Source organism: Eulemur rufifrons, chromosome 7 (assembly GCF_041146395.1).
Source record: "Eulemur rufifrons isolate Redbay chromosome 7, OSU_ERuf_1, whole genome shotgun sequence".
NCBI lineage: Eukaryota > Metazoa > Chordata > Mammalia > Primates > Lemuridae > Eulemur > Eulemur rufifrons.
Window position 1 is genome coordinate 70,572,493 of NC_090989.1, and position 70,932 is coordinate 70,643,424.

Genomic DNA, 70,932 nt, shown 5'->3' on the forward strand with positions numbered 1-70,932 from the left:
CCAGGCAGAGTGGGAGGCCCCGATGCCCATCCGAGCCGACCCTGTGGGCGCTGCAGGCCATTCCGTGGGAACACTGACATTTTGTACCATCTTCTGGCTTTTTGTGTGATCGTGATTGACAAATAGTAAGACTGTTTTCCTCACTGTTTCCCATTTGTTGAGGTACAACTGAGGAGTTATATATTTAGTCTTTTTTTCCTAAAGCCAATAAGTTCATTCATATTACATGTATTAATCTGTGACTTGCTCTTTTTGCTTAATACGTCTGTTATGTTATTCTTCTTCAGCAAATAAAGATGAATCTCATTTTTTAAAATTGTTTGGTTTGGATTTTTGTGCTGTGTGTGATCAACGCCTTAGGGACGGACATTTAAGTTTAACAGCGATCTGTTGTTACGAACAGTGTGACACCACAAGTTCATTCTTGAGCATGTGTGTCTGTGCACATGCACTGTTGTGTCCGTGTGTGGGGGGTTTACACATTTTAATTCTGACAGCTATTGCTCTGTAAGTCCTCTTCCCCCCATGGTGCGTGATGCCACCCACATCCTTGCCTACCCGGTGTCCCCCATCTTTTTTATTGTGCCACTCCACCAGGGGACTTTGTGGGAGGTAATGACCTCCCCACTCCTGAGGTGGACTAAGCGGGACCCATAACTCCATCTATTGAGGGTGCCGGGGAGGGGTTCCCCCACGGAGGGGAGGCTCGACCCCACGCCCCCAGTTCCCTGGATTCTATGTTATTAACTAGAATAGAGACACGTGCGGGGGGTGGGGGGAGGGAGGGGAGTCCCCCTGAGGCAACGCTGGCCCTTCTGGTTCTCCCAGGGGGGCTGGAAGTGAACCCTGAGGTGCCAGGGCCTGTGGGTAGTAAATCAGGCTCTTACTTACACCAATAATAGTGAAATTATTCACTTCGGGGGACGGACTGGGTGCCGTCTGCTTCCCCACAAGGGGAGGGCCTCGATGTGTGGAAACGCACAGGCCCTGCAGCTGCGTCTCTGTGGCACCCTCAATGAACTGGTCCCCCTGCGTGGCCTGGTTACTGCATTGGAGACCCCATCCTGTCATCAGGGCCAGAGAGGACCCTCCATGATACCTGGAACCCGCCATGCTGCACCTCCTACAGCATGGCTGCCACTGTGCCCCTCCTCCACCGCCCCAGCACCTCTGGTGGCTCCTCCTGCCTGCAGAGGACACCGCACTCCCCAGGGCGGCATCCCAGCCCGCCTCAGCGGGCTCCAGCCAAACGCTCCTTCTTGCTCTGACTTGGCTTCCTTAACCCACTCACCCCACATTTCCAGATCCTGCTCATCTTTTAAGGCCACCCTCTACGTGCAGCCCCAGGCCCACTGCTTTGAACACTCCCATATTTTCAACCTCACCCTGAGGAAGGTTCCGTCGGTGACCTCTCACACCCCCCGCTCTGCACCAGGCTGAACGCAGCCGTGCTTCAGTCTGCGGTAGCTATGTGTGTCTGCACACATGATCCAATGGTGGGGCCAACAGCATGGAATCCACAGACTGGGGTTTGAATCTTGGCTCTGTCACTTAGCATGTGGCCTCGGAAATTAGCTAACTGCTCTGGGCCTCAGTTTCCTTATCTGAAAAATGGGGGTAATTACTACCACTCACAGGATTATTTGACAGATCAGTTTCCAACTGTGCTTGAGTGTGTGTGTGTGTGAGTGTGTGTGTGTGTGTGTGTGTGTTGACCTCCCTGGGACATTTTTGTGTGTTACAACTTGGGGTGGGGCTGGCATCTAGAGGGTAGAGGTGAGGGATGCTGCTAAACACCCCGCAATGCATAGGACAGCTCCCTACGACAAAGCACGATCTAGCCCCCAATGTCATAGTGGCGAGGTTGAGAAACCTGGTACAGATGAAATAATGTATAAATGTAATAAGGTACCCAAGGGGTCTCTGGTTCACAGTGGGTACTTATGGAATGTCTACTCGTAAATGCACCCGATTCATTCCTGTGTTGTCCACAACTCCCAGCACAGTGCCTAAAACAGAGAAGCTGGGTGTTAGGATTAGGGAGGAAGGAAGAGGGAAAAGAGGGGATATTCTTATTTTTGCAGGTTCGATGGAAAGTTAAAGACCCTGTTTTGGGATGCGGAGGGACCAGGGTAGTGGGAGGGAAGGTGTTCTCCACATGGACTGTTATACGGAAGGGAGGCTGGGGGTCGAAACTTCAAGCAGTGCCTGCCCTCCTTGGGCTCCTGTCATTTCATGGACAGGAAATTTTCTGTTTCTGGCTCTGAATCACGGAGCCACAGTGAGGAGGAATGTGGCATGATTCAGGCTGCAGGGCCTGACCATGGCAAGCCACCCCAACGACTATTTCAGTAATGACACTACGCATTTTTATGTCTTCCTTTCATCGCAGATCTCAAAGCACAGTGCAAGCATTAATTAAGGCTCTTGGCACTCCACTAGGCATGGCGCGTAAATATCACTCTCCCCACTTGGCTGAGAGGGTAAACTGAGCCAGGAAAGGGCCGGTGGCTTCTGCCCAGAGTAGCTCAGGCCTTGTTGAGGAGGGCAAGCCGGGGTTTGGCAGCCACTCCACCTTCCAGCTATGACTTCTGTATCCTCTTCGCAAGCCCGCTTGGTGGGATCATGGAGAAAAAGGGTTTCCTGTCCCCCACTGTGGTAGGGGGCAGGCAGGGCGGCAGGGTGTGGGCTGTGACGCAGGGGTGAAGGGCACAGGGGAGCCCCTCATTCCCAAATACACCCTTGACTGCCCTTCATCAGGCCAGGGACAGGCGTGCACCTCTGGGAGCTGCAGTTAGGGCACAGACCTTAGCGGCAGGGGAAATAGAAAAAACACTGTTTTCAGGAGGGCCACAGTGGGGCAATTTTATTTTTCCTTGGAATTTAAAATAAGTGCTTTTTCCAAAATGTTAACAACAGGTGGATTGGGTTAAGCATATGAGTTGTATTATTCCTGCAAATTTTATGTAAATTAAAAACATTTCCAAACAAAAAGTTTAAAATAAGAAAGCAGGAAAAGAAGGAATGCATTTTCTAGAGCCACAGGCAGAAGCACTTGTGACTACTCCTGGGAGCAGGGAAGTGACAACCTCTGAATCTTCCCCAGCTCCCAGGGTCCCTGTCCCGTTGGCCGGTGCGGAGCAGCAGGGGTCCGCAGTCACTGGGAGAGGGTTTGGGGGTGGCGTGAACCCCCCTCTCCGGAGCCACAGTGGCCAATGCAGCCAGGGAATCCAAAACAAACACTGAGGGAGAGGAGACAAGAGGAAAATGTGCTCTTATTTTAAAAATGTGGTCGAAGAAAACCTCTTCCACTCAGGAACGCAGGCTGTGCGTCCCTTGGCGGGGCGTCCTGGACGTGGGGCGCTGCCCTTTGGCCTGCAGTCCCCCTCCCAGCGGCGACACTGCCCCTGGGTGACTCACGCCCCGGGATCGGTTAAATACCGGGCCGCCCGCGGAGCAGCACTCATGCTGCAGCCTTGAGCCGTCCGTCCTCCTCTCGGGCTCCCTCTGGTCGCGGGCGCGGAGCTGCAGGTAGGTGGGTGAGCAGCCCTCCCTCCTCCGCGAGCCGCCCCCCACTCCGCCCCGCCTTGTCTGCTGACCTGGCTCCCCTGGAAGAGAGTCCAGAAGGGGCAGGGCTGGCGGGGTGCCCGCGGTGCTCTCAGGAGAGGGCGAGGTAGAGCCTGCGCTGGGGGGTGCTGGTGTCTCATCCCCTCACTGCCTGCCCGGGCGCGGGGGACCGACCGCCAGCCCCTCCGCGGATGCCTGGCCGGCCTGTTGAGCCCCTGCCCTTCCCATCCGGTGATGTCAACCTGGGGCGCTGAGATGCTGGAGACCTGCAAGATAGGCTGAAAGCTGACTGCGTTGTCACACCCCTTACTCACCTGGTTTACCTCTCTCTGGGTATCAGATCCACTGGGGAGAGTTTTCCTTCGTAAGGTTCAGATTATTGGAGCCTGTGTCCTCTTTGCCTGCGCTGCCTGTGGTGGCCGCCGGTGGCCTGCCCTGCATCTGGGTCTGTCCAGGGACCAGCTGGACCTTCCTTCACCGGGTTTTTTCAGGCCAGAGATCCTGTCCTCTTTGCACAGCCGTATAACTGCTGTGGACTTGACTTCAGCAGATGTGCTGGCCCCTGCCTTGCAGTTCCAATTTGGACTTCAGCCGTGGGCGCAGAATTGTTTGGGTTCTAACTTTGCATGTGGCTTAGGGGATCCCATGCTGGCAGCTTCCCCCCTTGCCCACTCGGCATGATGGTCTCGGTGGAGACTGACCGCTTTGGGCAGGGAGTCAGGGCTGGAGACGGGTTTGTGCTGAGGGGTGGTGTGCATTTAGAGTCATTACTCTTGGACCTTTACCCGTGTCTCTGCTCGGACGTACAGCCAGGACTCAGGGCCAAGACACCAACTGTGGAAAATCAGAACTTTCTGGACCCTCCCACCAGTGCCAAAGCACGAGAGCCATTCCACCTCCAGGGCCAAGTGTGTTACCGCAGGGCAGCTGCGATCTCCCTGGGATGACACGTGCTCAGATGGAAGGTGCTGGCTGCCGTCTACCACACGTCACCTTCTCCTTTAGGGTTATCTGAGATTATATCGCCTTATCTCAGGCAGCTCTCAGATGTGCTGGTGCCACTGGCTCTGTAATTGAGAAATTTCACGGCTGGTGCTTCTTTCCCTCTGCATCGATTGAACATCTGGGGTAAATTCAGGGCCAGACAGCCCAATTTGCCTGTGGTCTTGAGTCAGCCGGGCGGGCTCAGCAGCGATGAGGCAGGCGTGTGAGAGGGGGTGCGGCGAGGCCGGGGGAATGTTATGGATAGACCCCGAAGAAAGACAGGGCACAGGAGGTTCTCCCCAGGGCTGGGGGACACTACCTTTGCTTGCTCAGTAATGGAGGGGGTGGTAAGGCAGGGGTGGGAGTAGATCCGGACGTGGAGAAATGAGAATAGATGGGAGAGAAGCCGCCCTGCCTCGGTCCTGCCAGTAAACAGGCTGTGACTGCACATGGCAATTTGCTGCCCTAAATGCTGACCACGGAAGAGTGGCTGCAGCTTTAGGTTTCATTGACTCTCTTGGTATGGGGACACAGAAGTTAGAGATTGCTTTAATCAGGGACAGAGCTATTTCTGTCTGATTTGGGCCCCAGAGCTAGCCGGAGAAGGGGGCTGTTCGTGGACCGTGGCTTCTCCCGTAAAAGCCCCTTTTGGGAGGGTCTGCCTGTTCTGCTGGCCAGTTAGCATCTGCCGCCGTGCTTGCCAGGCTAATTACGGTCCTGCTCTGGCCTCTGCAGGAAGCCAAGTTCCACCTCCCCAACCCTGGGAGGGTCCCCCACAGAGACGCTGGAAAGGAGTCACGTTTTCTTGCTCATTTTCTTCTTAAAAATAATGAGCAGCATTTGTCTTTGAAGGGCCATGAGAGATGAGGGTCACCACCTTAGCAAGGGAGAGGGCGAGGATGTGGCCAGTCTTGCCGTGATGCTTTGTGTTTGGGACGGAGCATTCTGAAAGCAGGGACCTGTGAATGGGGCTATGTGTTGTGAGATTACTGGGGTCAACCCCTTGGTGACCCCTTCTGCCCCTTCCTTCCACTCCTCCAGGCCACTCAGGTGGAACTGAACAAATTGGCAAGCATCAGAGCAGCCTTGAAGAAGAAAATCCCTGAAACCGTGCAGTCTGGGAGTTGGGAGAGGCACTTGGCCTTGGTGCCAGTGCTGGGCAGGTGGAGGGTGGTATATGCCCCTCGGGTCATTGTAAGATGGAGCGAAGCCCCCTCCTCCCACCTCCCAGGCACTGCCAGGCACGTGGTTGACAAGGTCCTGCAGCACCAAGCTCTATGGGTAGGGGCCCTGAATGGGTGTCAGGAGTCTCCAACTGACCGTGGGACCTTGGGCAAGTCCCCTCCTCCCTGGGGTCTGCCTTAGTTTTCCTGTCTACAAAATGACCAGATGGTTTGACCAGATGGTCTTGAAGAGCCCTTGCACCTCTGATGCTCTGAGCTCTCAGCACTGCTTCTGGAAGCAGCTTCTACTACTGGGTTCAACTCAGCACAAACCCCAGGTTCCTGACAGGTTGTGGAAGGGACTGCTGAGGAAATAGTGACAGGGGACCTGGGGGAGGTCGTGGCATGACTGACAGCCTCTCGCATCCTGGGTTATCTCTGTTGTTGGTGGTCAGTGGTGCAGGTCACGAGTGTGGGCTTCTGCTGGTCTGAGCCTCAGGTGGTGTTTCCGAGTGTGGTCTGTGGACACCTGCATCAGAGCCACCTGGGGAGTTTGTTAAATGTGCAGAGCACCCAGACCTGGGATCAGGATCTCTATGGGTGGCATCTCCAGAGATTCTGATTTTGCTCAACAACAAAAATAACAATCATCACTAACATTTATTGGGTGCTGACATTGTGCCAAGAACTAGTCTAAGTGCTTTATGTGCCTTAACTCATTTAATCCTCATAGCAGCAACGCTATGAGGTCAGTTCTATTAAACAAGCTTCCTAGGCGATTTTTATGTGCTGCCCTGGGGGATGGGAAGGTCTGAACGCACTGAGGCCTGAGCTCTAGGCTGGGCCTCTCGGTCAGATGGTGACTTCAGACTGCTGGATTGAGCACCAAGGTGCAGCGTGACTGAGGACAGCACTGGCCGTGGGGGGAGTGCGGACAGCCCCTTGGCAGCTCCAAGCCTGGCGTCTCCCTTGGGAGCCCTCAGGTTGCTTGGGTGACATCTCTCTGCAGATGAGGCCATGATTGGGCAGCCCTCTGTGGAGAGAGGGCTGAGGCCAGGGAGAGAGATCCCCTCTCTGGGCCTCAGTTTCCCCAGGTGCATTGGGAGAGGGCATGGCCAGAGGCTCTTGAAGGCACCCCTCAGCTCCTGGGTCCCAGGAAATGGCTACTGGCCACGTGCAGATGCCTAAGTGCCAAGTGGGAGTGCCCTGCCTGGGGAATTGTGGGGCAAGGTGGGCCTGGAAAGATGGGCGCCGCTCCTCAAGCCTCGGCATGAAGGTGGGGCCAGGCCGCGTGTCACTGCTGGTGGTTCAGTGTGACCTACAGAGAAGAGAGGATGAGAATGGGGGGCTTCAGGCCAAATTTTCTTCTTGCCCCCAGTCAAGGGCCTTCGCATGTCTTTACAGAAGGAGAAACTGAGGCCTGGAGAATTTACCTAAACCCACTCTCCAACTTAGTGTCAAGGCCAGAGTAGAACATTGGTCTTCCAGGCTCTCTCCAAAAGTTTTGCTCTGTGGCATTAAAATAAAAAGGAGTCTCCTTCCAGGGAAACTCGTGTTTAGGGAATGTGAATGATGGTATTAAACTAAAAAAGTCCCAACCCACCAACCAACAAAGCCTAGGACTTCAAGGCTAATTATGGGTTCACTCATGACTCACAGGGTGTTTCTGCTAAGAGACCCTGGTTCAAGCGCTTCCACTCCTGGGGAGGGACTGTGTAAGAGTGTCCAGGTGAGCTGTCTGTCCGTCCTCCTCTCTGTCTGCTTGCTGACTCCACGGGGCAGTGGCAGACACCAGGCTGTACCCCTCCCCAGGCACTGGACAGGGGCTGCCCCAAGTGGCTGAGGACGTGCTTGGCTGCCTGGGGGAAGAAGTTGTAATTACGGCAGCTTTGTGGCCCTTTAACTGCCATCATCACAGCTGCCAAGCAGCACTGGGCAGCGTGGGCAATTAGGCCGCTGTGTGCTGGGCTCCTGAAGGCCTCGGGCCACTGCGCAAGCCTGCGTCACTTGCTGGAAATCTCAGGGCCCCTCATCCCCCTGAGGGCTCTGCAGCTGGGCTTGAGGTGAGCTCTTTGGAGGGCTAGAACTTTGGAGCCATCGGTGCGAGTTGCGGCAGCAAGACGTGCTGGAAAACAGGAAACTGCTACATGTGGTGCTGGGGTGGGCTCTGCAGATGTGAGGAATTATAAAAAGAAAAATCTGCAACTTCTTGCAGTATTTGTTGCACCGAGTGTGGTCCATTTTAGACAGCAGTGGCCCTGTTCCCATGGGGAATTCTCTCTCCACTCCTCCTCCCCAGCTGGGGAGCGCAGACTCAGGGGAGGCCATATAAAGATGGGTCCTCGGAGGGTGCCTCGTCCTACACTGTCAGGTAGACATGGGGAAACTCAACAGAGACTGCTCTGGGCTGGCCAGGTGACGGGCACTTAATTTAGTCTTTGATACTTGGGCTGTGATGCCATTTTGAAGAATTGCTGAGTATAGGGGTAGACATTAAAAATAAACAAGTGCTAGCTAGCACGTCACTGGGAGCAATTAGAGCTTCACCTTTTGTCAGTCAGTCCAGGGGGTAAATGTCTTATACACACATATACCAAGGGGACGAGCAGACACCCACACCTGCCCACGCAGACACCTGTGAGCACAGGAACAGCTGTCCCAGGGGATGGGTCTCTTATCCACGCTCTGGAACTCAGCCTTAGAATCCTAAAATCTTAGGATTGGACAGGACATCAGCTGTCTTCCAGTCCAGTGCCCTACCGGGTGTGGGAATCGTCTCTACAGCTTTCTCACCACGTGGCTGCTCAGCTGCTGCCTGATCACGTCCAGTGGTGGAGCTCTTGCTGCCTCGGTGAGGTTGTCCATTTTGGCTCTGGACAAGCTGTCTTCGGTGGTGGACTGACATCTGCTGTTCCACAACTTCTGCACACTAGTGTTGACCCCTAGAGCCACCCCGAGTTAGGTCACTTTTTTTATCCCATGGCAGCCCTTCATGGATACTGGGAAAGTGCCTGTGGACTCCTCACATCTTCTCTTCTTCTGGCTGTTCATGCACAGCTACTTCAACAGGTGCACAGATGTTCTGGTTTCTGGGTCCCCTCACCATCCTCTAGAAGTTCTTCAGGAGGCCAGTTTGTCACTGGCCTTCTTAAAGTTCAGAGTGGAACTGAGCACAGCACTACAGGTGTGGCCTGATCAGGGCAGTACAGAGTGAGACCATCACCTCCTTTGTTCCACACTTGATACTTCTATTAATCCAGTTTCAGATCACATTAGCTTTTGTGGGCAGCCTCCTTTCTTTGTTACTGTCAATAAAAAGCCCAAAGTCTTCTCCTAAGGTAGATGTTGAGCCACTTTTTCTGTGCCCCCTATTTAGGCAGTTAGTTTTCTGTTCTTAAGTTCTGGAGCTGACATTTGTCTATACAAGTGTTTTTTTTTTTTTTTTTCTTTTTGTTGTTGTTGTTTTTTAAAGAGATAGGGTCTCCTACTGCTAGAGTGCGGTGGCATGATCATAGTTCACTGCAGCCTCAAACTCCTGGGCTTAAGTAATTCTCCTGCCTCAGCCTCCAAAATAGCTAGAACAGGTGCATGCCACCCCACCCGACTAACTTTTTTCCTATCTTTTGGAGAGACAGGGGTCACACTATGTTGCCCAGGCTGGTCTTGAACTCCTGGCCTCAAGCGATCCTCCCGTGTCAGTCTCCCAAAGTGCTAGGTTTACAGGCATGAACCACCACACCTGGCCACAAACTCAATTTTTTGTATGTGTCCGTAGATTAATCTGGCCTCATTCCTTTGCATTTAGACTCCATTGGCCAAGGTATTCTTTTTCCTTTGTTTGTTCCACTGTTCTACATAGTCAAGTCCTTAATGTGAAAGTACAGCAGGTCAGGCTTGGGTGGGCTGTGAATAAGTGAAAATCAAGGTCTGTGTGGGTGGGGGATGGGCTTGTGGGGTGGCAGGGGAGGGGTGCATGGGGCTGAGGCCAGATTGGATTATTGGAATATTTTGCGTGATGGGCAAGGCTCTAGACTCTATGAGTTCAGGGGCACAAAGAGAGACCAGAGAAATACCTTCTCCATCAGCATTATATGTCATCGTTTGAAATTCCTTCCTCTGACTCGGGATTTTTTGCTCATTAAAAGGAGAGACACTGCTTATCACTCAAAGAACTCACCGAGGCATCTGGAGACCTGGGCTTTGAGCTCTGAGCCTCAGTTTCTCTGCTTCCTGACTCTCCATACAGTGATGGGAATGTATGACCAGTAATGACTGCTTAACCCTTAAGGAGATACAGACCCTTCTGAACCTGGGATGGAAGTTATAGATACTTTCATGTACACACAGAAATTCTTAGCCCCTTGACCAAGAATGCCACAATGAGAAGCACTCGGAGGCCCTCCTGCCTGCAGGAGTCTGTATGTCCATGCCATGGCTCGGCGAGGAACAGCTGCACGCGTTCACACAGCGCTGTGCGGTGCCCTCGCGTCCATTCTCCCGCCTGCTCCTCACAGCAGCCCGAGAGCGGGGCAGACGTTATCATCCCCACTTAACAGATGAGGAAGCTGAAGCTTGGAGGCCTCAAGCTTCATTCAAGGTCAAACTGTTAGTTAGTGGTCCTTAGACATTCATATACTGACCAGCACCCATGCCCCGTGTCTCCACATTCTACACACACACACATTTATCCGTATTTATCATCATCTTCAAACACCCAAACGTTCATGAATTTGCCTCCGTTCCCAGATCACCACTGTGCCTGAGGAAGCATCTGGATCTCACACCTTTTAGCTCAAAGTGCATGCTAAGTTTTCTGGAACCCACTCAAGGCCACCCAGTGTTTCTTTGTGGAAACTGGGACTCACACCCAGAAGGCTGGCCCCAGGCATGGGCTGAGCCCCAGCAGCCTCTCCCAGCAGACAGGACGTGGTGCAGACACATCATTTCCTTTTATTGGGAAGGTGGTTTGAATTAAACCTAGACGAAGCACATGTGAAAGGGTTAACAAAGGGCCAGGTTGCTGGCAGTGGTGACAGGGCCAGGTATGGGAGGGGAAGGGCTGAGCCTTCCCTGCAGTCCTTCCTGGCAGGTGAGCCTGTGGTGTGGTCCTGACTCTGCTGGCTGCTGCTCCTTCCTGAAAGCCACCATGTTTGTGGCCTCAGCATCTTCCCCCAGGTTCAGGCCTATTTATTTGTTCTCAGTCCTTCTCTGATCCTCCGGACAAGGCTATGTTCACCCAGCACGTTCAGGTGCTGCAGACAGATAAGATGCAGTTCCTGCCCTAAGGAACCTGTAGGAGGAACCTGTATGACCTTGAAAAGCTTATTGACTAAGGAAGGAGACAGCCAGGAATGACAGACGGGAACACAGTGAGTGCCGTACAAGGCCGCTGAGGCATGGCCAGTGATGGAGGTCGGGAAGACCACCTGCCTGGGAGAGTAGCCAGCACTGACCTGTGGAATCTGGGAACGCATCCTAGGGGTGAGTGCATTGGAGCTGGACTTGGAAGTATGGGGAAGATCTGGGTAAGACCGAGAACACTCCAGGTGGGGGGAATTGCTTGAGCAAAGGCACAGAGGTAGGGAGTATGGGGGAGGCAAAGAGGCTGCTGGCCAGAGCAGAGGGAGCCTGAGTTGGGTACGTGATGATGGGGTTCAAAGCCAAGCCACTGTTGGCACTGCACATTGACATTGGCTTAAAACTAGCTGGTGTCAGTGAGGTGACCCTAATAGTGTGTGCTCTTTCTCCTTGCAGAGGCCATGTCACTGAAACATTATCTACTTTTGCTGGTGGGCTGCCACGCCTGGGGTGCAGGGTTGGCCTACTACGGCTGCCCGAGCGAGTGTACCTGCTCCCGGGCCTCCCAGGTGGAGTGCACCGGGGCGCGCATTGTGGCAGTGCCCAGCCCTCTGCCCTGGAACGCCATGAGCCTGCAGATCCTCAACACGCACATCACTGAACTTGGCGAGTCCCCATTCCTCAACATCTCAGCCCTCATCGCCCTGAGGATCGAGAAGAATGAGCTGTCACATATCATGCCCGGGGCCTTCCGCAACCTGGGCTCACTGCGCTATCTCAGCCTCGCCAACAACAAGCTTCAGGTTCTGCCTATCGGCCTCTTCCAGGGCCTGGACAACCTGGAGTCTCTCCTCCTGTCCAGCAACCAGCTGTTGCAGATCCAGCCGGCCCACTTCTCCCAGTGCAGCAACCTCAAGGAACTGCAGTTGCATGGCAACCACCTGGAATACATCCCTGATGGCGTCTTCGACCACCTGGTGGGACTCACTAAGCTCAATCTGGGCAAGAACAGCCTCACCCACATCTCACCCCGGGTCTTCCAGCACCTGGGCAACCTCCAGGTCCTCCGGCTGTATGAGAACAGGCTCTCAGATATCCCCATGGGCGCTTTTGACGGGCTCGGCAACCTCCAGGAACTGGCCCTCCAGCAGAACCAGATTGCCATGCTCTCCCCCGGCCTCTTCCACAACAACCGCAACCTCCAGAGACTCTACCTGTCCAACAACCACATCTCCCAGCTGCCCCCTGGCATCTTCATGCAGCTGCCGCAGCTCAACCGTCTCACACTCTTTGGGAACTCCCTGAAGGAGCTCTCTCCCGGGGTCTTCGGGCCCATGCAAAACCTGCGAGAGCTTTGGCTTTACGACAACCACATCGCTTCTCTGCCTGACAACGTCTTCAGCAACCTCCACCAGCTGCAGGTCCTGATCCTCAGCCGCAACCAGATCAGCTTCATCTCCCCCGGTGCCTTCAACGGGCTGACGGAGCTTCGAGAGCTGTCCCTCCACACCAACGCGCTGCAGAACCTGGACGGGAACGTCTTCCGCATGTTGGCCAACCTGCAGAACATCTCCCTGCAGAACAACCACCTCAGACAGCTCCCGGGGAATATCTTCGCCAACGTCAATGGCCTCATGACCATCCAGCTGCAGAACAACCAGCTGGAGAACCTGCCTCTGGGCATCTTCGATCACTTGGGGAACCTGTGTGAGCTGCGGCTCTACGACAACCCCTGGAGGTGTGACTCAGACATCCTTCCGCTCCGCAACTGGCTCCTGCTCAACCAGCCCAGGTTAGGGACGGACACCCTCCCGGTGTGTTTCAGCCCAGTCAATGTCCGAGGCCAGTCCCTCGTTGTCATCAACATCAACGTTGCTGTCCCCAGTGTCCCTGAGGTGCCCAGCTACCCAGACACACCAGCGTACCCAGACACACCCAGCTACTTCGACACCACATCCATCTCTTCTACCACTTCATTAACCAGCCCCATGGAAGACTACACTGATCTGACCACCATCCAGGTCACTGAGGACCGCGGCACGTGGGGTATGACCCGGGCCCAGAGCGGGCTGGCCATTGCCGCCATAGTCATTGGCATCATTGCCCTGGCCTGCTCCCTGGCTGCCTGCATTTGCTGTTGCTGCTGCAAGAAGAGGAGCCAGGCGGTCCTGATGCAGATGAAGGCGCCCAATGAGTGTTAGAGAGGCAGGCTGGAGCCGGGCTGGGGAGTGGTGGGACTGGAGGGTCTAGGAATTTCATCTTTCTGCTTCCACCCCTGGGTCCACAGAGCTATCCCCTGATCACTCCTTCTGGGCCCTGGAGAAAGGTGCCCTCAACCATTCCTGACTTGCTGTGTTCTCCTGTAGAATCAGGTCTTGCAGGACCTCCTTACCACCAGGGAGACCCACTGGCCAAGGCCAAATCCCTGGGGGATTTCCAACTCACATCCCTGGGGCTCCTTCAAGTGGGCTTCTCCTCCACATCCTCACTGCCTGTGCTCCAAGAACAACCCTCCCTGCACCCAGGCCCCTTCCTGGCCTCTGTGGACTCAGTCATTGCAAAGCCTGCTCACTTTTTGGGAATAGTTCTCCGCCAAGACAGCCCTCTCCTCAAAGTATTAATAGTATGTAAGTTGATTTCCCTTCTTTTGCACCTCTTGTCTGTGCTGTGGCTTGATCCCTCAAATGAAAGTTCTCAGCTTGATTTTCTGCTCCTGGGGGCAGGGTGAGTTCTCACCTCAAAGAAGACTTCAACCCATTTAGCCGATTTCTTACCCACTGCTGAGTGCCCTGCCTTTGCTGTGAAAGAGAGAAAGAAAAACCATACTGCTCAGTTCCTGGAGACAGAGCCGTCATCAGCATCTCTCCTGTGACTTTCATCTGGAAGGCACCAGCACAACAAGTTCAGCCTTTTAGAGAATGATATTTCCAAACTGCAAACTTTGCTTCAAAAATTTTAGCCCTTTAAGGAATAAAATCATGTAGAATTTCAGACTTCTAAAAACATGAAAATCAGCTTATTGGTACTGGATGGAGAATGAAATCTGGTACCTGGGGATCCTTGTGTTCACCCCTAGGGTTTTTTTTTTTAACTTTATATTGAAGTGCACACGCAGAACAGTGGGAACATAACGGTGTCCAGCACGATGGTGAGTTGTCACACACTGAACACACCCGTGTAATCAGCATCCAGATCAGGAAGAAAAAACTTCACAAGTGTCCCCACCCCAAGCTTTTCCTGGAGAATACTGGTGTTTCTGGAGATGGCATGGACTTACCTGGGACCTGGCGCCCCATGAGCCAGGGTGGGTCCCTCACAGCCCCCCACAGCCAGCCCGAGCAAAGGCCCAGCTGCCCGCAGTGGAGGAGATGTGGGATGCACAGGACAGGAGACACTCGCCTGGACGGGAGACCTTGTCAAACCCTGAGGCGCCGAGACCTGCGGCACCCAGGCGGCCCAGGCCAGGAGCATGCTGACTACCGGGGCCCGTGCAAACGCACCCCTCCCTGCCAACACGCCATCTGCCGCTCATTGGCGGCCCCTCTGCCTGGGGCCTTTTATGGGCATGACATGCCTGTATCTGTTTTCAATTTTCATTCTCCATTTGGGGGAAGTGAAATAGCTCAGAGATGAGATCCTTTAAGTGAAAGGCCAAGTGTAATGGAATCTAGCAATCTCTCTAACGCCGTGGTAAAACCCTCCATCAACGTTGCAGTCAGCTAGCAGCTAAACTTCAGAACTTTCATCTACAGCAGGCAATGTCAGGGTATACCGACAGGTCACACTGGGTCTGGGGGTGCTCTGGAGCTCCCTTTGCCTGTGGTCTGGTTATGAGAGTTGAGTTGCTCTGGGTTCTTCTCCTCCCTGAGCTACAGTGAGGTGAACACCAGCCTTTGCTGTCCCTCTCGCTACACACATACTCACCCACAGTCGGAGAAAGTGCTCACGGCGACGCATGTCTTTTTCTGGACAGCCGGTCCGCCAGTTTAGAAGTAAAAACAGTGAAATGGAGGACTTTGGGTCCCATGTCTGCCCAGGAAAGAAGTTCAGCTGACTCTGCAGGGAGCGGGAGATCCAGTGCCCGTCCTGAGCGGCTCTTGCTAGTTCCCTGTGTTCCGCAAGACAGCTGTGAAGTCCTCTGGGCCTTACAGCATTATGCTGACAGGGTGACCAGGTTTCCCCCCAGTCCCTGGACAAAAAGGGCCCAGGAAGGGACGTTTGTAAACACTAGTGCATGTTGTAGCTTTTTGCTCTCTGTCCTAGGGAACCTGGGAGAGGTGGGGCCTGTCAGAGTCAAGAGATTTCATCTCCCCAAGGCAAATCCGGGTCCTCAAGGTATTTTCAGAATATCTGTAGCAACTGGAGGACATGTACAAGCCTTGCCAGGACCTAGAAGGAAGTGAGCCCAGAGCCTGGGGCATCATTCCACTGACAGTGGCCTACGACATCGGTCCTGGGGCCAACAGGGGCAGCCCAGCCTGTTCTCCTAAAGACAGGAAGCACGGCTCAGCGCCATGTCCCTTGTACCCAGAACTGTCAGGTGCTCCTGGTGAGCTGACTCCGGGCTCCAGCATCTCTTCGTGCATAGGCACAAATGGGATAGGGACGGAGAGAGGTAGGAACCCTCCTCATCCAGTGTCCCCCCTGCCAATCCTAACTCAGAACCCCTGGGCATTAGCCGTGATACTGGGGTACCTTCCTCTCCGGCCCAAAGGCTGGCCTGAGGCAGCTGTCCTCAGATAACGCCAGCCAGAAGCACAGCGCTTGGGCGAGGGGTGGGGACCCTTTGTGCGAACCCTCTGAGCCTGCCTCTTCCTTTCTCCCATCAGAGTGATTGGATGGAGCGTCCAGCCTCCTCTTCCTCTGCAAGCCCTTCAACCTCTCTGAACCACCCGCCAGAGAGCTGCCAGAAAAGCTGGGTAGAGTCTCTTTTCCAACAGGATGATGCATTTTCTCAATTCTCAGGGCTGGAATAAGCCCCTTGGTCCCCGCAAAGCTGGAGTAGGGTATAGAATTCGGTTTGCTTCCCCTCTGTTCACTGGCTCCTGGCCAGTTCCACCCCCTTGTGGAGTGTGAGGGGGGTGGAATGTTGGGGAAAGATAACAAAAGCCAGTTAGAAGGACTTTTCTTTTTAAAGTGCTTACTGTGCACAAGCACCCTTCAAAGCACTGAACGGGCATTCTTTTTAACCCTCCAACACTCCTGCGACATGAGCACTACCATCGCCCCCTTGTGGTAGGGTACAGAACCGCCTGCTCTTCCGCACATCATTCAGTAGGCTGTGGATTTTACTTCTCTCTTCAAAATTCATGCAAGAAAGGCCTGTCTTGGGCTTTCATCATTAAACCAAAGAAAATTGGGAGTCACTCTTCTGTTCTCCCCGTAGTCTCAGCCATTGGAACCTCACTTGGACCAAATGCTTTGTAAATACAGAAAAGACTAAACTCACCCACCCATGCCAGAAAACTGGCCCCTCTCTTGGGAATTGCTGGGCTGTGTGTGTCGTTCCTCTCTGTAGAATTTAGAGGTACGACACAGTTCCTAGAGCTTTTCATGGGCGACAACACGACTTCCACAGCCTTTCAGATGTCCATGCAGGGCTGTTCCAGGTGGACTTCCAAACGCAGGAAGCTGTGGAGAGCACACAGCCGGCGTCATCCAGATACCTAGGGCTGGTAAACAGACACGGGTGTACCCTAGCCTTTTGCTGTGAACCACTCAGAGATTAGCCCACAGATCTCACAGTCAGAACTCCGGGCTGCTGGGGAGGTGGAGGTGGTTTGGGGAAGGAAGCCATCGCTTGGCTCAGACAGGGTGGGCCGCCAGGAAACTCCTCCCAGTCCCAGGTTTCTTCTTCTCCTAGGAGACATTGTTCTCGCCAACCCACGGCCTCCAAGCTGCCTTCAAAAGTAGACCATGTTTGCCTTGCTTAGAGAATCACCGCAAATAGTCCCAGGTGCTTGGCGATGCATTTAGAGATTTCTAGGCCCCCAGGGTCTCATGAGCCCTGGTGGGCAGGGTAGGGGGTCTATCTTTTGCTGGATGCTGCTTGTAATAAATTCGGTGTACAGAATCAACAATAAATGGTTTACACAGGACACGTGTGCTCTCTGTGGACATCTGGGGTCTCACACCCGTGGGTTCTGCTCCTGCCACATTTGTGCAAGGCCGACCCAGACGGCGCCTCACAGAAAGTAGATTCTGGGTTGAGAACAGGCCTTTGGAAAGTGAGTGGGAACCAGAAAGGAGACAACAAATGACATTTATGGGCCACTCTGGTGGGAAGGGACCTTAAGAATAGGTTCAACCCAATTTTATAGATGAAGAAGGTGAGCTCAAGGATGGAAATGGATTTCCTATGGTCACCCTTCAACCAGTGGCTGAGCTAGTCCTGCGACGCAGGCCTCCCGGCTCCCAGGCTGCAGTTTCTTCTATGCCACCAGGAAGGCACTGACGTTCACTCTGCGTTTTTTCAAAACACACACACACACACACACACACACACACATACACACACAGAGTGGCAGGTGGGTAAGACAGTCCTGCCCACCTCTGGGCTTGTATCACTACTTAGCACCAGGCGATGAGTGACAGGCTCTCAGAAGCCACTGTCTGAATGGAGGGGACTCCCTCCAAGTGTCTAGGGGTCCCCAGGACTCTTTCAGTCTCTAGGTTTTAGGGGCTGCCCCAGAGGTTGGTGCGGGTCCAGCAGTTAAGAGAGGGCTGAGCTGCTGTCCCTTTATCCTACCATCGTGCCCAGGAAAGGGGCTTCAAACCACATTGGCCTGGGCTGTCTTAGTTCGTCGGATCCCTCTTGCCAGGTGTAAGCCTGTCCCAGGAGGTTGGGCCAGGACAGGAGTCAATAATGTTCACTATATTACAGGGCCTTATTATCTCTTCCCTAACCACTGAAACTTAGTCCACTCAGGGAGGTTTCTGGAACCTTGGATCATGGGGAAAGGATTAAAATCTTCATCCTTATCTCCCAGAAGATCCTGGAGTTATTAGTGCAAATCTCCCTCCACACATGCACAGGAATGCCCAGCGTTCTTCTAGCTGTAGGTATCTGCAGTTTGATTTCACGCACACACACCCCTGCCTCCCCAGGCCTCTGCCACACCCATTCCACAGATGAGAATGCAGAGACTCGTAGAGATCAGATAACTCATCTAAGGATGAGCTAGTTAGTTGAAGAGTTGGAATTCAAATGTGGATCTATCTAATGGCTAATTTCTCTCGCTCACCATGCCATGTTGACAAATGGACAAGCTGCATTTCTGGAGGTGAGTGTTGCCTTGAGAACTTGTCCAGAGCCCAGGGCAGTGTTGGGCTGTTCCCAAGCCTGTTTGTGAGACCCCCTGTCCCTCACCATTCCTCCAGGCCGCCAGCCTGGGTGCCACGGAGGGTGGGGCTGGGCACACTTTGTCCACAGCCTTTCTCCCCTCTGACAGGCACCTGCTCTCCTCTGCCCAACTGTGGATTTGTAACGCGTCTCCACTGAAAAACGCTTTCTTGCTACACTCTATCAGACCTTTACAATTTGGCTGATGCAATCAGCTTACATGCTAAAGAAATATTAGTTCGCACTTGTAAAAAGAGTGAGATAAATGTTAACACCACGCAAGAAGTTAAAAAGCCATCAGACTACTTCGAATGGTAGACTCCTGGCACAGAAAACGATCTTAGATTGCTTGTCTAGTTCATCCTTTCTCCTGCACTCCTTAAAACATACACACACCCATGCACACTCACACCACACACACACTCGCCACACACACCGCACACACAACACCCCCTCACACACACACTCGCCACACACACCACACACACAACACCCACTCACACACACACTCGCCACACACACCACACACATTCACAACATCCACACCCACTCACCACACACACATTCACACTCACCACACACACCACACACACTCACACACACACACTCACACACACTCACTGAACACATTCACACACCACACACACTCACACTCACCACACACACAACATCCACACCCACTGACACACACACCACACACACCATACACATTCACATACACTCACCACACCCACCACACACACACACCCACTCACCAAACACACTCACACACACACATCCACACTCACCACACACACACACACCCACACCCACTCAAACACACACGCTCACTCATCCCACACACTCTTCACCGTGTCCTGCAGCCCCTGGTTGAACACCTCCAGAGACAGGAAAATCACTGCTTCCCAAAGCACCTTCTCGAGTCCTTGGGTAGCCCTGAGCATGAAGGTGTTCCTCTCCATATCGCGCCATAATTCACCTCCCTATGGTTTTTTCCCTTTTTAACTCAGAAAGGGTTTAGAAAATTAGTTCATTAGACAAAACAAAACAACAAACCTACAACCTCTTAGCACTTCCCCGGCATTGGGAGCCCTGCGGGGGCCCTGGCCGGCTGCGCGGAGCTCAGGCTCTGAATCCTGCCCCTCAGTTCACGAGGAGGGTGTGAGCGCAGCCCCTGCCCGGGCCTGGCCAGCCTGGCAGCTGCTGGGAACTTTCTGGGGCTCAGCGGGTGCCCTTGGGGTCCTAAAGGTGCCAAGCCTGCAGCCTCAGGTGGGCTTTTGGCCCTGCCTGGGAGCTGCACGCGGGAGCAGTTCAGGGTCATTTTGTAATCTTCACAGGCCGTGCCCAGACTCTCTCCTGTCCTGTGACCCTGGTGACATTCTGGGAACTCCTAGGCCACGTGAGGGGAGGAACCACTGCCCGGAACTTTGCTCAGTGCTGGGGCTGGATTCAGCTGACCACAGGCCACACCAGACGCCCCTCTGCTCCCGAGGAAGACCAGGGTGGCCCGGGCCTCACGGTAGGCTTCCTGGGGTCACCTCGGGGCTCCTGGGTCTGTGGGGGCGTGGGGGGCAGCAGAGGGGCTTGCCGCTCTTCCCGGGTTTCAGAGCATTTCCCAGCTCCAGGCGGAGCAGTTTCTGGGCCCCCCTCCCCCGGGGGAGAAGGCCCTGCGGGGCTGGTGCTGGGGAGGCGGAGGAAGGTCGGCAGGGGGCTGTGAAATGAAGGTGGCCCGTCCCACCCTCAGGGAGCTCCTAGTGGGTGGGGGGATGAGCAGGGTGACCAGATGGCCGGGTTTGCCTGGTTCTGCCCGATTTACACTTGTCATCTTGGCACATTTGTGACTAGCACACCTTTTCATTCCCGGAAGTGTCCTGATTCATGTGATAACGTGTATGGTCACTCCAGGAATAAAACCTGCAGGCAGCTCCCCTTTTATGAACATTTGCCAGGCATTGTGTTAAGCACTTTATATTTACCATCTTATTGAGTGCATTGATAATCCAATTGAGTACTAATTTTAACCTAAGGGCTGGGGTTACAGTTATGGCTGGGGAATTGTGGCTCAGACAGACGGAGTGGCTTGCCCAAGCCCACACAGCTGTAGGTATCGGTGTCAGTGTGAGCCCAGGTTGCAGCCCAGGCAGAGCCAAGCTGCCCGCTCCACTAAGCAGGAGGAAGAGTAAGGCCTGAGATGTGTGTCACTGAGCGCCGCAGACACAGTCCCTTCACCCAGCACACAGGGCTTGCACACCTTCTTGGTGCCCAGCCCCGAGCCAGGTGCTGGGTGCAGAGCTGGGTGCAGAGACACTGTGGCAGGACCCCAGCCCCACTGGCTCGGTTGAGTGGGTGCAACCAACTAGAACACAGAGCAGAAGAGCCCAAGCATTCAACAGAGGACAAGAGGGGACTGTGGATTGAAGGAGAGGCAATCAAGGAAGGCTTCCTGGGGGAAGTGTGACTTGCACTGGCCTGGGAGGGTGAGTAGAATCTGGCCAGGCAGTAACAGGGAAAGGCAGGTGCAGGCATTCTAAGTGAAAGGGATTGTGCAAGCGAGGGTCTTGGGGGGCCCCACAGTGGGAGAGGCCAACAGTGCCCAGGTCACAACCTCCTCAAGTTCCAAATGTTAGCCATCTTCTCTTCCAGATTGCTGACACAGCTGACAGACAAGCTCCTTTGCCCTTTGCAATATCCCTGCCAAGAGGGAAAGAAATCAAGTCCGCCCCTACTATGTGCTTAGAGCTGTGCTTTGCAGTTCACATGATTATCTCAACCGTTATAATAAGACAGCTTTCAACTTTATTGCAAAAGTGATATATGTTTCCTATTTATAAATGTAGAACCTAGACCGGGCACAGTGGCTCACACCTGTAATCCTAGCACTCTGGGAGGCCAAGGTGAGCAGATCATTTGAGCTCAGTAGTTCGAGACCAGCCTGAGCAAGAGTGAGACCCGGTCTCTACTAAAAAAAATAGAAAGAAATTATATGGACAACTAAAAATATATACAGAAAAAATTAGCCGGGCATGGTGGCACATGCCTGTAGTCCCAGCTACTCGAGAGGCTGAGGCAGTAGGGTCGCTTGACAGAGAAGTTTGAGGTTGCTGTGAGCTATGATGACGCCACAGCACTCTAGCCCGGGCAACAGAGCAAGACTCTGTCTCAAAAAAAAAAAAAAAAAGTGGAACATACATTATTAAGCAGAGGGACAAAATTTAAATCACCCCAATTCTATTTTTCAGAGATAACCACTGCAAATATTTTGTGTATAATCTTCTATTATGTTTTCTATGCACAAATATGCCTTAAAAGTGGAAACGTACCATTTTGGGACTCAATGTATTTCATTTAAGGTATTGCAAACTTCTTGTCAATAAATGCATATCTATAATATAATTTTAAAGACAGCACAGAAGGTTTCCATTGCATTCGTGTAGCACAGTTCATCTAACCAACCCCTCATGTTGGACATTCAGGTTAGTTCTATTTATTGCTATGGTCCAATGTCTGTCATCTCATTTAAGAGCCACAGTAGCCTTAATTATGCTGTAATTTAGGTATTATGGTGGTGATTATAGAGATTGTTCTGGAGTTACAGTTGCAGAAGCTGGTACTCTGAGAGGTGGCTTTACTTCCTGGGACACAACAGGGCGGCCGTGGGGTAGGCTGGCCAGGGCGGGAGCAGAGGGCAGGACCCAGCCCCGGCCTGACCCCTGGGCCTCTGGGCTGATTTTGCTGGGTGGAAACGAAAGGAGCCCAGGTCCAGGGAGCAGCAAGTCTTCTTTGGGGAACTGGATGAGGCAGCCAGGAGCCCTGGACGAGTCTCAGAAGCCCCTCTTTTTGCTTCCAGATGAGCTAGATAGAGCCCAAGTGGCAGAATCCAGCCGTGCTGGTTAGGCAGCTGCCACGCGGTCAGTGTCGAGCAGCAGTCCCCTGGGCTCCCGTCACCCTCTGGAAGGAGTGAGGTTTAGCTCTGTGGTGGATGACAGACTGGCTTGAGGCATGCACAGAAACATACCAACTCTAGAGCAATTTGAGAAGAGGAAGGAGAGGGTATTTGCACCCAGCCAACTGAAAAAACAAAACAAAACCATAAAAAGCCAGACTTCCTTGGCTTGCTGAAAGTGTGGAACATTTTTGTGGGCATTTGCTTATCTTATTCCCAGATGGGGAGCAGGAATCCTTTGGCGGTCTCCCTCCGGTGCCAGCCTCCACAGTCCCTGGCAGGGGCACGTCCCTTCTCTAGAGCTCCCCAGTATCCTGCTCTTTTGAGGGTGGGTTGGGGAAGGGGCCCAAGCCCAGGGCATCTTGGCCAGAGCCCTTTGAATCTGTGCTCGGACAAAACAGTTGCACTTTCCCTTGGCCAGGGAGGAGAGAGCTGCATGATCTCATCAGGTTTTCCGTGGCTAATCTCTGTGAGCGCTTCAGGACAGAGCTGGGGCTGGGCTGAACTCAGAACAGTCAGGGTCACGGACGTTGCTGCGCACTCACTGTGCGCCAGGGCCTGGCCTTGAAGCTTCTTGTGCGTTTTCTCATTCAATTCTCACGACCCCACGAGGGAGCTAGTATTGTGTTCACTGTTTGGAAGGTGAGGAAAGTGAAGCACAGAGAGGTCAAGTCATTTTGTCAAGGGCACAGAGCTAACAAGGGGTGGAGACAGGATTTGAACCCAGACTGTCTGACTCCCAGCCCCTCCAGAGTGATGTGAGAACGAGTCTTGGGCCGGGAGTGGCTCATTCGGAAGTTATCAGTGCTCTGCACCCTCACTGTGGATACCATCCCCGCCTCCCCACCCCCTGGCCCACTGGATGGGGTGAGACGGGTCTTGCCCTGGGCTTTAGCAGGCCCTGTCCTGGCTGTCCTTCCCCCATGACACCCCCAAGGGGTGCCAAGGGCACTTGCCTATCTAGAGCCTGTGTCCCCATTTTAAGCCATGCTTCGGCTGCCCAGGACCGCAGCCTGCCTGGGTTGCCTCCCCTGCCCCCTCTTCCCTGGGCTGCCCACACCACGGAAGTGCGCCCTTCGGCCTATGGGGTGCCCAGGGGCAGCTGTGGGTGGGTCTCTACTCTCAGTACAGGAGAGTCAGGCGGGAAGAGAAGGGGACAGACAGTGGGTGGGGCCCTGGAATACATCCACTGTGACCTGCAAATGTGACGAGTGGGCCTGCCCACCCAGGCATCCCACTCCCTGGGTGCAGGGGACTTGTGGGGTCTCAGCAAGCGTCAGGACAGATGCCAGCTCTCACTGCTGTGTTGTGTGCCCTTGGGCCAGTCACTGTAGCGCTGGAAGCCCCTTTCCGTCCTGGGCATGTGTAGGTTTGCTCTAAGGATCAAGATGTGTGTTCAGGAACTTTGGGAACTGGCAGGTGGGAATGGCCCCCTCAGCCCAACCCCCACGTCGGAGGTGTCCCTCCTCCACCCCCCTCACCCCCCTCACCCGAGCCTAAGCTGATTTGCCACCCTTGATTTCCTCTGCCACCAATGCCGTAGTCTCAACTCAAGGCCTGAATTCCAGAGCTGCTGCTTTTCTTGTCGGAAACTTCTAATTCACATTATTTCCAAATGACAATGGATTAAAAGTTCGAGGCACCCGTCAAGGAAAGAGAGGGAACAGACTCAGGTTGGCTCAGCAGAACAGGCACACTCTCCCCAGGAGGCTCGAGCTTTCTTTTCATGGTGCACCTCTGGCTTTGGTCCCAATTTTCCTTCCAGGAGTGACTTGGAAGGCCAAGAGATCTGGGCTCTATGACCTGAGCCCTGCTGGTCCTCTCCTGGGGACCTTGCCCTACGCTCCCTATAGGAGGCTGGCCAGATGTCTCTAGAGCCCTCACATCCCAGTGTTGTGTGGCCCACCATTCCAGTGGAAATTTTTCTAGAAACTACCTTTGAGAAACAATGGCCAAAGGGATTAGCAAGGAAGGACTTGCACACTGATGATATCATTGCATGTTGAAAATATGAATTGCACCCTTCTTACTCTTGGAAGGATTCGAGGCTGCTCTCGTGGCCTGGCTCGGGGTCATTTGGTCTGGGTTGAGCCGTTCCAGGGAAGGGCTGCCCTGTCTCCCAAGCTGCCTCAGAGAGCTCTGCTCAGCAAACCCTAACTGAGCCCACGGGAAGTCAATGCTGCGCAGGACGCTGGGCTAGGGGATGTGCGCACTGTCTTCCCACAGGGACAGCCATGAAAACCCATCCTTTCAGAGCCTATGCTAAGCGTTAGTAGAGACCTACCTCTGGGTTCTGTTCCTGGGGTCAGAGCAGGCTTCTTTCAGGACCCCTAAGGGTTTTGTGTAGGTGCCTCTGGCAGCCCAGGGGGTGGTGGCAGATGTGGATGGGACACAGGCTGCCATCCCTCTGCAGCCAGAGCCCTCTGCTTTTGTTCTGTCTTCTATGCAGCAATCTCCAGAGAATAAACAGTCTGGGGAAGTAGAACCAGGAGGCACACGCTGGCCCGAGGCTTGTTCCTTTCCCTCACGTGTGGGAAGGACATTTTCCTTTTCCTGGAAGAGGCAATTGCAGGAGTCGGATTTTAACCCCAGGCCAGCAGTTGTGATTGGTAGAGTCCTTCCCTAACACCTCCTGTCGCTTACTCAGCACCTGTGTGTGCATCAGAGAAGCCTCAAGGGAGGTCTGCATTGTCTCAGGGAGAAATTGTCCCTTCTCTGTTGATTAGGTAAGAAATTCCTGGAGAAACTGAGAGTCACTGAGTGTCTGAATGGGAGAAAGATATAGGGGAATTTCGTAAGCACTGGGTTTTTTTTGCGTTCGAAGACATTCAGCCCGAAGCTGAATCTTGGGGTGCCAGCAGAGGGCAGCAGAGAGACAGCCAGCAAAGACTGCCAGGGGCCGAGAGTCCCCAAGGCCCCCCAGTAGGGGGGGGGCCTACTGAGGAGGCCTGAACTCTTCCTGAGGAGAGGCAAAGTGAGAAAAATTAAGATTATGTTGCAAGAGGGTTTTCTTTGTTTTTTAAATTTTTGGTAAATCCAAATGTATTCTATCTAAAGAGCATTTTGTTGTTCTTACTTTTTTGGTGCTCAAATAACCTTTTCTGTAACGATGGTGGCTTGCAACCTTTAACAACAGTTAACACACTGTTAATTACTCACTCTGTGTCAGACCCTGACTTAAACCATGCGGATTTATTCATCTCATGCTCACAATTACCCCACCATGGCAGGCACTATTATCCCATTATACAGATGAGGAAATCGAAGCACGAATGGATTAAGTAACGTGCCCAAGGTCACATACGAGGAAGTGGTGGACCTGGGATTCGAACTCATGCCACTAAGACCAGCAAGCCTTGTAAATAACTGCCGAGAGTGGGGACAACAGTGGCCTGGAGAGCGCACATCCTCTAAAGGGGCAGGGACTGCTAAGCCCCTGCTAGTCTTGCTGTGTGGGAATGTGGGACCACTGTCCCCAGATCATCCTGAAATCTGGACTTTTAATGGGACATTTCTCAATTTTTACATGTTGGCTACTGATTCATATATAAAAAAGATCACCAAGGAATAAACAAAACACACTTGTAAGCCGAAACCCCCATCTATGATTTGTGGGTAGGTGCTGGCAGTTTAAAAAAAAAAAAAAAATTAGCAAATTAAAAGTTTGGAACCCCCTCCCTTATTTTAAAAAATCTACTGGTGTGTGGAGTCCCCGAGTCTGGGACCCTCCTGTCCACACGACGCTGGAAGTTTCCGCGGGCCCTGCGTGGCGGGGGCAGAGGCAGGCAGGAGCGGGGCATTTTATCGGCAGCGCTGAGGAGACTGTCTCGTCTCTGTGTCTGCACTTGTCCTCAGCAGACCGTGCAAACAGCAGATGCCAGGATCTCCTCATAGTTAGGGTCTGATGTGCTGAAATTTGGAAACTCAGGGAGAGTAACGGTTTAGAAATTCCCAACTCAATAATAATCTGTCCATATCTTACACATCATCTTTAAAAATTCTACAATACCCATGTGGTCTCCTTTTATGACTCCCTGCCATGCCTCTTTATCTCCCTTCCGCTGCTTTCTCCAATCTGGAAAGAACACAGAAGGTCCAAGAGACCTGGGTCTTGGTCCTGCCACTGCACTCACTTGCAGGGTGGTGGTGGACAGGCCACATGAGACCTTCACTGTCAGGAGGTGACAACCCAGCCCCCTTATCTTGAAAGGCTGCTGTGAGGTGATATGAAAATAAACTATTAAAAATATAGGTTGGGCATGGTGGCTCATGCCTGGAATCCCAGCACCTTGGGAGGCCGAGGCGGGAGGATTGCTTGAGGCCAGGAGTTCAAGACCAGCCTAGGTGACATAGCAAGACCCTGTTGAAACTGTCACTAAGATGGTGGCCCCTCATGAGACTAATCCTCGGTCACAGCCTGATCCCATCTTGGGGCTCACTCTCTGCTGCTCTGTCCCCTTGCCACACTGCCCTTGGTGAAGGTGCCCTTCCTGTTTTCTCTCCCTCCTCGAATCCAGAAGATGCTCCCTGGAGCCTGGCTGTACTGGGCCTCCCTCCTGCTCCTGGCCAGGCCCGCCCAGCCCTGCCCCGTGGGCTGTGACTGCTTCATCCAGGAGGTGTTCTGCTCAGATGAGGAGCTGGCCGCCATCCCGCCGGACATCCCACCACACGCCACAGACATCATCTTTGTGGAGACCTCGTTCACCACAGTGGAAACCAGGGCCTTTGGCGGCAGCCCCAACCTGACCAAGGTGGTCTTCCTCAACACCCAGCTGCGCCACTTCGGGCCAGATGCCTTCGGGGGGCTGCCCAGGCTGGAGGACCTGGAGATCACAGGCAGCAGCTTCTCCAACCTCAGCACCGACATCTTCTCCAACCTGACCTCGCTGGGCAAGTTCACCCTCAACTTCAACACTCTGGAGGCGCTGCCCGAGGGCCTCTTCCTCCACATGGACGCCCTGGAGTCCCTCCAGTTGCAGGGGAACCGGCTCAAGACCCTGCCCAAGAGGATCTTCCAGCCTCTGACGCATCTGAAGACCCTCAACCTGGCCCAGAACCTCCTGGCCCAGCTCCCCGAGGAGCTGTTCCACCCCCTCACCAGCCTGCAGGCCCTGAAGCTGAGCAACAACGAGCTCTCCGGCCTCCCACAGGGCGTGTTTGGCAAACTGGGCAGCCTGCAGGAGCTCTTCCTGGACAGCAACAAGATCTCGGAGCTGCCCCCGGACGTGTTCTCGCAGCTCTTCTGCCTGGAGAGGCTGTGGCTGCAGCGCAACACCCTCGGGCACCTGCCGCGGACCGTCTTCTCCGCCCTGGGCAATCTGACCTTTCTGAGCTTGCAGGGGAACATGCTGCGCGTGCTGCCCGCCGGCCTCTTTGCCCACACCCCAGGCCTTGTTGGCCTGTCCCTGTCCCATAACCAGCTGGAGACTGTCGCCGAGGGTGCCTTTGCCGGCCTGTTTAACCTGAGTTCCCTCACGCTCTCACACAACGCCATTGCCCACCTCCCAGCCGGCGTCTTCAGGGACCTAGAGAGCTTGGTCAAGCTCTACCTGGGCAGCAACAACCTGACGGCCTTGCACCCAGCCCTCTTCCAGAACCTGTCCAAGCTGGAACTGCTCAGCCTCTCCAGGAACCAGCTGACCACGCTTCCAGAGGGCATCTTCAACACCAACTACAACCTGTTCAACGTGGCGCTGCACAGCAACCCCTGGCAGTGTGACTGCCACCTGGCCTACCTCTTCAGCTGGCTGCACGAGTACACCGACCGGCTGCTGAACATCCAGACCTACTGCGCAGGCCCCGCCTACCTCAAGGGCCAGGTGGTGCCCGCGCTGAAGGAGGAGCAGCTGGTGTGCCCCGTCACCCGGGACCGCCTGGGCTTCCAGGCCCCAGGGCTGGACGACAGGGAGCCAGGGGGCAGCTGGGATCTGGCGGTGGAAGAAAGGGCAGCCCGGAGCCGGTGCACCTACAGCAACCCCGAGGGCACAGTGGTGCTGGCCTGTGACGAGGCCCAGTGTCGCTGGCTGAACATCCAGCTGTCTCCTAGGCAGGGCGCGGGCTCTCCGGGACTGGCGTACAATGCCAGCCAGGCGTGGGACCTGCGGTCGAGCTGCGGCTCCGTGCGGGTCACTGTGTCTGTAGTGGCTCGGGCAGCGGGGCCCTAGGAGCAGGCACACAGGCTCGGGGGCAGGTGGCCTCTGGGGCTGGCCAGACGGCTGGTGAGGGTGGGGGGCCCGAGGGGAGCTGAGTCTGCGAAGCTTTGGTTTTTCAGGTGAAAGACACATGGGTGGCAAGGGACGTTACATCTCTGAGGTTGGGGGGGATCAGGCCTGCTCCCAGCATCTCCCCCTCCTTTTCCTCCGTCACCCCTCTCGGGGCCTGCGGCCCAACAAGGCCACTCTTATGCTTTGCAAAGCACCTGGAGAATAAAATCCCCCGGCCCGATGTTGCCCTGTTATTTCATGTCCACCCGCTCTCTCCCCACCCGGCAGGCCCTGCACCACTGTTCCAACCATACAAAGCGGAGCCACCCCCTTTGACATCTGGTTCAAAAGCCAAGTGTCTGTTTCCATTTCTCTCCCTCGGATTGTGTTTTTAGCTGATATAAAGAAAAACAGGAGGTGACAGAATCAGAGGTGACCAGGAAGCGCACGGCAGGGGTCTGACTGTTGTGTGCGGCATCCGTGGTTGGCGCCCAGCTCCATGCCGCGCCCGGGAGAAATGGAGACAAGACGGTGCCTTGGGAAGGGAAGCCCCGGCCGCTCGGCTTTCATGACACGCGGCCCCCAGAAGGGAGGTGGCTTTGCCGCTCAGCACACGTGGCTGTGCCTAAGGAGAAAGAAAAGATCCGAGGTGTGGGGCACAGGCTGGGTGGGCCGGGCGACAGGCTTCAGTCCTCAGCCTTCTGACAGCATCTTCCGGCCCTGTGGGCCGCACTGCAGTTGTTCTCAAGACACCAGCTGCCCTGTCACCCAGCCCAGCCTTCCCTCAGCCTTCCGCAGCCACTTCCTGCATGCTGGCTCCTCAGGGCTCAGTCATCCACCTCCCCCGGCTCCCGCATGCAGCTGGATGGGAGTAGTAGGAGTGGGGCCTCCTCTGCCCGACTGCACCCCGCCCGTCCTGGGCTCAGCTCTTTCTGGCTCCGCGCTCACATCTGCCTTCTCAGAGCCTGTGTTGCTCTGGTCGGCCACAGACACATCTAATCCAGGCCTTGTCCTCAACTCCTCCTGAGTCCCCTCCAGCAGAGCTGGGCCTGTTCTCCAGTCTCTCCTGCCCCTTAATCCTGGTGGCCAACTAGGCAATGAATGCTCAGGCTTTCAGCTTCTGAAATCCTTCCAGCCATTTCTCTTTCCCATTCCCAGACTCTCTGGATTGAACCCTGCACAGCCTGGGACCTGGTTTCCGAGCTGCAGTGTGGACTGGCCTGGGGGAAAGGCTGGGGCGGGGAGGGAGAAGTGAACCAGACAGACAGCAGGCCCCAGGAGCTCACCGTGTGTGGGCAGGGATCAGACAGGGCACATGGAATGAAAACACAAAGCAGGAGAGGTCAGCGCATGCAAGGGCTGGAGAGTTCAGAGGAGGCGAGGCTAGCAGGGGCCTCAGGGAGGGCTGTGACAGGCAGAGCAGGGGATGTTGCAGGAAGAGCTGGGGCCAAGGGATGGAGCCGGGCAAGAGGGAGAGGTCAGGGCCACCTCGGGCCATGGGGAGAGGGAAGGATGAGGAGGTACAGCTAGGAACCCACATGGAGCCCATTCTGCAGGGCCTCTCCGAGTGAGGACTGTGCTGGTTTCTTAAGGACGCCCTGGCGGTTACTGAAGGGCATGCAGAGGCGATCCCAGAGGCCAGGGATGCCAGGAAAACAGATTCCAAAGGTTTCAGCAACCTACCTGCACAGACACAGAGGGATTGAACGACCTAAATGTGAATTACCGAAATGCACATTGAAACAACATAAGTATCACTTTATACCTATTAGTCCTGCAGGATTTAGAAAGTTGGATCTCACCAGGTGTAGGCCAGGATGTGGGCACAGGGGAAGCTCCAGGTACTGCTGGCCATGCCTAAGAAAGGGTTTGGCGAGGGAGGCAAGTGGGTGGGGTTGGGAGATGTGGGAGGGAGAAGCCCGGGGTGATCTCAGGTTTCTCTCCTGTGTGGCTGGACAGCAGTGAGGCCATGGACCAAGGGCAGGGGCAGGTTTGGGGGAAGGGAGGTGTGAGATGCCCACATTAGACTGGAAAGCACAAGCTCTCTCATTTCTTGGGTCTCACTGTGTTGCCCAGGCTGGCTGTGAACTCCTGGGCTCAAGCAGTCCTCCTGCCTCAACCTCCCGAGTAGCTGGCACTACAGGCATGTGCCACTGTGCCCAGCTTGTGGGGCCATTTTAAAAAACAGGCTTCCTGAGGCCCAAATCAACTAACCTCTGAGGTGATGGAAGCCACTTCAGCAGATTCACCACAGCAAGACTCTCACATTCATTTGGTTTAAGAACCATCCTGACAGGTCCTTCCCAGGTTGGGGAACGTGGCCTCAGAAAGGCCGAGGAGCCTTTGGTGTGTTGGGCTGCTGGTGTCCACCTAGGGTGACACTCGCTGTCTAAGGAAGGACCCCCCACCGAGCACACAGGAGGAGCTTCAGAAATCTCCATCCAGTGAATGCCCATCTGAGCTGCAGCCATGGTCCAACCTGCCACGTCCACTGGCCAGGATAAAGGGACAAGATCATCCAGCAGACATTTTTACAATTATATTTCCCCCTCAAAATATAACTCTGTGTGAAATTAAAATCTAATAATTTCTCTCTGTGCCAAGTGCTGTGAGGAAAGATCACTGGCCAACCGCCAGCTCAGACCACCAAGGTGAGCCGGGGCAGGTCTGAGTGTGCCGTTCACTTGGGGGCCCTCATGTCCCATCTCCTTGTGGCGTGGTCCAGTCTTGTCCAGCAGTACAGTTTTTGATGGGTTCTGGACTAGAAATCAGCACGCCTGGGTCCTCCCACCCCTTCGTTAATATCTGGCCTTGGCTCTTCCCTGGGCCTGTTTCCTCATCTGTGTAACTAGGAGGTTGGTTCTCGATGCCAGATGAACCCTAGAATCACCTGGGGAGGTTTAAAAAAGACAACAATGACAAAAACCAAAACACAGGCACCTGGACCCCATTTTCTGAGATTCTAATTAAATTAGCCTGGTGGTGGGGGGGGGTGGGTGCAGATATCAGCTCTTGTTTGTTTGTTTAAACTCCCCCGGTTATTCTAACACGGCCAGGGTTGGACACTTGGGGCTGACTGTGTCTCAGGTCCAGGTGTAGGTCTTACGGTGGCAATCTGTAGCTAGGCGCAGGGCAGTTGTGCACGGCTAGCCTTGTCAGCCCCACCTGGCGTCTGCTCTGGATGACCCATGAATGAAACCAGCCACAAACACCACATATAAAAATATTGTATGAGTATTTCTTTCTTGTTGATGTTTTAAATTTTATCATCCTTTATGTCCTTGCATTTTTTCAAAACCTTTAAAATTAAAAAATATATATTTTTTGTCATTTTTTAGAGATGAGGTCTCACTATGTTGTCCAGGCTGGGCTCGAACTCCTAGGCTCAAGGGATCCTCCCACCTCAGCCAGCAGGGGAGCTGGAACTACAGGTGCATGCCATTGTGGCTGGCAGTTCTTGCATTTTTGAAGAAACAACAGCTGGGAGTGCACGGTGCCTTTTTTCCTCACAGTACCAGGATGGCTGTCATTCCAAAGCTCCTCCTTCCAGCAGGGGGGACTCCCTCCAATGAGCTTTGACTGCTGTACAGTTCTTCAGTCATGTCCTGCCCCGTGCCAGCCATGCAGCCCTAGACAGGTTGCTAAGCTATCTGCGCCTCCGTTTCCTCACCATTACTGTTCGTCATGTAACAATACCCACCTCATAGTGTTACTGGTGAAGATAAAATTAGTGCATTCAAATAAAGCACCCAAAACAATGACACATAGTAAGTTGTCCAAAAATGTTATTTTGCATTATTATTTTTGTTACTATCATTTCTAGAAGAGAACTGTGGGTGAAAGTGGGCATGGGGTAGGCAAGTACTGGCCAACTGCTTGACCATCACATTTGTTTTACCTGTTCCCGGTGGTCTGTTTCCAGGAGAATGTGAAAACTGCTGTTTACATATCAAAATTGTAATATTTGAGAGGATTGGAAATGCAATTTAAAAAATTGTTCCGTGGCAACAGTGGATATTGGAAAATTGGGCGGTGCTGTCAAAGATTAGCCGATCCCGCACGATGCAAGTCCGAGGGTGAATTCGTTCTCGCACTGTGTTAGCTGGCTTCCCCCACGCGCACCTGAGAGCCTTTCAAGCCACCTACCTGCAAACGCTCCTATCCTGGTCTCACGGCGCCCCCTGGCGGCCCGAGGAAGAACGGCTTTCCGGCCCTTTAAGGGAAGTCAGAACGCGGTCCCCAAGAAGGGACACGGGAGCATTGACTCGGTGGCCCAGGACACTTCCTGGCGGGCGGGCAGAGCTGTCGCCGCTTCTGTCCCCTGCCCCACGAAGAAGCGCCAGGTCCACTCAATGCCCACGCGCCGCCACCTCGTGGGCTGGGAAATGCTGGGGCGTTCCAGCTCGTCCCAGGGATGCCGCGCGTCCTGCACAATGACTTGTCCCGCGTCCCCCGCCACTTCCAAACGTGCCGCCAGACACTGACCTGGTGCAAACCCTGTCGGTAACGACGTCAGCCAGGAATCTGCTCCTGTAACGCACATCCACGCGAACAGGAGGACCTGTCGTCCGCAGACTGTTAGTGTTCCAGGACCTCAGCTGGCAGGTGCGTGCTGGGAAGATTGGGCTGTGTTTTCTTCGGAATTTTATCGAGTTGTTCAGCATCTTGGAAAATCTTTTTTTCTTGGCAATGCTTAGCCCTTATTTCAAAATGTCAAATATAAATAAAAAGCAACTTCTCTTAAATTTATCCTTTACTCATTATAAGTAGGTGAAAGTGACTTTGTCATATCTCTAGTGGGGCTTTGGACAAGCACTCCACGTGGAAATGAACAGTATTTATTATAAATTACCTTTTATTTCTAATTTATATTACAGTTAGAACATTTTAGCTTTTAATTCTCTGCAAGGTCCGATTCTATTATCTGTGACTCTTTACTTCAGGAGACGAAAGCGGGTGTTACAAATGATTTGTTATAAAAAGGAGCATTGGGACTGTGGGGAGGAGATCCACTGTTCGGAAGTCACAGAAGGAGCAAAAACCAGATGGTCTTCTTTAACCGGGGCCTGGTGGTTACTTCCTGACACTGCTTTCCCCTTGAGGGAGAAGCTGCAGGTCTCTGCCCGTGGTTCTCCTCCCCACCTGGGTGTGAGAGCGCCTCTCACTTCCACTCTACCAGGGGGGCTTTGTAAAGGGGAGTAGAGAGTCAAGGTGCACTTGGAGGAAAAACAAAGTCAGTGTGTTAGTCCGTGTTCTCCAGAGAAACAGAACCAGTAGGAGATAGAGAGAGAGACAGATGATAGACTGGGATTGGCTCATGCAATGATGCAGTCTGAATCCCAGGATCTGCAAGCTGAAACCCCAGGAAAGTCGTGGTGTGATTCCGCCCCAGTCCAAAGCCCTAAGAACCAGAAGCCAATGATATAAATCCCAGTCCGAGGGCAGGAGAAGATGAGATGAGATGTCCCAGCTCAAGCAGTGAGGCAGGAAGAGGGGACACATTCCCCCTTCCTCTGCCTTTTGTCCTACTCAGGCCTTCACTGGATGCCGCCCACCCTCCCTGGGGAGGGTGATCTGCTTTAGTGAGTGTGCTGATCTAAATGCTAACGCCATCTGGGAACACCTCACAGACACAGCCAGCAACCATGTCTAATCTGGGCACCCTGTGGCCCGCTCCAGTGGACACATAAAATGAACCACTGCAGTTAGGAAACCTGATTAGGGGCATCAGTTCTATCTCAGTTTTGACACTTCCTTTCTCCTGGCCTCCAAATCTTCTGCTGGTAACCAGGGGCTGAAAGCTTTGGTGGATGTGTTGCGTGTCCCACCTCCCGCTCCAACCTCCAAGGCGTGCTGCCTCTCTGGCAGGCACCCACCACCTCGCTTGGCCTGGAGGGGGGTGGGCTCCTCTCTGGGGGAGGACTCGGCCAGATTCTAAGCTCTCAGACATCTAGGGGTAGCTAAACTCCTCAGCCCCGGCTCAGGCACAGACTGCCCTCACGGCCTTCTAGCCTGGCCCCTCAGGAACATTTTCTGCAATCTTCCTGCCCATGGGTGCACTCAGTGATGGTGGGCTCCTTCCGCATGCAGCTCCGCTTCCCTGGGCAGCTTGATTGTCCAAGCAAGCCTCCCTGTAACATTCCCACTGGCCTTGAGCAGGTGGACACCCTTGTCCCCACGGCAGCCCCTCAGAAGCCCTCGGTCATCATCCCATCCCCCACTGAGCCTTGCCAGCTGCAGCTTCTCATAAGCAGTGGCTTCTGACAGGCGTTGGACTTCAGTCCCACTGTCTCCACTCACAGAAGCCATGGCTGTGGGCCTTGGTGAAGGAAGTGCCTTATTGCAGGGCTGGGGCTCCAGGCCGTGGTCCCATGGTGGGCGGGGGAGCCATTTGCCTTGAAGCTATTGCCTGGCAGGTTTCATCCATCCCTGACTCCAGGGGGCTTTTTATTTCTTTCTCAGAACTGTGTGGCTGGCCTCCGGAGGCTATGGGTCAGCCTTCACAGAGAGATTCTTCCCGGTCAGGGACATTCCTGTTATTGGACCGGAGCATTAATGCCCCCGCAAGGTGGAAAAGTGGAATTTGTGCGGCGTCTGTCTAAGACCTTAAAAGCAGGCACACTGCTAAGCTGGAAGGCCTGGTGTGCTCGGGGGTTTCTAGAGACCTCACTTATGAGGTGTGCCGCTAAGGTGCTCAGACACCACCTTGCCAGCTGCAGAAATGGAAATTTAGTCTTCGGAATGACAGAATGAATCAGGAGAAGAGACCGATAACTGTGAGAGTTGGAGAAACTGTTCCTCAACATTACTGACATCTCTTTCCTGCCCAAGGAACCAGGGTGCCAGCCGATTTTTGTGCACTTTGCTGAAACTGATCTCTCTGCTCCCCGCTACCAAACATTTCAGAGACTGTCCTGGCTGAATGTGCTCTACCAGCAGAGACCAGAATCAGTGATACCACCCTGGGTGAACTGAGCGTTCAGGACAATGGGACTGAGTTTTTTCCAGAAACTCCTTGAATTGGAAACGATGAATTTGGAAAACAACTTCTCTGGGAAGCTCCCATCTCATATCTTCTTTGGGCCAATCAAGCACTCACACAGGAAACAGTTCAAATTAGCTGGGCCGCTCCAGGCCAGTTAGGCAAGGCCGGGCTCCCCGGAGCAGGGGCCAGGTTGGAACAGCTCTGTGCTTCTGCCAGAGCCCCTCAACCAATATGCTGGTTATTTCTCATAACCAGAGATTGCAGCTGTGCTTCAAAGAAGCATGGATTTGGGAAACTCACAGATTTCAGCTTGGAGGCCAATTAAATCCTCACTTTAAAGCATGATGGGTTTTCCTCTTTTGAAAAATTTTAGGAGTCTCTCCCTGGAGCCACCGAGGTGGTAAGCTCACCTCAGGGCCTTCTGCACCCCCATCCAAGCTCTCACCCGTGAGACTCCTCCTCAAGTGGCTGCAGAGGATTGCCCTGCTTTGCTTGCCGATGGCCTTGCCGAGGCGGCACCATCCTTGGGAGCATCGTGAGTGTGGTTCTGACTACTGAGCCCACGACCATGCTAACAACCACCCAACCCCCACCCCTCTGCAGCCAACAGCACTCAGCCTCCACCCACACCCTCACCAGCCTCTCTGTGCCAGCTGCAGCCCTCCAGCCACCTGTCAGTGACCAGCCCTCAACGACAGCATTTCACAATCCCGATGACCTTTTAGGCAGCTGTGATCCTCAAACTCCAGCCCTCCTGTCACCTGCAACCCTGCCCAGGATGCCAGTCTTTGGGGTCTTCTTGCCATGGCCTTGGAATGGAGCCCCAGTGAAATATGGACGGTCTCTAACTTATGAAGGTTTTGACTTTACGACAGACTTATTGGGGTATTAACTGCATTTTCGACCTATGATATTTTGGACTAATGATGGGATTATCAGGATGTCACCCACTGTAAGTTGAGGAGATCTGTAAACCTCCATTTGCCTAGACTTCTAGTCCTTCCCCAACAGCCACCATGTGCACCTCAGCCCATTCAAGGGCTCCCACTGCTTGTTCTGGGGAGGTGCCTGCAGCCGTGCCCTCCATCTTACCTGTCTAACCTTTCCAAATTCCACGTGCTTATGTCCACCCCTGTTGTCAGCAGCACAGAAAACACCTGGGAGACAGCTTCGCTGACCTGGCATTCTCACCCTCTCCCCTTCCAGGGCTTTGGTGGAGGTGACCATCAACACACCTGCTGGAGTTTGTTCTTGCACCTGCACCCAGCGCTTGGCTAGTTTGTGGTCGTCACCAGCTGTGCCCATCACCATGGCACCAGAGGCCTCTCCTGTGTTTCTGAGGCTGAGACAGTTGTAGGGGAGGGAGGTGAGTCCCAGAACAGGATTCCAGACACATGGGGAATCCCATTGAGTCCCCCAGAAGCCAGTGTGGGTACATACCTGCTCCTGCCCATGAAAGGGGACATATGACTTCTTGGGAGAGGAGAGGGGACATATGGGCTAGACTTGGAGGCTGAATGGGGTGCTTTGTATTCAATACCAGGACTGATTTTATTTTTGCTCTGAAATCTGTAAACCACCATATTTTGGTGTGGGATATTGTTTTGACATCTGTGAATCTGGCAAACATGTAAAGTCTCCTGGAGGCTTAAAAACTGGATCTATGAAATTGTCATATCCTATTAAATGGCCAGCCCAAACCCTAGGGCATTCGCTCACGAACCCATCCCATATTTAAATTGAAATATAAGAACTTACTCAGCTGGGTGGGGTGGCTCACGCCTGTAATCCTAGCACTCTGGGAGGCCGAGGCTGGTGGATCGTTTGAGCTCAGGAGTTCGAGACCAGCCTGAGCAATAGCGAGACCCTGTCTCTACTAAAACTAGAAAGAAATTAGCTGGACAACTAAAAATATATATAGAAAAAATTAGCCGGGCATGGTGGTGCATGCCTGTGATCCCAGCTACTTGGGAGGCTGAAGCAGGAGGATCACTTGAGCCCAGGAGTTTGAGGTTGCTGTGAGCTAGGCTGATGCTATGGCACTCACTCTAGCCTGGGCAACAGAGTGAGACTCTGTCTCAAAAAAAATAAAAAATAAAAAAAGAACTCACTCATACAAAATTTCACTATCCAACCAAAATGGAGCTCTTACCCAGGGGAAATTAAATTAAAATATCTCCTGAACAGCCAAAAGAAGTTCCCAGGGTCTTAGATGAAGTCTCATGCATTTGCTCAGAGGAACGTTCTTCCCCTCAGAATCTGTCGGCCTTTACAACAGACACGGGCCATCACGCTTTGGTCATGTGATTTCCAGACTGTAGTAGTTTAAAAGCAAAAATGATAAGTTGGGAGGAGGGCAGTGGTCCTGCTGGAGGAAAACTCCTGAAGAACAGAGAGCGATCAAAAAAATGACAAAATCAGACATGAACTCCGAAAGAGTAGCCTGGGCCATTTCGTGGCGGGTCCCCATAGCTCCCGAGGGCAGCACGCTATTCCAGCACGGGTGAGTGCCGAGGGAGCCACGGTGCCCGAGCTGCCTGGGAAAAGGTGACATCACGTATAGCGCTGTCTCAGGTTGTATTCCCTGATAGCAGAGCTTGGCACAGGTCTTGGGTGCGGTTTAATTGGGAGGGGATCCCAGGAAGCAGTAGCTTGAGACAAGGAAGGGGAAGCCAGTGGAAGGATGGCTATGGGGGCTGCTGCCGGGGGCTTCCTGAGAAGCATCCAGAACTCTCCAGATTTGCCTTCCAAAGCACAGGAGGCACTTAACCACCGCTCACCTCCGGCATCCGTTCCCTGCGCTCCCAGGCTCAGCGGCAGAGGGGCACCGGGGACACCGTGGGCAGAGATGAGGAAAGCTGAGCGTGAGGTGGCCGCCTGGGCTTGCACAGGACCGTCCCCACAGCAGCTGCTGAAAACGAGAGGGGCTGCAGGCACCTGCTCCAAGTACCCTCTGCTTAAAGCAGCCGCAGCCATGAGCAGCATCCGCCACAAGGAGCATAAATATTAAACGTTTTATCACTCAACCAGCACGTCCTCAGACTGATGTTTGCCGAGGGCTCTGGGTGGACAAGGCAGCCTGGCCATGCGGAGACAGCCCATGCGCTCCGTGGCCAGGCATGCGAGGGTGCCACGGCTGCACTGACCCGTGTGAGCCTTGTTAAGTGGAGGCTCCTGGGGACTTAATTTGTCCTGGCTTCGGGGTGCTGATGTGCAGCTTGGTCTGCCAGCCCTCCTTTGGGCAGGGCCGCTTATCTAGTCCGACTTTTTCCTCTGACCACCTGCTGCTTTCCATTTGTGCTCCTCTCTGGGGGCGTTGGAGGACGATCCATTCACTTATTGCACAAAACTTTGCTGGGGTCTCAGGCCAGGACACCAGAAGCAGACCGTGAGCTGAGGGTTCAGAGGCAGGTGATTTATTGAAAGGAGATGATCCCAGGAGAAACTGGTAAGGGGTGGGCAGTGCAGGACAGGAATGGTGGGGAAGCCACATGGGGTGTGGTTTCAGAGGAAGAGCCAGCCCTGGCCGGATCCAGCAGGAAAGCTCTGGAGTACGAATTGTTTCTCAGAGTTTGCCCCAAGCCAGGCAAGGGAGCTGGGCTTTTAGACCCCTCTCCAGCCAGCCACTGGCTGCAGACCACCCCTCTTCCCTGACGTAGCCTGAGGACAGTTCCCCAAAGCGAGTTAGACACCCAGGTTAGGTGCGCAAGCACCCAGAGCGGGGGGAAAGGCCACGGAAGCAGTCAGGGACCCCGGGGTCTGATGGTGCATCCCCAGTGTCCACCGTGGTGGCCCCCTCTGTGCCAGGCACTGGACTAGGGTGTGGCTTCCCTGTGTGTGTCCTCTGTCTGCTCGGAGAAGGTCTGTATTTGGTTACTCCTGCCACAAATGTACCTTAGCTGACCTGGGTCCGCCCTCTGACCCTAAGGAAGTCACTGCCTCTTTGAGGCTCAGTTTCCCCTACCCGAGTGAAGGGGTTGGGCACGGTAAGACCCTCACTCCTTCTCTCAACTCTGTGGCCACAGCAGCTTAACATGGGGGTGTGGCTGCTGATAAAGAATGCAGTGTTTAGCGATCATTTTGTCAGCCCTTAGATAGTTTGTATCTGGAGATACATGATTAAAATTCTATTATAATTATCTTATTAGATGGTAGAATGGAGTCATAATTAATACAAGCATTTTCTGTAAATTCCATCACAAGAGCTCAGGAGAGAGTTTGAGAGAGACTGAGGAGTGTGTGTGGGGGGCGTGTGATTTTAGGGAGATGTTTTTGCGGTGGTGATACACCCAAGCAAATAAGGCCTAGGAACAAAGAGCATGAATAAAAGGTAACTGCCACATGAGGCAGGACAAAGGAAGTCTAAGCAGTTGAGCTACCTTTTACTTGGCTTTCCCCCCCCCCCCCCATTTCAAGGAACACAAAGATCAGCTCCTCCATGGAGTAACTGTTTTGTGGCCAGGGAAACAGTTTTTGTGGGGGGTCATTGGTGGCACAGAACCTGCCATGACCAGATCAACAACGTGGATGTAGCTCCATGGAGCCCACCTTGGAAGAGATGGTGTCTCGAGTGATGGGAGTTTTTCTGCCCATCTCCTGCATCCATAAAGTATGTTGGCAAGACATGGGGACCTCGCACAGCAGTGTGCTCCCGGCTGACCCCTTCTGTGCCTGGGAAGGAGTGTTGTGCCCCCACGAACGCTTGGGGCCAGGGCGGGTCACAGCGGAAGCCTGAATGCCAACCATATAAAGAAGGTAAGACATAATCTCTGTATAAAGCACAGTCATTCTTAAGACAGGCCCCTGCGGGCGTGTCCTGCACACTGGTCCTGCCTCGGTTTGCTGTGGACGGCCCAGTCTGTCTCCCAGACCAGCCCTGTGCACACTCATGCTGGTGGCCCTGCAGCTACTTCCTCTCAGCTCAGCTGCCTCCCTGCTGTCTGTGATGTGTTCACAGGACCAAGGCCAGGAGGGACAAGGTAGGTTGGCTGTACTTGGGGTGCCACCTACTGCTTTGCCTTCTCACTCACTTCAAATGTGAGTCACAAGGCAGAGCCAGAGATGGGTCACAAGGTGAGTGTCCAGCCAAACCTACCAGACGATGGCCTTCAAGCGCAGCAGACAGCAGCAGTGCCATGCCACCTACTTCTCTGCAGGTGTTTGTAATCCCAGGAGCGTGTCGGCCTCCACCCAGCCCTCGTCCCAAATGCCACGCCCATCAGTGTCATCACCAAGCCCCGGCTAGATCTGGTATCCACTCCACATCCCTAGTCTTCTGGGCGTAGACAGAGTCTTGCTGTTCACAAAGTGCTTCTGTGTGATTTTGAGTCTCGAAGTGGGGGAGGTACGGATTCCACTTTACAGATGGAAACCAAGGCCCAGAGAGCATCCTTCTCTTGCTCAAAGCCACACGGCATTGCTGTCAGAACTGGGATGATGCCATGGGTCTGACAGCCTCTCTGGGACAGCCCTGTTTCCACCACAGCATCCTTTGTCCCCCACCTGAGGCCTGGCATATCCCTGAGCCACCCAACAACACCTTACCTTGCTCCACCCAGGAGGCTCAGCTACGGGACAGGGTGACTCAGGCATGAGTCAGCTGTTGCCTGGGCTGAGAAAAGCTGGAACAGAGAGCCACACTCACGCCTTCACTTCTACCTCTCCAGCCCTCCGAGTCTGGCTTCAGTTGCAAACGAGATATTCCTTCCTGGAGGCACCTCTCACTTTCCACATTCACATCTGGACTCACCCGTCTCTGCTGTCCTCAGCCGCTTCCGCTGGGGCTCCTGTGCTCACATTGGCCTGCAGCCCCCACACCCACACCCCTCCCTCTCTGGCTGCTTTCTGTCTCGGGGATACATCCCCCAGGTCCCTTGCACTCTGGGCTTGCAAGTAGGTTTGGCCCATAGCAGGTGGCAGGCGAGAGGGGGGCAGAGGGGAGAAGCCAGGGCATTCCTTCCCCTGGCTCTGCTCTCGGAAGCACGTCCAGCAGGGCTGAGGGCCCCCGCCCCACAGCACAGGCCTGCCCTTGCTTCTGCTCGGCCGGCAGCTGTAGGCATCTGGGCTCCCGTTACCTGCCTCCCTCTTTGCCCGTCCTGCCCTGGATGGTGTCAGTGGCTTCCTCGCATTGCTCATCTCTGGGCCGCCTCAACATCTTGTTTGGCTTCTCAGTTTTTATGCCACTTATGCAACCAATCTCCTGTATTAAAGTCCCTCTGTTTGAAACACTGGTGTGGTTCCTGCTGCCTGCTGGACCCCTGGCTGACACAGTTCCTTCTCAGAGGATGGCACTAGGTCAGAGGGCTTGGAGTTGTTGATGTCACCTCTCTCACTAAGTTAGTCAGAAGACTGGGCCTCCTCCTCTCTGGAGCCCATCCCACCTCTTCCCCCCATGCGGCAGCCTTGGGCAAGTCCTTATCATCTCCGCCCTGGATGGGGACCCCAGCCTCTCCCAGGGCACCGCCGGCCTAGCAGCCACCACCTCCCCACAGCTGCCCAGTCTGATCAGTCCATGCTTTGACGAGGCCCCCACTGACTTTCCAAATCAAGCCAGCACTTTAGGGCTGGCTCTTCCAATCTGGACCCACGCTGCCGGCCAGCCCTGCGCCATCCTCCACGCCCCGTCCTCCCACCGTGAACCCCACACCCCATCCCAGACTGCCGGTCATTTCCCAGACATACTGTGCTCTGACCTCTACCCCTTTGTTCTACCCCTCTACCTCATTCCTTCTGCCTGGGCTGCCCTCTCTTCTGTACTAGTGAAAGTCTATCGATTGATTCTACAGCAACTGCTGCCTCCTCTAGGGGGGAACATATCACTCCCCACTCTGCCTTCCATGGTCCCTCATACCTGCCCCTTTAAGAGCCCTTCTCACATGTGATGTGTTTCTCAAGGGCTGGGACCCTGCCTGAGCCCTCCTGTACCAGGCACCTCTCACTGAGACCAGCTCTTGCACAGGAATCCAGGAAATGTTTGTCAACTGGAATAGAAAGTGCTCATTGGAATCCACTGGCCTCCCAGTCCCTTGCAGACAGGGCCTGTGCCCAGGTTCCTGTCCTGTTTGAACGATCAACCAGAGTTAGGGGCCTCTCCTCATCTGACTTCAGGGCTGTTCATTTTGGTGACATTTGCAATGATCCTGGTTAATGTTTAATCTCAGTTTCTTTGTTTTCTGTAAAGCTGATAACAGTGTGTGTAGCAGGGAATGCAAAAGAGCAGGACCCACAAGAGGAAAACAAACACCCACCCCATTTTGACTTAACAATTACAAATTAGTCATTTTCCCAGAGCTTTTTGGGACTGCAATGGAAATGGATTCAAAATGTTAAAACGCCCTGAAATGATATAACCATACAAAGACCATTATAGGCCCCTAGAGTTAGATTTTATACATCAGCAATGTGCTGGCCTCTAGAAAGATTCAGCCTTCCTGAAACTTCCATCAGTGTCACTTCTCTGCATCACAACACAGACGGCTTTCTGGGGGATCCTGGATAAAGTCTGAACTCATCAACTTTAAATTGAGGTCCTCTCTCTCAGCCTCACCCTCCCTTTTCAGCCGTGGCTGTCTTGATGGGAAACTTCTTTTGCAGCCAGACATTCTGTTTACAGATCCCAGACCGCCACGAGGTAGGTCTCACTTCTGAACCCTTTAAGGACAGGGTAGAGTAGTGGTTAGGACTGTGAGGTCCAAATTTGGGCAGGCCAGGGTTCACGTCCAACCTCCACCATGCCTGGCTGTGATAGCCACACCGCCTCCAGGAAGCCTGCTCTGATTTCCCTGACCCATGCCTATACATTTTTCCAGTGCCCATCTGCTCCAAGTGCAGTCCCACTGCCCCCAGTGGACATTGAAACCTCCACGGTCTTGTGATATATATTTCATTGGCATTTATTCATGTGTTCGTCTAGTCTCTCCACCTGGACTCTAAACTCTGTGGCCAAAACAGGTCTGTTCGGGGTCTCTGAACGCCCCTCAGACTGCCTGCACGAATCATAACTGTAGAAAGCACTTGCTGTTGGCTCACTTTGGCCAAATTTTAAAGTCATTCTACACCAGCCAAATAACAGGACAACAAAAGATAGAAACATACCATAGGCTGCGGCTAGAGGAGGCCATCCAGTCCGCTCTCGGGACAGGATGCTCAGTGTGTACAGATTTGCTTCTGGTGTCTATAATATAAGAGGCCTCTGACCTGTCTCTTTCCCCTGAGATTTCAGAAGAATAACCATGAACGAGAAATGAGTATGTCTCCACACTTGGGGTCAATGGCTGACACTCAACTTTCAAACCTGCCCCTTCTGAGCTGTCTAGCACAGGCCGCCTCCCACCTCGTCCTCTGCTGCAGATCCCCTGTGTCTGCGCTGCCTCAGGGCCTCTGCAGCAGCCAGGATGGAGCCTGGGCCTCCACCGGACCTCCTTAGTGCCTCCTGCCCGAATGGTGGGTGAAGAGCAGAACTCACAGGAGCTGGGGAGGAAGAGAGGATGTGTGTGAGTATTTGAGATTTGAGGTTCCCAGGATAATAGGACACCCTAGAACCCAGGAACCTTGAGCAAGTTTCTTCCCTTTTCTGGGCCTCAGGCTCCCCTATATGCCATGCAAGATAATCGGATCAGACAATCTGGAAAGTTCTATGCAGCTCTCCAGAAATTTCGGGGAGGATGTGAAGAGGTCTTGCTAGCCTGGTCACGTGAGGCCTGACCAAACAGTGTTTAGAGCAGTGCTTCCAAACCTTAATGTCATATGAATCACGGGCATCTGTACAAAACGTAGATTCTAGAAGCAGAGAGTAGAATAGTGGTTACCAGAGGCAGGAGAGGGTGTGGTGCGGTAAGGATAGGGGAGATGTTGGTCAACAGGTACATGGTCACAGTTAGGAGGAGCAGGTTCTGGTGCTGTATTGCACAGTAGGGTGACAATAGTTAAAAATATTGTATTTTACATTTCAAATTAGCTAGAATACAGGATTTTGAATGTTCTCACCACAAAGAAATGACAAATGTATAAGGTGATGGATATGCTAAATATCTTAATTTGATTTTTACATAATGTATATATGTATTGAAATATCACACTGTACTTCATAAATATGTACAATTATCATGTGTCAATTAAAAACAAAATTCAAAAGGAGATTCTGATTTAATGGATCTGAGGAGCAGCCTTCAAACCTGCATTTCCTTTTTTTTTTTTTTTTTTGAGACAGTCTCACTCTGTTGCTTGGGCTATAGTGCCGTGGCGTCAGCTTAGCTCACAGCAACCTCAAACTCCTGGGCTCAAGCGATCCTCCTGCCTCAGCCTCCTGAGTAGCTGGGACTACAGGCATGTGCCACCATGCCTGACTAATTTTTTCTACATATATTTTTAGTTGTTCAGATAATTTCTTTCTATTTTTAGTAGAGATGGGGTCTCGAACTCCTGACCTCTAGCGATCCTCCCGCCTCGGCCTCCCAGAGTGCTAGGATTACAAACCTGCATTTCTAACAAGCCCGCAGGTGGCTCCAGTGGTGCCAGCCCACGGTCGACTCCCGGAGCAGTGTAAGTTCAGCAGTGGTTCTCAAGGCGCGATCCTGGGACCGTAGCATCAGTATCACCTGGGAACCTATCAGAGCTAGTAAGGCCCAGCCACAGACCTGTTGGATCAGAACTCGGGTGGTGCCTCGCAGGGGATGCTGATGCGTGCCCAAAGTCTCTGAACCACTGCCCTAAGAGAACTGCTTCAGAACTTGGAGGTACGTAGGAAGCACCTAGAGAGAGTTTGTAAAAATACTGGTGCCTGGGTCCCGCTCTCAGGGGTTCTGATGCAACTGAAATGGGGTGCCTCCTGGGCGTCAGGTTTTCAAAAGCTTCCCAAGTGATTGTAACATAAGGTCAGTGAGCGCTAGAATGGGACTAATCATCACTAGGGTTGCGGCTCAGAGACGCGCGAGCCTCGACTTCCCCCGAAAGCGCTCTCCGGCCACCGGCCACTGGGGCGCGCTGTTGCGCCGCCTGGGCGGCCGCGGGCGGCGGCGCTGCGGGGAGCTGGGGCTGGGGAGCCCGCGCTGCTCCAGGGCGGGCGCCTCCGGGAGCGGCTCCCGGCCGAGGCCTGCACTCCCCCGTGCATCTGTAGCTAATTAATGCTGGCCGCGGCCTCGCCGCGCGTGACGTCAGCGATGAGCTCCGTGCTGGGGAAACGCGGCCGTGGCAGCCGCTCAGCACAGGCTGCCTCGTCCCGGCGAGCCCCGCTGCCGCCCCCTCCAGGCAGGACGCCGGGCTCGCCTCTGGCACTGAGCCCTTGTTCGTGCCGCTCCGATGACGCGGGAGTTTCTCCCAATTTCCACGCAACTGGGCACCGTCTCCTGCTCCATCTTCCCCAGCAGGACCCTGCCCTTCCCCTGCCTTGTCAAGACCCTCGGGGTCCCGGGAAATCCTGCAGGCCCCGGGGAGCCGCCAGCTCAGCTGCAGAACCAACTCGAACCTTTCTGGGTTTCTCTGCTCCTCTCAGTTCCTTTCCTGCAGGCTGCTCTTCCTTTTTCTCTTTCCTGAGCTGTGTGGATCAGGTATTTCCAGCCAGCGTGTTTTCGTACTCAGGGTGGGAAAGATGGGGCCGGGCGTTGCTTCCCTTTACCGAGGCAGATGAGGCGGTGCGTTTGTAAGGAACATTGTGTGCATGTGTGGGATGGCTGGGGGGCTTGGTTGTTGATGGAACTTCAGTTTCCAGAAAAAATTACCCCTTTAAGCAGGGTGGGAGTTTATTCTGGAGAGGAGAGCCCGGTCGGGTACAATAACGCTCTCTGCACGATCCCCGGTTGGGTGAAGTCTCCCTCCCTCCCGGGGGGCTTTCCCAGCCTGGCGCCAGAGTCGCCTTATCATAAATCTCCACTTCGTATTTCATCCCTGCGCACCCCCGCCCCACCTGTTCGCAGTTGGGCTTCACTGGTGTGAAGTGGCGTGTGGGGAAGGCGTGTGGGTAGAAGATGCTCGCGCACCTCTGGTCTGGACGATGCCCCATTACCCTTCCGGCTTCCGCAGCTCATAGTTGTAAGAGGAGAAAAGGTAGTTCTGGCCGACAGAGTAGGGCTCATTCCTGATTCCTGCCTCCAGCCTGACTTCGGGGGGCCTGCACCTGGTTTCTCCCATCGGAACCCCCAGCCCCTCCAGTGAGGTGGGCGCTCCCTGCAGCCCCAGGGAGGGACACAGACTGTCAACCCTGAGCGGATGGCACAGAGCCAGGCCAGCCCAGGTGAGGAAACTGAGGCCCAGAGAGGGGAAGGGATTTGCCCTGGGTCACACAACTGGCTCCTGGCAGATCCCCGTTTGTGATAATTCCTCAGATGCTCCTGCTAGGGTCTGGGGTGTGACACTGTCAGGCAGTACTGAGGGCTCCAAAGGGAACAGGTTTGATTTGAAGAACATTAGTCTCTTCTGAATCCAGATGAGTGACCTCTCCCCAGAGGCAGATGTCATTCCAGAGCTCAGCCTGACCCTGAGACTGCAGCCCCTGGCCAGGGGCTCTGGGTAAAAACCGCCTCCTAAGGGCTTCAGGGGTATTTAGCCTGCCAGCCACAGGGTCCCCCCACGAGGGACAGAAGGCCAGGGAAGAGGTGTGGGATGTATGGTTCCTACTCCTTCCAACACAGACTCTGAAAGTAAAGGTCCAATCCTTGAACTGGATTTCAAATTGGGTTGCGGCTGGCCAAGGAGATTTTAGGCAGCCACACGTTTGCGCAATTTCCCTATTGCTTCCACAATGTGCCTGGCAGGAGCCCAGCTGGAGATCAGACGCTCATGAAACATCAGCTCTGGGAGGACCAGAGAGATTCACGTCCATGTGTCACGGGTAAGAAACTTGAGGGGAGGCCAGGAAAGGGACTGGGGCAAGGTCACCAGACAGTGGGCAGGGCTGGAGCTTGGACACAGGCTCTGGACTCTGGATCGTGCTTCCCCACCACTGTCCTGCTTTCTGCGGGGACAGATGCCCTGATCCCACTCCGCAGGGGCTGCTGTCTTTTCCTCTCTTTGGGGTGTGTAATGTGTGCGTGTCTGTGTGTGTGTGTAGACATTTCCTGTTTTGTCTTTCTACCTCCAAATCCTATCTGCTTCCTAAAACCCAGAGAAAAAGATTCTATAACCTCAGTCACCCGTTCCAGGATCACAGTCAGGAAATCCTTGCTCCTACCTCACCCACATCCCCCATGCTGGAGCTTAAGTCCCTCCAGGTGGGGCTGGCAAGAGTCTGTGGGACTTACTCCAAGGGCCCCGGGGAAGCGGGCGGGGCTGTTTGGGGAGGAAAGATCACCCGGGAGTGCATGCCCCACAGGGCTGCCTCCAAATCCAAATTGCAGTCCTCTGGCACGTGAGCTCACTCTGCCTGGGATCTTGAATGATGCTGCTTTGGCGGGGGTACTGATCCTAGCCAGTGATTTATCATCTGTTTACTCAGAGAAACTGTTCATTTCTGCTGGTGGGAAGGGAAGGAGGGAGGTGAACGTGTGTCCTTTGAGCTGCAGAGGTAGCCAGCAGGGATGACTTATACACTCCCCTGACGGGTGACCCCCATTAACTCTTCCTCCCTGCCTCTCTCCACCTGATGAGAAACAGGGAATGCGCTCCCTCCCATCTGGGAGGCTGCAGATGCATTTTCTGCTCAGAAGCCATTGCTTGCAAAATTCCACTCGGAAGAGGAGGAAGGAGGAAAGAAGTACCAGCACCCGCTGTGGAGTCCTGCTCTGTGCCCGTTATCTCACGGGATCCTTGCGCTGCGACCCTAAGGCATAGGCATTGTCTCCATTTCACAGATGAGAGAACTGATGCTTGGGGATCTTGAATTGTCTAAAGCCACACATGGAGTGAGCAGAGCTGGGATCTAGACCCTGTGGGGCTAGGGCCACAGCTCGTGCTCTCGCTCAGCCAGGGTTTCTCCAAGGGTGCATCTTGGGCCACTGCGTTGCGGTCACTTCTCATTCAGTCAGTTGTTTTAAACAGGCAGTTGCTGACCGAGGCACTGCTCCAGGCTCATGGGATTCAGCAGCGAAGAAGACAGGCCCTGCCCTCCTGAAGCTTCCTTTATTGATGGAGACTGAGAATAAACAAGTATAAGAAATAAGTCAATTATACGTTAGAATAGAAGGTGCTAGCACTCAGGAAAAAGGGGAGTCGGAGAGGGTGATGGGGCGTGAGAAGGTGTGTGGGTTGCAGTTGTAGATAGAGTGGTCAGGATAGACCTCAATGAGGTGGTGTTTGAACTGAGACTTCAAAGAGATAAGTGTTTTGCTCTTGAGCCTGTGCTTCCTGCGCCTGCTTCAGACCTCCTCATTCAGAACCTTGGGGACGGGCCGGAATGTGTATTTTAAGAAGTTGTTTATCACACCAAAACTTGGAAATCCCTGCTGCTTCTCCATGCAGAAGACTTTTACCTACCAGGTCAGGAAGTATTTGCTCAAATCCAGGTGTGGCTCTGGGGGTTCAAGAATGAAGCTGGAATGCAGAGCCCGGATGCTGACTGCCTGCCCGTCTTGATAATTGGCTAATACTCAGTAACTAAACAGGCAAAATGCAGCTGTGACTGTCACTGGGCATGGAAAGCTCTGTGTCTGTGCAGGGCAGGATGTCCCGTCAAGGTGCAAACGAGGCTACTGAAGCAACAGGTTGAGACGATTTGGATTCTAGGTCGGGCTCACCTGTGGTGAACTTGGACGAATCACTTGCTTTGAGGAGTTTCGGCTTCCAGATTTGGGAAGTGGAACTGCGGAACCTTCCCCTCCTTACCTTGCAATGCTGCCACCACCTCCCCCCGCAGCCAGTCTGTGCGTCCATCCGTCCACTCATCATCCCTGCCGCCATCAGCATCCTCACGTCACCATCAGCATTTCTGGTGTGGCCTGCATTCAGACCAACAAAATTCCAGTCCCATAAAATAATTTGGAACATACCTAGGACTTACTGTAAAGGAATTTAGGCTGAAAAAATAATGAAGAAAAACTGTATGAAGAGTAATTAACTGGGATATTGAGATCTTTAATCTTGGAAGATTTGTTCGATGAGGTCCAAAGGTGGGGTTCGTGCCGCTGGCCTGGGGGAGCCAGACAAGTGTCTTGTAACTTCAGTTGCGGTGAAAGCTGCGGTGAAAGGCAGCTTCAGATTTCCCCTGATGGCGGGGAGCCCTGCCTCCGTGCCCAGCCCCATTAACTGTTGGCTTCCCAGTTGCTGAATCCAGCCAAAAACATCCTCTGCCGTTTGAAGTGCTTATTGGAAAAGCAGATTTCATCTTGGCTGGAGCTCTGAGCAGTTCCTTGTGTGGGGTACTCCCCAGGGCTGTAATTGAACACAAGAAAGCATCGGCCTACTTTTGGCATTCTTGCTTTCATCTCAAAGACACATTTAAAAATTTATATTTAAAAAAAGTCAGGGAAAGGGGCCAGCGCGGCTCACGCGGCCACTGGTGCCAGAACACCCAACACAGCAGCGCCAGAAGCGAAGGCTGCAGAGGATTAGAAGGGGGGATTAGGACCATCCCGTGTGGCGAGGCCTCACGCCCGGCTTCCGCGGCCCAAACTGCAAGGTGCTTTCGAGGCTGGGCCTCAGTGTGATCTGGGCTTTGCAGAGCAGTTCTGAGGGTTCGGATCGGGTTTCCTCACACCAGTCCAGTCAGGTGAGAATTCTCTAGAAGCCCTGGGGAACACAGGACTCCAAGCCTGCTGGGAGAAAATACACTCTCTTCCCCATCCAGACTCATGGTGCCACTGGCTTCCAGAGGCCCTTATCTATACTGGTGACCACGCATGAGGGAAAAAGGGAAAAGGCAGGATTCTGAAAACAGTAGGTGTCTAACGCTTGTATGTTAGCATGTTCTCACATACACAAGGATTGCAGTGACAACCTTTTCCTACAACTCTTGTTAAGATTTTCTCTAGGGGTCGATGTAAGGCTGAAACGTCAAGCTTCATGGAGGACTGAAATAAAGTAGCATCCTGGAGAAAGAGGAGCCCTCACACTCCAAACATACACCCAGATACCTAGTGTCTTAGGCTCCACTGCCCCCTTGAACAGGGTTATTGTTGCATCATCAGCTTGTGCTCCACTATGACCCCTTAATCTTTTTTTTTGAGACAAAGTCTTGCTCTGTTACCCAGGCTAGAGTGCTGTGGTGTCAGGCTAGCTCACAGCAACCTCAAAGTCCTGGGCTCAAGGGATCCTTCTGCCTCAGCCTCCAGAGTAGCTGGGACTACAGGGAGGTGCCACCACACCCGGCTAATTTTTCCTACTTTTAGTAGAGACAGGGTCTTGCTCTTGCTCAGGCTGGTCTCAAATTCCCGACCTCAAGTGATCCTCCCGCCTCAGCCTCCCAGAGTGGTAGGATTACAGGCATGAGCCAACCGTGCCTGGCTGACCACTTAATCTTATTTAGGAATTTTTGTTTATAGCAAATCATTCTTTGTGCAGTTGGTTTCTCCTCTGAGCATAGGATCCTACATTTATTCCTGTTTTACACTAAGATCATTGATACCTTGTGTTTTGAAAAAAAGAAACAGTTGTTTGGCTTATAACAACAAAAATACATCCAGTAAGATTATTAAAATAGTCATCTTGTTTTCAAGACTGCAGAAAGGAGGAGGGAAGTAAATATAGAATACCTACAGCTATTATTACATTTAACTCTGAGGCTCTTAGTGGCCAAGAACAAAAGAGAAAAGCATATGGATTCCTTAGGAGAGATAAAGTCCCATTCTTGAGTTCTAAGAGAAATTTCTGAGGGGCTCCTCTAGTGCGCTATGATAGACCAGCGTTTTGATGGCAGTTTTATAAAAATACAGGAGTAGTTTGCACATGGATGTTTTTTGTTGTGACCCTGAATCAGCATTTAGCGCATCATAGTGACTAGTCTGGGAAGTGAAAGTGATCTTGGGGGTCGAATAGAATACAGGAAACCTTAAGAGGACTGAGAAAATCAACTGGCCTGTACATCGCGCATTCCGTACTCAAGGGTACTTCGAGTTGGATCTGGGACAAAAAAGAAAGGCAAGCTGCAGAAGGAGTAACCGTATGGGCCAGATTACATCTCAGGGGCACGGTTGCGCTGCACTGTGTCATTCCCTGCCCCCGGCAGAAAAGGAGTTATCCCAGCGAATACCCACGTTTTGGTCTTGGTGCCACGTGCATGGGTGCGTGCGTGTGTATGTGCGTGCGTGTGTGTGCGAGTGCGCACGTGAGTGAGTGTGAATATGAGCCCTCCTCCCCTGTCCCACTCCCCCCCAACACCCCCCCCCCAACACACAGAGCAAGACTCTTGGCGTCCTGGAATCAGCGCCTCTGTCGGTAGTTGATTTTGATAACCGGCCAAAAATACAGGATCTTTTCAAGGTCTGAAGATCATTAACTCTTTGGAAGAACAACAGGACCGTTTCTGAATGCTCAAGACTGACAGCCTGTTGGCGATAGGCTTAATTACTCCAATTAAATATTCAGGAATGGAGCCAGGCGAGCCGACAGGATTGTGGGAAGGAGCCTCTGCTCCTTGGTTGCAGAATTCCCGGTCAGGCAGCATTGAGCCCAAGCAAGCGGAACGCTAGATTCCCAGGCCCCCGCCGTCCTGACCTGTGACAGTAGTTTCCCTCCTTTAGGAGGCATTGACTTTAGACATGAAATTTAAAAGATGTATTCATTTATCATTAACTGAGGACCTAGCATGTTCCAGGACTGTGTTAGGTCCTAGAAGTGCCAACAAACAGGTTCCCTGCCCTGGAGGAAGTGGAGGAATCTACTCCCTGCCCCCAAGTATAAGATATCCTAATCACATGTGGGATGAGAACATAATAGGAAATAACAGTAAATTCTCAATTTCTACTTTATTTGTCCCAGACTGTAGCTTTCCTTACCGGGAACAACAAGCCCATTTTCTTTCTGTATCATCACAGTGACTATCAGTGAATATTGGATCTGGTATGACTTTGGCATAAATGCTCCAAGTTTGGTTGCCAAAAGTCCCTTTGGAATTCTGAGAATGGGGCCCTCACCCCCGGGGAGAAAGCTGCTGCAGTAGCTGGGGTGGGTCGAGCCTGAGCGCTGGGTGACCGCAGTGGGTGGCTGCCCTTGCATGCTCCTCTTGCCAGGTGGCCTGAGGATTGACGCCTGAGAGGCCACCGACCCTGGCCATGAGACAGGCCAAGCTCCTGGCCCACGTGGGGCTGGAAGCCATGCCCTGTTCTCACGTCCACGCTCCAGCTAAGGGAGAGGCTGATGACTCCCAGCCTTACTTCAGCACATGACAAACAGGAAACTTTCTGGCCCTCCTGAGATCTGTATGTCGGGGAGCCGTTGGCACCGAGGGAGCTAGAATCTTGATCATGTGCTCATCTCTAACCTTGGAGTCACAAAGCCATTTCCTCCCTAATATTTCAGCGTGTAGCCCTGCTGTCAGCATCAAGAGAGACTATAAAGAAGTTTGATCTTTTTCCTTTGCAATAGACAGTTGTTCTTAATCATCTTCTACCTCAAAACACCTGGGGGGTTTTAGCGCAGTCCTTGGACCGGCAGCATGGTCAGCATCACCTGGGAGCTTGGGGGCAATGCAGATCCTTGACCCCACCTCGGAGGTGCCGGATCAGGGACTCTGCAGGTGGGGCCCGTGGCCTGTGTTTTATGGAGCCCTCCAGGTGCTCCTGGTGAGGTTCCAGGTCCAGAGTCACCGAGGAAGAATAACTCGCTGTGACAGGATTCTTGGTCAGGAGCGGCTCTCTGGGGCATGTGCCAGAATCTCTGGAATTGGGTGTGGAGGTGGCACACACAGTCTGCAAAGGCCCCTAAACCCATTATAATCGGTTCCCCCACCTCACCCTAGTCTGAGAATCACTGATCTAGAAACCGACTTGGCATTGGAGGAACCCTCTCAGGCAACTGTCTCTGTATTTTGATGATTTTTTTTAAAGCTTTAAAATTTTTATTTTAACATTGGAGTAACTTGTGTTTGGCCTAGAAATCTCCTCCATAGTTGGATATAAAGACTTAATTTATACAAGCTGAGGCTTAAAAAACAGTTCCCTCCTAGGGATTTTGAACAAAATCCATCTGGTTCAGCTTGCTGACGAGCAGTAGGTTGGGGCAAGAGCCCACCCCAGGAGGTGGAAACCCACCCTTGAGCCATGTGCCCCTCACCAGCTCACAGGGTGGGGGAGCTGCAGCCTCAGCACACGCTGGAGTTAGGACACCAGGACCCGTCAGGAATGGGTGCTGCTTTGCTTACTGTCAAGCCAGCGTGCACATCTGCCCTTTTTTCCTAACAGGCTTCTTAAAGGAAACAGATGTCAAGAGCCTCTGTTTATTGCCTGCAATGGGGAGAAGACCCCAAGTTGTTTGAAGTGTTTGCAAGTGGTGGTAGATGTGGGTATTTTTTTTTTCCTCTAAAAATGTTATATTTGGGAAGCCACCCTGGATTTGGGGAGAGGGTAGGTGTTTAAAAAAAGTAAGGAGAGTTCACTTTAATGCAGCCCCTCTCACTATCTGCAGGTGTTCATGCTGCTGCTACTTGCCAGAAAAACAACTAAAGGAAGGAGACTGGCTTCTTAGAAAGTGTGTTTTCCTGTCATAGTAGCCCAGGAGGGCCTGTTTATCTAAGTGACAGGCTCCGCCTCCCCAGAAGGTGGTATTTCCCTTGTGGCTATTGAGGCAGGAAGCAGGTGGCAGGGAGCTGACCCCAGAGCATCCCCCAGAGCGGCCCTGGTTTGCCACCAACCGTGGCGGGTGCTGATCTCGCTGATCGCTGGGTGGCTCGAGGCTCTGCGAGATGGAGTCAGCTGATGTGCTCAGCAGATCCGGCTCTGCAGGCTGCGAGGCCTCTGGCCTCTGTCATGTGAACACGAGTCCCAGAGCTGCTGCACTATGAGCAGATGGAGGACAAACCTCCTGGCCCAGTGCGAACCTGACAGGATCCCTCTTGCCTGGGGACAGGAAGCCAGGTCTGTAATGGACGGCGGTACCTGAGCCCTGCCCTCCCCGTCTCTAGCATGCAAGCGCTACAGGCAGGGGACTGTGCTGGTTTTGTTCACTCAGATATCCCAAGCATCTAGGACAGTGCCTGGCACACAGGTTCCCAATAAATATTTACTCACTGAACAACCAAATTCCTCTCCCATCCCCCAACCTTCCTGTTACACCTGACAGGTAAAGAATTAAAGGCCTTTCCCTGGGCTGTCAGCTGCTCTTCTGGTGCCCTGGGGACAGAGAAGGGGTCTGGAGGGAAGACTGTCTTCCTGCTGCAGATGTTTTCAAGGGGCAACTCAGAATGAGAGATGAAATGAGTTCCCAGTACCAGGGACACCGGGCCAGTGTGTCAGCTGCTTATAAGCGTTGACAGAGACAGCTGCCCACATTCCCACCTCCCCAACACTGTGCACCGGAGTCCGGCATTTAAGGCAAAGATAGATGAGGTGACTCAGACACACAGGCCTCTGCGGACATTTGGAGCAACTGCTTCTCTGGCAGTTTACTTCTGAACCGGCAGTTCACCCAGAAGCTGAAGGGCCACCTGCCAGGGCGGCACAAGGGTTGCAGCATTGGCGGGCACTGGGCTGGAGAGTGTGGCGGGGCCGGGCACTCCTGTGGGTTTGTGGTTCCCGCAGAGCGCAGTGTGGCGGAGGGCTCCCCGTCCACCGGCTCCTGGCTGTGTGGTCCTTGGTCGAGGACCCAGACCCTAGCTTGAAGGACTCTGTAGCATGCCCTGTCCCACCCCATCCCAGGCAGAACCTCACCCCATGGCTCTACCTTGGACCAGAGATTCCACACAATTTAAATTACTAGTATTATTAGTAGAATATTAGTAATTTTGATAGAAAAACATTCCCTGGGCCTTGACTAAGCAGTGGAATTGTAATGCTGCCTGTAAGAGTAATGTGTTGTGGTTTTCAAAGTTTCCCTTCTGCCTGGAGGTGATGATACTGGTCTCATGGTGCCCTCCTTGTGGGTATGGCAACAAACATCCCCCTGGCACTGTGTCGGCACTGGAGGGCCATGGTGAACAGAGACAAAGTGCCTGTCCTCATGGAGCTTACAGTCCATCTTGCCTTACACCAACTTGCCTACCCTCCTCCTCAGTGATGACTTGGTTTCCTATTTCACAGAGAAGATAAAAGCAATCAGAAGAGACTCTCAGGCGTGGTGGCTCACGCCTGTAATCCTAGCACTCTGGGAGGCCGAGGTGGGCGGATCGTTTGAGCTCAGGAGTTCGAGACCAGCCTGAGCAAGAGCGAGACCCCATCTCTACTAAAAATACAAAGAAATTATATGGACAGCTAAAAATATATATAGAAAAAATTAGCTGGGCATGGTGGTGCATGCCTGTAGTCCCAGCTACTCGGGAGGCTGAGACAGGAGGATCGCTTGAGCTCAGGAGTTTGAGGTTGCTGTGAGCTAGGCTGACGCCACGGCACTCATGCCTGGGCAACAAAGTGAGACTCTGTCTCAAAAAAAAAAAAGAAGAGACTCTCATGAGCTTCTGTCCCCACATCACCCACACCCCACCTTATGCTTCTGCCTCCTTCCTGTTCAATGGACGAACTTTCCATGCTCTGGCTAAGGCCAGCCCCTGTACCTGACCATCCATCCCGTGTCCTCCTGGCTGCTCAAGGACATTGCCCCAGTGTCTCCCTTCCCCCTCATGCACCATCAATCTTCTCTCTCTACTGAGTCTCTCCTAAAGCAGTCTACTGTGCTGTCGCTTCTCCCGTCTAAACACACCCTCTCTTAGCCCCACAGCCTCCCCCAGGAAGATGGCCCCAGTTCTTTCCTCTTTACGGCAAAACTCTTGGAATCGCTGTCTGTACTTGCCATCTCCAAATCCTCTCCTCCCATTCCCCCTTGAATCCAGCCCAGTCAGACTGTCACCCCTGAAACTGTCCTTGTCAAGGTCACCGATGTCCTCATTTTGCTAAATCCAATGGACATTTCTTGGTTAGCAGCATTTGACATGGTTGGTCCCTCCTTCTGTGTTGAACGTGGTTTTCGCTATTACCTGGATGTGCTTCCACTCTGGCTGCTCCAGTTCAGTGTCTTTTGCCAGCTTCTCTTCATATTCTGACAAAGAGGTACAAAGAAGGACATCAAAGTTCAGCCCTGGGAAGTCTCCTCTATCCATCATCATTCATTTTAAATGATACTTATATGCTGACTCCAAAGTTGTGTCTCCTCAGAACCCACTGCCTAGTGGACATCTCTGTGTGGTGGCCAACAGACATGTCACCCAGCACTGAGCTGTGGCTCACGCGACCCCACCCCACACAGACCCCCTCTGGCACAAAGCTTTCCCCATCTCAGTTAATAGCAGGTCCACAGATCCTCCGTGTCCTCTTTGATTCTTCTCGTGGGCTCATACCTCACATTGCCTGGGTGGTGGAGTCCTGTGAGCTCCACCTTCAAAATTTGACAATTCCCATCATGTTCATTGCTGTCACCTTGACCATCCAACCATTAGCTCTTGGCTGGAGTATTATAAAAGACTCCTAGATGGTTCTCCCACTACCACTGTTCCCCCATAATGCCCTCCCTGCCAGTCTGTTCTCCACACAGCTTTCGGGAGTATGTTGGATCATGTCTCCCCCCCCATCTCACTCTGAGTGCCAGCCACATTCATTCCACGGGCCTGCAGGGCCCTCTGTGGTCTGTGCTCCGTTATTGCTCTGTTTCTCACTAATCTCCCCTTTTCTCACTTTCTCCTGCCTCAGGACGGTTGCACTTACTGTGTCTTCTGCTCGGAACCCTTAGTAATGCCTACCCTGAACATCTTATTTAAAACGGCAACCCATCCACCCACATCCCCCCTCCGCCACCCCTGCTCTCTTTCCTGCATTGTACTGACCACTCTAACTCAGCGGCACACCAGTTCAGTGGTGGTGGTGGTGGGGAACCTGCCTGGGGCCTAGGGAATAAGGAGGTGCATTGTCTGTAGAGAATTTAAAATTATTGTAAAATTTACTTAAAATGGGTCCACTTTTTATCAGCACGGAGCACAGGCAATTCTAAACAATTTTGTCAGTACTCCTTTCAGCCAGGGTGGGCCACCCCCACTAACTCTCCACTACTTTAACACATTCTATATTTCCCTCGTTTATTTTGCTTATTGTTCATTTCCCTGCACCGGAATGTAAGCTCCTCAAGGGCAGGGTGTTTCGTCTGTTTGGTTCACCACTGTGTTTCTAGTATCTACCACATGGTAAGTGCTCAGGAAGCTTTAGTTGAATGAATGAATGAAGTAGAGGGTTCTACGAGTACCCTCAGGTGGGGGTTATCAGGAGGGTATCCTGAATAAATTGGTTTTGGGATTGCCCATCCTTAAAGAGGAGGAAGATACTCTATAAGCAGAAGGAACAACAGGTACAAAAGCCTGGAGCAACCTGACTGCCAGGGTCCTGGGCCAAGGGTGGGAGTCAGAATTCATGAGTGTCATTCACCAGAATTTTACCCTTCATAGTGTTAATGTTTAGTAAGGGAATGTGTTCCTTGATTGCTAGTTGGCTGAGGGTCCTTGTTGACGTCTTGCAGAGGTCTGGCTGTCACTTTTAATCATAACAGCTATTCCCCTTTCCTGCTGAAGGACTCCAGGCCTCGGGTGGTGAGCACACCCTCCCTGCACACCATCAGAATCCCCACTTCTCCCCTTGCCTTCAGTGTGGAAGCTGAGAGACCACTCAGAAAGCTGTGGCTACAGTCCGGGAGAGGGATCCTGAGAGCAAGGAGCTGTCTCCAGTGCCTCCTGCTCCAGGAAGCCTTTCCTACACTCTCTTCCCTCTTCTGGGCAGAGTTTGTATTCTCCTCCTTTTGGTTCCTGGTTTATTTCTTTAACACTTAAAACATAATATCATCTTTATTTGCTTCTATATTTGTATCTTCTACTGAATGAGACTCCAGTAACAGATATGGTGGTGACTCATTTCAATTCCTGGTCCTTAGCACAGAACCTTGGAGGAAATCAATAAATGTTTGCTGAATGCGTAACAAAGCAAAGCAGATATCATATAAAGTACTATACCAATGTCAAATAAGTATAATAGTTACTATGATGATGCTTTTGAATACTAATCAAAATAATGAGGGTGACTAGTTCATGATTATATAGAATATAGCAGCAGTCCCCAACCTTTTTGGCACCAGGGACCAGGTTCACGGAAGACAATTTTTCCAGGGAATGATTTCAGGATGATTCAAGCACATTACATTTTTGTGCAGTCAAACCTCTCTGCTAATGATAATCTAGCCGCTCCCCAGCGCTAGCATCACCCCCTCAGCTCCACCCCACATCATCAAGATTCTCAAGGGAATGCACAACCTAGATCCCTCGCATGCACAGTTTACAGCAGGGTTTGAGATCCTATGAGAATCTAATGCCCCCGCTGATCTGACAGGAGCTCAGGCAGTGATGTGAGCGATGGGGAACGCTGTAAATACAGATGAAGCTTCGCTCACTCGCCTGCTGCTCACGTCCTGCTGTGTGGCCCGGTTCCTAACAGGCCACAGACCGGTACTGGTCCTGATCCCAGTCCTCGGCCTGGGGGTTGAGGACCAAGGGAATATAGAATATATAGAATATACATCATCTTTTTCTGTAAAGGTGATATGTCATTTAACTTTGTTCCTTAAAGTTCCAGAGGCCCCAAATCATCCACAATTATTCAAGATTATCAATGCAGAGTGCCTATTAAAGCACTGAATATGTTATAGCTTCCAACAATTGTGAATTAGACGACTGAAGACCATCTTTTTTTTTTTTTAAATAAAGTAGTGTTAACTTAAACACTGCTTTTATATACATGCGAAATCTGAGATGTGGAGACCAGCTCAAATGCCAGTGTGCTGATTCATGTGCATTTGGCAAGTGGGCCATTTCTCATTTCTGGCGAGAAATCGTATAGGCTTCAGAAATAAGTCTAATGAAGTCAGATTTTTAACTAGTTCAGTCAGAGTTCAAACAGTTCAGTTAATATTTAAGTATTGAGTTAAGATAGGTTAAGCAAAATTAATTTTGAGACTTTCATAGAATTTTTAAAAAGCAAAACTTTAGACTTAAAGTTGACTGTTTCATCATATGCAATGCAGTTGAGTATTAAATATATGTTAAACTTTTCATTTAGCAGATTTCTCCCCAGACTTTTAAAACTACCACCAATAAATATTTACGTATTCTTCCCCCCTCCCCCCACAAGCATCTCCCCCCTACACATATATACCACTCATTTTGAGATCCTGTTGCTCCAGATTAAACAAGCTCTCTTCTCAAGAGCAGCCCATAGGATTTTGCTCCAGGCCCTTGGATAATTTCACCACGTCTGGTTGACTGGGCAGGGCTGGGAATCTCATTACCGAAGCCTTCCACTTCCTTCCCAAGCCAGCCCTCTAGAGCTTCTGTCCCCACCTGTTAGGAACCGGGCCGCAGAACTCCACCTTGCCCCCTGCCCCGTCCGTGGGAAAATTGTCTTCCATCAAACTTAGAAACGAACGGGGGTGGGGGGTGCACATAGCAGGAGGCAAGTGGTGGCCAGTGAGTGAAGCTTTATCTGTACTTACAGCCGCTGCCCATCACTGGCATCACAGCCTGAGCGCCACCTTTTCCCCCTCCCCCATCCCATGGTGGGGGGGAATTGTCTTCCATGAAACCAGTCCCCGGTGCCAAAAAGGTTGGGGACTGCTGCTCTAGAGGAAGGCAGGATTGCCTGTCATCCGTCCTGGGCCTCAGCCCGCCTTGCTTGCAGCCTGTTCACCTAATGTGTTTCAAGAGCATTTCAACAGCCAAGCTGTCATTTGCTCCACCATCCCAGATGGGGAAAAACCTGTGTGGCAAGTTTGCCTCAGGAAGACTGCAGTTGGCCTCTTTGTGCTTCTGGGCAGAGTCCCTTCACGTAGAGCAGACTGGGTGTTTGCCACCCGGACTAGGAGGCTTTGAGAGGAAATAATCTTATCTGAGAGGACAGCAAGTGGAGTCACTGTATAAATGCGGGGTCTAGGGCTGGGAGGACAACACTTCCTCACCCATGCCTGACGTGTGCTTGCACACAAGTCTCCAAACACTGCAACATCTTTTGGCTGTTTTAAAGTCTATTTTAGTCTCAACTAGGGGTTTCTTTCACTGGCATATCTAAGTTTTCAGACTATCCAATGGGTTCTTGTTTCTTTTTTAATAACAAAAAACAAAACAAAAAAAAATCTTTCACAATTGATTCATGATCACTGTAGAAAAAATAGGGAGAAAATGTAAATACAGGCTAAAATATACACACATCAAAGAAGGCAGACCAGTTATTAGGCAGGTTTGCCAGAAATCAATCCAGCAAGAAAAAGATGGTGTGCTTTGAAAACACCAAGTCTATTATTTCTTCCCTTTCCCCATTTGCAGACCTCAGGTACAACAGCTGGTGTGCTGTGAACAACAGGTATCTGGTGCCCAGCATGAACAGCACAAAGGAACAGGACTGCGCTAACTAACCCATCTGAAGGGCCACAGTCGCTGCTGTTCTACCTTTTCCTCCTTGCTCCCAGCGGGTATTCCTGACTAGGCTGTGTGGGCTGGGATCTGGGGAGAGGTTTCCCAGTCCCCAGCTTGAATTGCTGTCTGCTCCACTCCGCAACAAATCGCCTTCCTCATCACCCATCTCAAATAAGATGGAACAAATGGTCTTCTGTTGGGATGGAGGACAGATCTGTAGCTGCTCCCAGCTGCCTGTGGGTTTGTGCTTCACACCTGTCCTGCTCAAGCCTCATCCGATGTTATCACGAGTCCTCTGTGCAGGCGCCAATGGGGACAGCCTTTTCACTAACCCCAGGGGGGCGCTGAGAAGCTGGAGTGCTAGCTCTTTGGTCTTTGGGAGGCTCGGCTGGGAGGCTGCACTCTTATGCTACTGGTGAGTGTTCTTTCGCCCATGCCCTGTGGGTGCTGGCCAGATCCTCCCATGCCCTGTGGGTGCTGGCCAGCCTCCCTGAGCAACACAGTGTGGCAGTGACTCAGTCTGGAATTGCCCTCCAGCCACCCGGGGAATATCTGTCTATTCTGATTACCCCCTGGCTTCCCACAACATGGGCCATTTGGCTTGTCTGCGTGTCTTATGCATCAAGATTTGCACTGTGCAGCGCCTGCCCAGAGGGCTTGCGGCAGGCTTGGAAAGTCCCTCTGAAGAGGCGTGTAGTCCGGCAGGCGGCAGGGTGGCCCGGGGCAGGCTTTCTCTCAGCAGCGAGCACGCACCCTGGAGCACGCACCCTGACTAGCAGACCTCACAGCTTCAGAAACACTTTCCAAAGCTGCCCTCGTTGGTTGCGGCCGGTTCCATACTACAATGACACCGTAATTGTGATCTAAGCAGCGTCTACTACAAAGGGGCATATTGCATACTCTTTTGTTCACTCTTAAAACTGCCTAGCTCCATTCTGCCCAACAAGAGGCTCAGAGAATGTGTTTGCGCTCACACGTGTCTATTTTCCGTCTGAAACCCATCCTGACCTCGCATGCCCCGCTCCTGGTTTATGGTCAGCAGGTGTGTCCAGACAGCGGACAGGAGGGTCAAACAGCTGTAGGGCAGGAGTCACTGAGCAGCAAGGCTCTTCTACATGCGGTCCCTCACGGTGGTGGCTTTGGAAAGGGACGCGCCCTGGCGCGGGGGCAGCTCCCTGAGCAGGTCCGGAGGGGCCAGGGCGAGCCTGCCGGCGGGGCGGGGCTCGGGGTGCAGCGCGGGCTCCGTGCGGGCCCAGAGCGGACAGCAGGGCCGGGGCCGGGCGGGACCAGCAAGTGGGCGGCGGCGGCCGCTTGGAGCCGCCGGCGGGGCTGGTGGTGGCCGCGGCTGTGGCGATGAGGGGCGGACCCGCTAGTGTGGCCGATGAGGCCGTAATGAAGCCCGGCGCCTGGGCCCCTTTGTTCCCGGAAGACCATTTCAAAAGCCCCTTCCTCAGCCCCCGTGCGGGGCGAGCGAGGACAATGGCCGGAGTCGCGGTGGGCAGAGCGGAACGCCCCCTTTGGAGAGGCCTTTCCAGCCGCGCGGCCGGCTCGGAGGCTCCGGGCGCCGCGGGGACCGAGGACCGGGGCACCGCACGCGGGTCGCGCGCTGCCCTTAGGGGCCAAGAGGCCAACAGTAAAACAACAACAACAACAAACAACCAAATCTCGCCGTTGCAGGGAAGGGGCAAATCGCTCGGGCCTTGTGGCCCCTTGGCAGATGGCTTCCCGGTCCCCCACCTGGCAGGAGAGGAACTAGTCGCACCCGCAACTGCGGGACTCATCGCCGCGTTTTCCCGAGTGCCACTGTGGCACATTCCTGGCCTTTGCAATTATTAGGAAATGAGAGGATCTTTTTTCCTTCCACTCTTGCCCTCCACCCCCACCCCACCCCTTCGTTTTTCTTCCAGGCATGGAATTATCTACTTTAGCAGTTCAAAAGACATTCCATTCCCATGACAAAAACAGAACCGGTGATGCTGGCATACCGTGGCCCTCTTTCTTATAGGGAGATTCAGGCAATAAATCATAATGAATGAAAATTTAGAATGGCATTTTTTTAACCTTTAATGGTATACCTTGCTTATTTTCCAAGTGCCACTTACAGCTCCAGTTTTCACATTCTGCAACCAGGATCCATCTCAGACCCTGTGCTGACAATAGTGAATTTTATTCCTTTAATGTTAATACAGTCTTAAGGAAAATAGGTTGAGGGGATTCATTTTGAACTCCCTCTCAGCTCTAAAATTCTTTGTCTATCACTGAACAAAGGCTGACCAAAGATTTTAAAACAGAGTGGGAAAACTATGGCCATGGCAAATATCTGTCTGTCCTATTCAGTGCTCTTCTTTCCTGTTTGGCATGCCACCTACTTCTCTTCCAGAAGCAATGACACACGCACGTATCCACTTTGGCTCACCCAAGACAGGCTCACACGAGTGTATGCCAGAGTATCTGGAGGTAGGTGATCAAAGATACTGTAATCCATCAGGAGACAATCAAACTGGACAAGAATGAAAGGTCAGGGGGATATCTTCCCAAAAGAACAAAGTATTCTAAAAGTTTGAACCCATCTTTAAACAAAACGATCTCACTCTTTCATCCCTAAATGTGTTGCAATGTGCAGCTGGGCTGAAGGATGGGAGAATATCTTACTAGGTAATTGCTTCCAGTGAGGGTCATTTTCGGCTTCTCAAAACATGACTCCGATATGTCACTTTGCACAGGTATCTTTCACAGCTACCTGGGCCTGGTGGGTCTGAGAGTATTTAAGTCTGCCCCAGAGAGGAGCCCAGGCACAGAGACTGGGGGGCTTCTGTAGGAAGCACAGTGGAAGGGACAATGGGCCAATTCTGGCCCAGCCTGTAGTCTCCCTCAGAGAGGTTAAGGAGGAGAGCACATGGCCTTTGAGCTCCCATGTCATCTGTCCTGGGGCTTAATCAAGTTATCATATCACCCCAGTGTCTCCCGGCCTCCATCCATCGATTTGAATGAAGACAAAAATTTGCAGACAAATTTCTAGCAGCAGGAAGTTGGTGCTCTCCTGTGAGGCTGGATGAAAAGCACCTGTAACCTTGCCGGCCTCCATGCAGCCCCTGCTGGGAGCCGCTTCAAACAGCAGCCTGCTGGCTTCAGAGCCTGCCTGTCAGCGGAAGCTGGGCTGGGCTGCAGTGGGGGGAGTGTGCTATTATGTGTTTCAAGAGAAAGGCCTGGAGCAGGCTCAGCCGTGGCCAGGACGGCACAATGTGACCAGCTGCCCACGAACGGGTAGCTGGACGCTTGCACCCTCCTTTTGATATTGGCCTGGAGTCACAGAAGCTAAGACAGGCCAGGCCCGACCCTCGTGATGGCTTGAGGGGTATACTGTTTCTCTCTCTTTGTAGGAAGGGTGAGAGTCAAGGAACTCTTCACACTGCCATCAAAGCCACACCTCTGCTCCTCCCTGAGCAGCAGTTTCCTCTTTGTGAAGTTCAGGGATGTTGTGATTTATATCTAATCTGCAGGGTGGAAGGGAGAGACAGTTTGATGTATAGACTGAGCATTGGCTGAGGGTCAAAAGGCGTGTGTTCTAGACCTGGCTCTATGACTCGGGGAAGCGGCTTAGCTGCTTTTTTATTCTTAGTTATTTCACTTGTAAGATGGGGATGATATAGGTAGAGGGTGCCTTGCTGCTCTCCCGAGGGGGTGGTCCTGTGGGCATAGGCAGGGCTGGGACTCTGCTGGGCAAACCCAGAGATAATCAGGCAGCAAACAGCTGCAATGGGGACCAAATTCACGGGTTTTGAATCAAGGCGATAATAGATGCTGATCAATAAATGAAAAAAACTTGAAAACCACATTACTAGTGCCCCTCAAGCCCTTCCAGCGTCGATGCTCTATGATTCAATGTCACAAGGGGGATAGGAGAGAAGCGCTATTAATTAGCATTATTATTAGCATTATTATAAGAGTATTCCATCTTGAGAATAAGATAATCACTGGATGGGAAATTCATAGTCATTAGCAGGAAAAACCAGAGGGTATGATTTTTAACACTCTGTGGGGCTTGTTGATCTGATCAAAATCAAATTTTCTGAAGTCCACACAAATTGAACTTTTTGACATTTTGATGCCAGTTTCATAGCCTAAAAAGCTAGAAAGCTGGTCTATAAATCATTCCTTATCCCACCTCTGCCCTTCTGACTGTTTTTGTTCTTTAGCTACTTTGTGACAGGGACCACTGACCTTGAACCTAGGTGACAGCTCCAGCCTGTTTCCTCATCTGTAAAATGGGGTACAGTTTCTCTGTCTCCCCAACTCACGGGAGCATTGGCAGAATCAGCTGGTCAATAGGTGAGAAAGTGCTTTGTAAAGCATAAGGTGCTGGATAGGTTTATACATATGTACACACATGCACACACTCGTAAAGGACCAATATTACCCATTTGACTGGAGCCTGAATGAATACCTTGGGGAGATTTTGCGGCCTTGTAAACCTGACAGTATGGATCCAATGCCTTGGATGATCTGGCTCCAAAGTGGCTTCTTCATGCTGAGTTAACACCTGGCTGCTGGCTCTGAATGTGTAGGTATAGGGTGCCTTGCTGCTCTCCCGAGGGGGTGGCCCTGTGCCCTGTATAGGCGGGGCTAGGACACTAATACCCAAACCCAGAGATAATCAGACAGCAAACAGTTACAATAGGGAGCAAGTGCTCTTCATTCCTTTCTTCCTCATGTCTTTGCCCCTAAGCACCTCCCCCACCAAAAGAACCATGACACTCCCAAACATCACTGTGTCGCTGGCCACGATTATGCCTCTGCAGTTTCTTTCCTCTGCCAAGATTATCTACCTTCTCTGCTTATTGAATTTGTCTCTTTTTTCAAGGTCCTACACAGTGTCACCTCCTCTGTGAGCACAGAGTCTTTAAACTCCTAATCAGTCAGTACTGACTACCTCCCCCACTCCCCGCTCCATGAAGTCACTTCACCACCGGGTTAGTATCAGCATTGACCATGCACCCGCCTCTCTCCCTGCTTGCTGTGAGCTTCTCATGGGTAGAAACCACGTGTAATTCTTCTTGGTGTCACAGCACCCAACACAGCTGTTCATGGACGGTAATTATGCATTAAATGCTGGATGGCATTTCTGCTACTCCTCGATGTGTCAGAGAATGACATGGAGAGATTGTGGAAGGGGAAGAAAAGATGAATTTTTTTCCATTTATATTTATTTAAATTGAATCCATTTTTTGTTTTGCCTTGAATCCCAGCCAATTTGAAAATAGGAAAAACTGCCCTAATGTCACTGGCAATTTAAATGTAAGTGTAATTACATTAGTCAGTGTTCTCTAGAGAAACAGAACCAATAGGAGATGTGTGTGTGTGTGTGTGTGTGTGTGTGTATGTGTGTTTATTTATTTATTATGAGAATTGGCTCACATGATTATGGAGGCTAAGAAGTTCCATTATCTGCCATCTGCAAGTTGGAGAACCAGGAAAGCCAGTGGTATAATTCAGTCCAAACCTAAAGGCTGGAGAACTGGGGGGCTGATGGTATAAGTCCCTGTGGCTGAGTCTAAAGGCCCACGAACCAGGAGCATTGATGCCCGAGGGCAGGAGAAGGTGAGTATCTCAGCTCAAGAAGAGAGAATTCACTCTTCCTCTATCTTTTTGTTCTATTTGGGTGCTCAAAGGATCAGATGATGCCCACCCACATTGGTGAGGACAGATCTCCTTTACTCAGACTACCGATTCAAATGCTAATCTTTTCCAGAAACCCAGAAATATTTTACCAGGGCATCCCTTAGCCCAGTCAATTGACATATAAAATTAACCATCACAGTAATTATGACTCCTTTTTAAGTGTTTTGGCCATGCCCAAATAAGACATTCCTTTGCTGCCTCCTAAGAGACTTCAGGAAATCCTTGCAGAAATTGTTCCTGGCCAAGCAGACAGGAAGGCAGTCCTGGTCAGGGGCCCAGCCTCACAAAATGCCCCTTGTGTACTTAATCCCCTGGTTTACTTCATTAAGAAGGTACAAACTTCACATTCTGGCAAGGACCCAGTGGCAAAGGTACAGTTTCCCTATGCCATATTTATACTTTTAATCAGAGAATGGTTTGACTGTGAGAGCATCTCTTCCTGTAGTTCTTAATCTAGGGTCCTTGGACCACCAGGGATTTATAAAAGTAGTAAACAAAGGCTCTTTGATCCTTTTCAATATTTCAAAAAGCCTGAGATAAGGAGGCTGTACCTACATATGGAGTTTCTATGTATTTTGTTTTCTTTTGGTTTTGTTTCAGTTCATTATGGTAGTATTGAATAATTCATGATAGTGAAAAGTTATACAAACTATATGTAATTTTTAGGTCAAAATATTTTTTAATTGAGGTGTCATTTACACAATAATATATCTACATTTTATGGATGCAGTTTGATGAGTTTTGGGCAATTGTGTACAGTCATGTAACTACCACTGCAATCAAGATACAGAGAATTTCCATCATCCCCAAATGCTCCTTCATGCCCCATCACTGCCAATACACTCTCTAGACTCCTGGCTCTGGGCAACTGCTAATCTGGTCATTATAGTTTTGTCTTTTCTAGAGTTTTATATAAATGTTAGCTTCTGTATTTGGCCTCTTTCACTTACCATAATGTTTTTGAGATTCATCCATGTTGCTGTATTTATCAATATTCTGTTTCTTTTTATTGCTGGGTAGTGTTTCATAGGATAACCACAGTTTGTCCATTCACCAATTGATGGACATTTGGGTTGTGTCCAGAGTTCGGCTATTATGAATATGTGGCTGTGAATGATGCTGTGAACATTCCCACACACAAATCCTTGTGTGGACGTGTTTTCATTCTCTTGGGTAGATACCTAGAAGTGGAATTGCTGGGTTGCATAATGGGTGTATGTTTATAAGGCACTGCGAAAGCCACTTTTCCAAAGTGGCTGAATCATTTTACATTCCTACCAGCAGTGTTTGAGAGCCCAGTTGTGTTACATCCTTCCTAACACCTGGTGTTGACAGTTTTAAAAGGAAATTTACCCATTCTCATGGGTATATAGGGTATTTCATTGTGGTTTTGCATTTCCCTGTTGACAAGTCATATCCATATTGGCTATTCATATATTTTCTTTGGGAGGTGTCTGTTCAAATATTTTGTCCATTTTTAAAATTCATTATTTGCTTTTTTATTATTCTGGATATAAGCCTTTCATGAGACATATATTTTGCAAACATTTTCTCCTAGTCTGTGGCTTATCTTTTCATTTTCTTAAATGTATCTTTAGGTGAACAAAAGTTTTAAATGTTTATGAAATCCATTTTATTATATTTTTCTTTTTATGATTAATGCTGTTTGTATCATGTTTAAATAACCTTCGACAACATAATATCCCAAAGATTTTCTGCTACGTTTTCTTCTAGAAATTTTTCTATTTTAGCTCTTATGTTTAGGTCTATGACCTAATTTGATTATTTTGCAAATGATGTGAGCTAAGGTCTAAGATTTAGTTTTTACACCCATAAAGATATCTGTACCATTTTGTGAAAAGACTATACAATTCAATTACTTGGCACTTTTGTAAAAAAAATCAATTATCTATATAAGTGCAAGTCTATTTCTGAACTCTGTTCTATTCTATTGATCTATATGTCTAAAATTATGCCAATGCCATAGTCTTGATTACTGTGGTTTTATAGTGATCTTGAGATCAGGTAATGCAAGTCCTTCAAACTTGTTTGTATTTTAGAAATTATTCTGGCTATTTTTGATTCTTTGCTTTTTCATATAATTTTGGAATCAACTTGTCAATTTCTCCAAAACAGTTCATTATGATTTTGATTAGGGTTGTATAAAATCTATAAGTCAGTTTGAAGAAATGAACATTTTAGCAATATTGAATCTTCAAGTGGCAGTGGCGGGAGGTAAAAAAAAAAAAGAGTCTTCAAATCCATGAATATGGTATACCTCTTCATTTATTTAGGTTTTCTTTAATTTCCCTTAACAATATTTTGTAGTTTTCAGGGTACAGTTCTGGCACATCTTTCTTTAAATTCATTTCTAAATTTTTAAAATACTATTTATAAATAGAATTTTTAAACCTTTACTTTCCAATTATTCATCACCTGTATATAGAAATACACTTGATTTTTAATTAAACTTTTTATTTTGAAATAATTATAGGTTCACAGAAAGTTATAAATGTAGTACAGACAGAATGTACTTTCCACTCAGTTTTTCCCAATGGTTACATTTTACATGGTTATAGTATAATATTAAAACTAGGAATTTGACATTGGTACAATGTATGTGTATAATTCTATGTCATTTAATCAGATATGTATATTTATGTAACTACCACCACAATCAAGATGCAGAGCTATTCCATCATCACAAAGGTTTCCCTTGTGCTACTTCATTATAGTCACACCCATCTCTTCTCCCCATCCATCCCCAACCTCTGGCAACCACTAACTTGTTTTCCATCACTATAATTTTGTCATTTCAAGAGTGTTATGTGTATGAATTCATACAGCATGTGACCTTTTGAGCTTGGCTTTTTCCACTCAGTATAATGCCTTTGAGATCAATCCAAGCTGTTGCATATATCAGTAGTTCATTCCTTTTTATTTCTGAGCAGCTTTCTTTAGTATGAATGTACCACTGTTTATTTAACCATTCACCCATTGAGGAACATTTTGGTTGTTTCTAGCTTTAAATATTTCAAATAAAGTGGCTAAGAACAATCCTGTATAGGTTTTCATGTTGACATAAGTTTTCATTTCAGAAATCTCTGGGATAAATACCCAGGGGTGCAATTGCTGTGAGGTATGGTAAATGTATATTTAGTTTTTTTAAAAAAAAAACTATCAAGCTGTTTTCTGGAGTGGCAGTATCATTTTACATTACTGCCAGCAATGATTAAGAGATCCAGTTTCTCTGCATCCTGGCCATGATTTGGTATTGTGGTTATTTTTTAATTGACTTAATAGATATGTGGTGATATCTCATCATGGTCTTAATTTGCATTTCTCTAGGGGTTAGTGATGTTTAACATCTTTTATATGCTTATTTGCCATTTGTATATCCTCTTCATTAAAATGTCTCTTCATTTCTTTTGCCAATTTTCTAATTAAATTGTTTGGATTTTTTACTGTTGAGTTTTAAGAGTTCTTTATATATTTTAGATATGAGTTGTTTGTTAGATATGTTGTTTGCAAATATTTTCTCGCAGCCTATAACTTTTCTTTTCATCCTCTTAAGAGTATATTTTGCAGAGCAACTGTTTTTAATATTGATGAAGTCCAGTTATTTTATTTATTTATTTATTTATTTATTTTTGAGACAGAGTCTCGCTTTGTTGCCCGAGCTAGAGTGAGTGCCATGGCATCAGCCTAGCTCACAGCAACCTCAAACTCCTGGGGTCAAGCGATCCTACTGCCTCAGTCTCCCGAGTAGCTGGGACTACAGGCATGCGCCACCATGCCCGGCTAATTTTTTCTATATATATTTTAGTTGGCCAGATAATTTCTTTCTATTTTTAGTAGAGACGGGGTCTCACTCGTGCTCAGGCTGGTCTCGAACTCCTGACCTTGAGCCATCCACCCGCCTCGGCCTCCCAAAGTGCTAGGATTACAGGGATGAGCCACCACACCCAGCCAAGTCCAGTTATTCATTTTTAAATTTTTTATCTTTTTTTTTGCTTCTGGCCTAAGAACTCTTCCTTAAGCCTTAAGTCCTGAAGATTTTCCTCTATGTTATCTTCTACAAGTTTTATAGATTTTTAAAAATAGTTTACATTTAAATCTATGGTCCATTTTAATTAATTTTTATAAAAGGCATAATTAGCTTGAAGTTTCTTTGCTTTTCTTATTTTTTTTTTTAACCATGAATATCCATTTGCTCTAGCACTGTTTGTTAAAAAGACTATCCTTTCTCCATTGCATTGCTTTGCATTTATTTTGCACCTTTGTCCAAAATAAATTGGCCCTACTTTTGTGGGACTATTTC

At 51.5% G+C, this 70,932-nt stretch overlaps 2 protein-coding genes across 3 annotated transcripts; both read left to right on the top strand.

Moving 5' to 3' along the window:
• Nucleotides 1–11,473: 11,473 nt before the first annotated feature.
• LRRC15 (leucine rich repeat containing 15) lies at nt 11,474–13,213 on the top strand. The gene has a single exon (XM_069472767.1). It carries the CDS (start codon nt 11,474–11,476, stop codon nt 13,211–13,213), a length of 1,740 nt encoding a protein of 579 aa, XP_069328868.1.
• A 6,559-nt stretch (nt 13,214–19,772) lies between these two features.
• Nucleotides 19,773–33,213, top strand: CPN2 (carboxypeptidase N subunit 2). Of its 2 annotated transcripts, none has more exons than XM_069475201.1 (2): nt 19,773–19,873; nt 26,815–33,213. In XM_069475201.1, the coding sequence occupies exon 2, from the start codon at nt 26,818–26,820 to the stop codon at nt 28,459–28,461; it is 1,644 nt and encodes a 547-aa protein (XP_069331302.1). In that variant the 5' UTR covers nt 19,773–19,873; nt 26,815–26,817; the 3' UTR covers nt 28,462–33,213. The 2 variants fall into 2 exon arrangements, with proteins under 2 accessions (XP_069331302.1, XP_069331303.1); XM_069475202.1 differs by having other exon boundaries at nt 26,818–33,213.
• Nucleotides 33,214–70,932: the final 37,719 nt, after the last annotated feature.

Excerpts from the sequence above, each read along its gene's own strand:
- LRRC15 (XM_069472767.1), top strand. The coding sequence starts at position 11,474 with ATGTCACTGAAACATTATCTACTTTTGCTGGTGGGCTGCCACGCCTGG.
- CPN2 (XM_069475201.1), top strand. The coding sequence starts at position 26,818 with ATGCTCCCTGGAGCCTGGCTGTACTGGGCCTCCCTCCTGCTCCTGGCC.